Source organism: Pyxicephalus adspersus, chromosome 4, assembly GCF_032062135.1.
Source record: "Pyxicephalus adspersus chromosome 4, UCB_Pads_2.0, whole genome shotgun sequence".
Taxonomy (NCBI): domain Eukaryota; kingdom Metazoa; phylum Chordata; class Amphibia; order Anura; family Pyxicephalidae; genus Pyxicephalus; species Pyxicephalus adspersus.
This window is the reverse complement of record NC_092861.1, coordinates 29,535,599-29,607,687: the sequence shown is the minus strand read 5'-3', so window position 1 is coordinate 29,607,687 and position 72,089 is coordinate 29,535,599. Positions and strand designations below refer to the sequence as shown.

At 36.9% G+C, this 72,089-nt stretch overlaps 1 protein-coding gene across 1 annotated transcript; it reads right to left on the bottom strand.

Annotated features, from left to right (window-relative positions):
- Window positions 1-11,877: 11,877 nt before the first annotated feature.
- On the bottom strand, window positions 11,878-48,994 carry SLCO2A1 (solute carrier organic anion transporter family member 2A1). The gene is made up of 14 exons (XM_072407636.1): window positions 48,729-48,994; window positions 30,061-30,198; window positions 28,713-28,875; window positions 26,892-27,119; window positions 26,713-26,811; window positions 25,839-25,972; window positions 23,380-23,458; window positions 20,736-20,900; window positions 19,740-19,926; window positions 17,723-17,852; window positions 17,355-17,524; window positions 16,428-16,492; window positions 16,191-16,314; window positions 11,878-14,947 (listed from the first exon to the last, which is right to left on the bottom strand). Exons 1-14 carry the CDS (start codon window positions 48,807-48,809, stop codon window positions 14,827-14,829), a joined length of 1,884 nt encoding a protein of 627 aa, XP_072263737.1. The 5' UTR covers window positions 48,810-48,994; the 3' UTR covers window positions 11,878-14,826.
- Window positions 48,995-72,089: the final 23,095 nt, after the last annotated feature.

Sequence of the window (72,089 nt, the reverse complement as noted above, 5' to 3'; positions counted from 1 at the left end):
TGCCATTCTGTCAGTTCCATCCATATAATACTGGCTGGAGAAAATCCCGGGAATAAGGCAGACATGATAAATTCCATCACAGAGAACATATTGATGTGCGTTGTATTTACCTTCCTTCCATATGTATTTTGAAATAAATGGCTTAAATGGCCATTAATTAATGGTTTGTTTTCCCTTATATGGGTTAATAAGAAGGGGTTTGAAGTTGGCTTAAAAGCAGCAGATAGGGGGATCTGGGGGTCCCTGAGTTTCCCTGGTCTTGTGTTCTAATTAATCAGCAATATCAGTACAGGAGAGGAACTTGTACAACTGTGCAAGACTGAAGGCAAGGTTGGAGATCAGCTTTACGAGATTGTATTGGCCAATGCCTCAGAATAAACCACTTGGCTGGCTGCTTGATTGAGGCTAAATCACCAAATTCATGTAAGAGGAGGTATTTCACAACTGCAATGACCATTTCCTTGCTTATTAAATTATAAGTTTGGATTACATTTATGTGTTTTATAAATTTCTGATAGGAAAGGAAACCATATATAAATGAGCTTTTATATGTTGTTTGCTTTTGTGTTACTGCTGAAGCATTTAAAATGCATTTTTGGTTCCTTTTATTTTGTTTATTATATAAATAAACTAGCTGATTACCCGGCGTTGCCCGGGTATTTATTTTTTTGCACTCTTATATTATACAGGGAAAGGAATCAAATAAAGCTTTAGTGATTTTTTGTCTACGGTGTTGTTTTATTTTTTTTTTGTCTTTGATTGCATTCGGCCAATTGCCTTAAGTTTTCTCGAAGGCATTACTACAGGCCAGAGATTTGTCCAAAGACCAAAAAAAGTATGTAAAAATAAAAGCAAAAGGCACACTGTCACTATGCAATACATACACACATACATAAATACATACATGCAAATATAGCTCTGACATATAGCACAGCGCTGTACAAAGATCAGCGGTGCACTCACATGAGTCTGAGTCATATGTCTAGCAAGTTTGGTTTAAATGTCTTGATGTATTTCCGAGTGATGACATACACACATACATACATACATACATACAAATATAGCTCTGACATATAGCACAGCGCAGTACAAAGATGACAGGTGCACTCACATGAGTCTCAGTCATATGTATAGCAAGTTTGGTTGAAATGTCTCCATGCGTTTCGAGTGATGGTAGAACATACTCACATATGTACATACATCCAATTTTATATATATAGATTTATATAGCTCTGACATATACCATAGTGCTGTACAACACTGAGCTAGACCCATCAGTCTCTGTACAGACGAGCTGACACTCTAATGTCCCCCCACAGTCACACACTAATAATATACATTTATATACCTCTGACATATACCACAGCGCTGTCCAAAGATCTGCGGTGTCTTATGTCTAGCAAGTTTGGTTTAAATGTCTCAATGCGTTTCCGAGTGATGACATACACACATATATACATATGTACAAAGATTACTGGTGCACTCGCATGAGTCTCAGTCATTTGTATAGCAAGTTTGGTTAAAATGTCTCCATGCGTTTTCGAGTGATGGTGGAACAAACATACATACATACATCCAATTTAATATAAATAGAGGAACAAAAACAATCTTATAAAATGTCAGTTTTATGTTCTAGTGCTGGTACTTTCACAAACTCAGCATATAGTGCTGTAAATTGTCAGGTCCTAATAGTGAACATCAGTCTGCTGGACATACCTGTCGGATTTTTTCCCTATCCTTGATCCATTGACATTTCACTGGCTGTTCGGTTAGACTTCTTTTTTGTAGCGGTGACTGAATCAAGGCTGAAAGCTGTACAGAATGTACATAGCATATCATTCTGTCTGGTTGCTGAAGCAACAATTAGCCAATATCCTTGGAATGGAATACCAGATAACACGAATGTCAGGGAGACAAGGGGAAAAGACATCAGCAATGCTGTTGGAGAAGTATTTGTTGCTATCTATCAATTAGGGAAGGGTATTCATGCCATTTCCACATAATATGAAGTCCATCATTCTTCAGTGAGAAAGATTATTCATAGGTGGGAAAACATTCAAGAGAAATGCCAACCTCCCCAGGTGTGGATGTTCCAGCAAATGTATCCCAAGGTCAGACCATGCAATGCTCAGAGAACTTCCTAAAAAACCCAAAAGCTACATATTATACTCCACAGGCCTCAGTTAGCATGTTATATGTTAAAGTTCATGACAGTAAAAATAGAAAAGACTCAATAAGTATGGTTTGTTCAGAAGAGATGCCAGGAAAAAGCCTCTTCTCCGTAAAAAGGACTTCTGGACCCATTTCCTGTGGACCAATGGTACCAAAATGGAGATGTTTGGTCAGAACACATAGCACCACATTTGGCAAAAACCAAACACCGAATATCAGCATAAACACATCATACAATCTGTAAAGCATGGTGGTGGAAGGGTGAGGATTTAGGATTGTTGTGGAGCCACAGAACCTGGTCATCTTGCAGTTATTGACTCAGCCATGGCTTCCTCTGTATACCAAATAATTGGGTCATGCAACAGGACAACAGTATAGCTGAAAAAGAAAAGAATCGAGGTGTAGCAATGGCTCCCTCAAAATCTAGCCCTCAAGTGTTATAAATGGTATGGAGGGACTTTAAGATAACTGTGCATAAACAAATACCTGCACACCTCAATGAACTGAAGCAATGTTGTAAAGAACAGTGGGACAAAATTCCTCCACAATAATGTTAGAGATTGATAAGGTCATACAGAAAACCAGTGTATTTTAAGTTTTTGCTTCTAAAGGTGCTTCTGCAAACAGTTTAATCTTGGGGGTATACTTAGTTTTTCACATATGGCTTCTCCATTTTGCCAAACTTTTGTAAAGAAATAATGGCCGGGTATATTATGTTGTTGTTGATCTCAGGATAGATTTAGGTAATTTAGAACCTGCTAAGAACCAGGTTGTTTTTAATTTACTCAGATACATAAAACCTTAGAATTGATTTCTCATGATTGTAAATGTTGGAAAGTCAGACACGAAGATATGCTAAGTAAAAAGAAAATGGCACTTCCAAAGTAACTTGATTCTTCCAAACCGTCTCTGCAGCACTGTGAGAAGCCCATGAGACTGAAACTCTAAAAATAACATGCACAAACAACACACATTAGATAGAGCAGTCAAAACAGCAATACATAGTAAGGATAAAACAGAAATCTACTTACAAGTGGATGGTCAAAGCAACTACTATGGAATCCCTCCCTGAAAACTGGCATTAGAGACCCAGGCAGACTGACAATATGCCAGGACAATAGGTGATAACAGGAATTCCCCAAGAAAGCAGGCCAAAGCCTGGACCATTAGATAACATTCCAAACACCATCTTTAATGGAACAGGACAAATGTTAGCTATTCATTTTAATAATGGTATTAAGTAATAAAAGAGAAATTATGCCAAATTATGAATTACTTTAGGCATAGATAATTTATCAAAGCCCGGTTATTAACATACAAACATATGCATAGAAGTCGGTACTAGTAATCATTACACCAGAGGAGATCATTAGGCAAATGAAGAATACAGATTCCTTTTATTCAGGTTACAAGTTTCAGAGTATTCCTGTATGCAGACTGCCCCAGGTAATGTTCACATATGATGCTGAGACTAGATGACTGGGAGCAAATATCTGAAACAGGATTGCCATGGACAGTACAAAGCAGTGGGAGAGGGCTTGATGATGCCTTTAGTCCATCAGACAGGAGATGAGGAGTGTTTAGGATATTTAATGAAGGTGAAGGTGAAGTTAGCTATTTCTATTTAAATCAGAAGAGGACTCTACAAGCTTGTGAGAAAGAAAGGAAGGTAGGGCTTGAGCTTTAAAAAGCAGGTGACCAATAAGTATTTGTGAAATCAAAGCCTCTAAAGCCAAACTCTCATATAGACTATAATATTTAACACAATTGCCAAAATATTATACAAGTTTAACATTTTATGTAATTTTTATTATTTTTTAATCTGCAGTTTTTAAAAAAATAAATGTATACCTTATGATCCTGCTATGGAGATCCTTCCTGGTATAGGGTGACAATAACCAGGCATATTCCGCTGTGGTAACCATCAGGAATCCAATTCTGGCTGGAGTGCATGCAGGTAGATCTATCAGGATAAATGAAAACAATGCTAGATCCATAAAGCATACAGCATTAGTATTTTGTAATCTGAATCTGTGAAAATATAAAACTTTGTTTATTGGTCTGTCTACCGTCTATCTGATACAGAATAAACATAGATGAACATATCCCTAATGTACAGCACTGCGTAATATGTTGGTGCTATATAAATCCTATTTTTTATTGTAATTAATATTATTAATAATATTATTTTTCATATAATATTATAATCCAGGAGAATATCATAGTATATATATTAGGTGGACACATGTTCAAACACACAGCTTTCTTTTTTCCTGGTTATCCCATGGAAAGAAAACTATGATCATTTTAGCTTATCTTTTGCTTAATATGGCATCCGATCTAATGTAATTAGCTGTACAGCAAAGGCCCACAAATGTCAAAGATCTCACATTCTCTACAGATAAGGGCACTAATGAGTTTTTACCACTTACAATTCTGTAACAAAATGCAACCTTTTTCCCTTTGGTGCATTGATTCTTTAAAATTGACGCTTGTATAAAGTTGTTCTGAGGTTGTGTAAGAAAGTGATTTTACTGTTGTATGATTGTGTGTTTGTAATTTGTACATTACCTAAATACACAGAGTACAATATGTATATACCCAGAGAAATATAGAGGTGCAGGGGATGAAAACTGTGCCACTGCCAACCTTCGACATACAGAAACTAAATCAATATTTATATAACTTCATAGACCTAAAGTAATGATGTCATGACAAGTGGAAACAGCACCAGTAAAATCCAATTAGATTGCAGGATTGTCTATTCAATATTGCAAATGTAAAACACCGATGACAACTCATTTCAGAACTCATTGCAAGATGCATTTGTGATTTATAGCAACAGATGTTTCATTGTCAATATAGAAATAAAAGTAATGGCACAAAAATGCAAAACATTACACTAGAATGGCAATATTAGATGAAAAAGCAAAACAGAATGGTATAAAAAGAAAGTAGAACAATAAAAAATGAACAGTCAACTATAAAATACAAACAGGTAATAAAAAATGGAAAAATAAATATGTGAGTGATTCCTGAACTTTTTTATTTATCTATTTGGCGGATAAACTAAATGCCTCAAAGCATCTTGGGTCCCATATACAAGATTGCTTTGGCACCAGGTCTGCATACTTTCCTAACTCACTTGGTCTCAGTGGATATTCTGAATGTTTTCAGATATACAGAATTGTAGAATTACCAAATGTTAGGCAAACCTTGGGTAGAGTTCCTGCAATAAGCTCCCTGGGTTGCAGTCATTTTTTTCCATTTAATAGAATAACATTTGTGGGTGGCAACAGATTGGTATTATATGTTTTGTTTGTTCTTTATAATTGATCTGCTATTGTTCTTAGCAATTTTTTATGAAAAAATATTGTAATGTTATCTTACCACCATTGTGTTCTTAGGGGTGTTATGTACACTTCTGTTATGGTCCCAGGTACACTTTGATAACATTTTTGTTCTAAGTCATGTGTATATTTTCTGTGTAGAAGTCATCTTAGTAGTAATAGCTGTACCTGGCTCCTTCTTGGTGGGATGACCTCAAGAAACTCACACAGGCTCATGGAAATGGCGTTTGTAATTTTATTGCAAAAGTCCAACACAAACAGGATAGAAGGTAAAGGTTGCAGAACATCTAAATACAGTGGTACCTCGGTATAAGTCCGCTTTGGAATAAGTCCAACTTGGTATAAGTCCTGTTTGGACACGAAAACTTTTGCTTGGTATAAAACCTTTGTGCTAGAACTTGTATGTGTCAAAATGAGTCATAACACAGCGTGTTACCCTTATTTACCTCTCTCAAGAGAAAGCCACGGCTGCCCACGAGCGTCAGTACGCCAGTTGCTACTATTCAATGAACAACCTGCACTACAACTCTCTGTGAATTACATAACATCTCCTCCTCCTCCCTTCTCAGCACCATCCTAGTAGGCACTCAACTCTTCTCAGCAAGGTAAAGTGAGGTTTAATTTTTATTTATTTTATGGGAATTTACCCCAAAGTCCATACCCCGAAATGACAGCTACAGTGCAAGTCCATCATTAGGGTTTGTAGCTTCCAGTCGTTAGCATGCCATGGCTCCAGGAAGGTCCTCCCAGCTCTAAGTTATCAAATACTATTAATTATTAATAATAATAAATTGTATTTATATATAGCGGCAACATAGTACTCAGTGCTGTACATTAAATAGGGGTTGCAAATGACAGACAAATACAAACAATAACACAAGAGGAGGAGAGGATCCTGCCCCGAAGAGCTTATTTAAACAATTTAAACTTCTCCACACAAGGTAGAGGCCCAAATTTAGCCCATAGCATAAAAAATAACTGCATCAGAGAGGGGCTTGTCTACACAGGTACCACCCATGCAGCAAGAGCCATCCAATGATCACTCCCCTATGGAGAAATAAATTCTAGAACTATCCAATAACCCTAAACGTAACCCTATAGCACATAGAATGACCCTTTCCCACTAAACGGACACTACATCTCTATACTAATTGCTGCAAGCTGGTCTTCATATAATGTATTTTATTTGAGTATTGGTTACAGTTTATAAATAAATGCATGCTAAAAAAAAATTAAAAAATCTGCAATGGGGTACTAACTGATAAACTAAACATAAAAATATCTCCAAACAAAATACGCAAGAAAGAGTTAAATTTCAATGGTAACCTTTTTGCACAGGCCAACAATAATAATAACAATATTCTTCTTCTTCTATGAAAATCCAACCATTCAAGTCCATGCCTTGGAGTAGCAAGGAAAAGTACAGCTGAGGGGGAGTGCTGGAAATGCCAGACGCGGCCAATGCGGAGCTAAATCTTATGCGTGGCCCGCCGCTGAAACTCCCTCTTGATTGAAATAGCGCCGCTACTAAAATTCCCGGCATTATTTGCGTTTATTGGCTATTATTTAGGATTCCTTTGGGGGCCAAAAAAAGGACATTGGAGGCTGATTTGGCCCCCGGGGCCAGGGTTTGACACCCCTGATCTGAAGAGGTGGGGGATGTAGCACACAATAGGAGGGGAAATATGGATTGGTCGGTGAGTATTGAGGGTTTATAAAACAGAAGAAGAAGTTTGAAAAGAGGGTTTTTGAGGTTTTTAAATGAGCAGAAAATGGCAGCAAGCCGAACAGGATGAGTAAGACCATTCCAGAGAGTGGGGGCAGATCTTAAGTCTTGGAGTCGTGCGTATGATGAGGTTCTACAAGTTTTTATTTTAGGCTTGTGTGTGATTGGCTTTTCCTATTGAATAGGAAGGACTTCCTTGGCGTCATGTATTTTACATCCCTGCCTCACTTCGGATTTTTTGCTGGCCCATGGTTGCTACTTTATTTGATGTATGAACAAGTCAAATAGACTGCAGAACCTGAAATGCCCCTTTTATGAACAATTAAATGATATTCTAGCTTTAAATACATTTGGAGGCTACTGTGATTTGGATTTTTACTTTATGTATCTTTGTTCTGGCACCGCAGTATAATTGTATCACACAAACATACAATATGACCAGGCCTTGCATTTTGCTGAATTTTAATTGTGTAGATCTTTAGAAATTTGTCAGGGTCTTGCCAATATAAATACCTGTGGGGGCATCAGAAAATGAAGATTATAACATCCAAATTGCAGGAAAAGAGTTGTTTAATGTGAATTGTATGCATGTTCTGGTTAGTGTGCGGTTTCTGCATGTGGAAGAGTTGGCACCACATCATGGTCTGGGAGTTTATGAGCTAAGCAGGTGAAGGTGGAGGAGCGGGAAGATTTATGTGCACAAGAAAATCTCAGAGAATGTAGCCCCGACTATAACTTATTACTGAAGAGTCAGTCATGTCTACACATCAGAAGTCTTTTAAGACAGTGGGAGTGCTAGAATAGACTTAGTTGGGAAGAGGGACAAGCTGCACAAGAATGAATTGCCCCTATAGCCTGTATTCATGGGTTCTTGGATGTTGGATACATGACTGGCAGGTTTGGCCATATTTTGACAATAGGTTCATTCCATTAGCTTAAAGTTCTTGAAGAACCCCTATTTTTATGCTACTTTTGGGGTGGGAACTCTTTTATCTTTATTGATCTTTACCTATCTTCCTACCTTCCTATCCTTATTTTTTCCCCTTAATAATCCAACTTGTCACAGTTTTATTAACCGTATGAACCAGCAACCAAAATGATGTCGCATTATGCACTCAATGGGATGTGGTTAGCTAGATGGCCTCCTGAACTTATGGTTAGGAAAGGGCTTCCATGCTTTAAAAACAGGGTGTTTGCAGGCTGTGACGCTTGTTACCTTTAGGTGTTTGCTGTCATGGTTTACTTACGTTGGTAATGTCACATAAACAAAGCTGTAACCCAGACCTTCTAATCAAATTGCTGTGCCTGTCCAAGAAGAGACAAGATGTCGAATTATATGTCGGGTTACAGGCCATTGCTTCGCCACAACCAAGATAGTATTGATGATTATTCTGAAGATTAATATTTTATTTAGTTTAGTGAAGGTTTACAAGAGGGAGAGACAGGAGGTAAATGGCTTTTACTTTTCTTTGCTCTGCAGTTTTATAAGACAAGATAACACTTTATTGTCACTGGGCCTGATTTAATATTCCAAGGCTGGAGAAGATTCACTTTTATCAGTGAAGCTGGGTGATCCAGCAAAACCTGGAATAGATTTCTTAAGTCATTTGCTATTTGTTAGCAAATGTTCTCAATCCTGGACCAGATCCATTCCAGGTTTGCTGGATTAACCAAATTCACTGATCAATATGTCTATCCTTTCTAGTCTTGGAAAGCTTTTTTAAATCAGGTCTGTTATCCCTGTCCATTGTCCTGTTTTTTTCAAATGTATATTTATATATTCAAGTTTCAGGGTCTTTCTTTACCATAATATTTAAATTTTGTTCAAAAGCTTTGCTCATTATTGTGCTGTAATATTTTTTTTAATTAAGAACCTATTGATTTGAGAGTGGACTGTTTTCCATTCACACTTAATTTTGCTATTGTATTTCATCATTATCAAAAAGTTCATTTTGCATCTATTTTCACATTGAAAAGAAAAGCTTTATGCCATTTTTGGGCCTTTTTAACTTTAAAAATACATATGTATCGTTTATTTAAATCAGGAAGGATTTGTATGGATTCTTTCTTAATATTTTACCTAGACCGTTATCTAGGGCCGGCAGAATGGGTGACCAGGATTAAGCAAGGCAGCCCCCTTTTCCTGTTCTATAACAGCCCCCATGACTTCCCTCAACATTGTGGGTTCCAGAGTTAAGGGAAAGGAGCTCCTATGTACAGGGGTAATAGAGCTAAATCTAAAAAAAATACAAGCAGCATGAAAAAGGCCTTTATTTAAAATGTGTGTACACACATACATACCAAAAAAAGTAGATTTTTGTCCCCTGGAGTAATTACATCTATTATATGCACTGATGGAAAACAATCAATCACAAAGATCTGAAGACAACAACATTTACCCATCAAACTCCCTTCACTAAGTTGCATTCCCTGTGCAGCAGCTAAAGCATTGTCCAGATTTGATGTAAAATGAGCAGTTGTGTGATAGATTGATATCTGTATGTTCTTTCAGAAAAGTGATTGTATTCAGTGTCTTAAAGTGGAACTAAATGTGTAAAAGTGGGACCCTTTTTTCCAAAAATTTTTAATGTGGCTGGCCTCTATTGCAGAAGCAACAGGCGATGTCCCTCCTGCAATAAAATAAGTTTACCTGTCTGATCGCAATTTTTAAATATACTTACAAGTCCAGGTTCTATTGTAGATGCTGTTATCTTCTTCTTCTTTTCCTGGTTTGAATTCTTAGCCATCTTGATTGGCCATGCCAGGATGACATAACTCTTGCGCAGGCACTTGGGGGATTTATTCAGTCCCAGCAGCTGCATTTGTAGCTTAGCGTTTTTTGACAGAAGGAGACAGCAATCAGGCAGGTAAGTATGTTTAATTACAGAAGGGACATTCTGTCTTTTTCTGCAATAAAGTTAAAAATAAATTTAATTTTTAAAGTGGAACATCAATACAGCTTTAAGACAAATAATATTTTAAATCTAGTCCAGGCTAATGAATATTGCATAACATCACACGTCTTTATAGCAGTAGGGATAAAATGCTTTAAAAATATTAACATAAAATATACCCCAAAATTTATTTTGTTGTCACAGCAAAGTCCTGGTTATGGGTTTGATTGTTGCAGTAATACCTAAACGCCACCAGAGGGCAGCATCTTTTCAGGAATACAGAATAACAATTCTATGTCATCATTTATAATGCGGAGAGCAGAAATCAGCCAGGAATGCTGGCAATGATGTTTTATCTGACTTTTTCTTTTTAAGCACAGTACAATGAGAGCTTCTTTATTATCTCAAAGATTTTTGACATGTTGCCGAGTTATGAAAAAAAGCGTAGAAAGGAAAGCTTCTATTGGTTCATTTTGCTACTTCAGATTGGATTCCTTTTCAAATCAAGAAACTGGCACATGCATGTTAAAGCGGGCCCTTGCTGGTACCTGTAGAGTGTAGTAAAATACCGGTTAGGGTGATTTGGGAATTTCTCAGGACTGTCAACATTGAAAGGACTGAAATAATATATAAAATATAATATAAAATGAATATAAAATAATTAATCTAAGCATTAAAAAAAAAGACCGGAATGATCAGGAGGTGGGAAAGGCTAGATGATGTTATTTGCCCTCCAGCCAGGAAGTGAGGGGTCTTTTTCTTGCTAGCTGCATACTGTGGGAAGCGGGCTGGAGAGGATTCTGTACAGTTGTGAGAGACTTAAGGTAAGGCTGGAGTTCAGCTTTAATATTTCCTCCAGATTCTAACATTGGGCCAGGATAGTATGGAAGGATGTTGTGCAGACATTCTGGCCCCAATTTAATAAAGTTCTCCAAGGCTGGAGAGAATACACTTTCATCAGTGAAGTTGGGTGATCCAGAAAACCTGGAATGGACCTGGCCCAGGATTGAAAACATTTACTAACAAATAGCTATCAAATAGCTTGATTTTAGGAAATCCATTCCAGGTTTGCTTAATTGCTCAGCTTCACTGAGAAGTGGGTAAGTATAGGCAAAAGCCCACTCATACCAACAAATTTAGTTTCATTTTACTATTTAAGAAAAAAAATGGAACTATAGTTCTGAAAAAAAAAATGGCAATAAGGCAGGTTCATTACTGCAGAATGGACAAGCAATGTCACCCCAACCTGGCCGGTTAAGATGTCCAAGGATTGCAACCAGGGAGAGGAGAAGAAAGAAGATGGTGGCACCCATGATGAAACGGGGACAGGTGAGTGTATTTAAAAAATTGTGATCAGGCAGGTAGTGATATTTTATAGGGACATCGCCTGTCTCTTCTGCAATAATGGACCTGGTCACAAGTGTAAAGTTCCATTTTAAGAGGACAATGTTGGATGTAGCTGCATTGTGTACAATGGCTATGCAATGCTTTAGTTCCTGATACTGGAGCCAAAAGTTTTCTACCAAATAGATCTTCCAAAATGGTAAAAAAAAGCTCCTTTTAATGAATCTATATATCACTGATTTTTGTGTTCTGTCTGACCTGGTCTATTAAGACAAAATGATATGGTAAAGCCAGCCCTTTCTTCATGAAGAAAACCTTTGCGTTGTAACTGATATGATCTCTGAAAACCTTGACATTTTCAGAAGCGAATGAAAAAAACGAAGACAAGAAGTATTTCATTATAAATGTTTATATATAATTTACATAACAAACATATAAACAGGTTACCAGTGTTATTTATTAGGAACAGAATTCCCATGAAGGGGTAAGCTATGGAAACGAGAGAAGACCTTCATAATGTGTCATATGATAAGAATATACATCTGGTTGGGAAGTAGTCTGATAGTCTGTATAATGCTAACACATACCTGGCTACCCATAAGTCCTTTCCCATTATCCTTATATACATACAGGAAGACAATAGAGGTAAGGACGGCAAACTTAGCCCTATCTTTTACTGCAGTGCTACAAACACATGTATGTATTGTCTGCCTGCTGTAATATCCAAAAAAGTGTACACCTTACCTAAAAAAGTATAGTCGTGTCTGTAGGACAGTATTAAGTGCTAACGGCCTCTGTACAGCACTTATTATAGATTACAATGACATTCCTATATGACGTCATTGTGTATGCCACACCAGATGTTGGTCTTGAGAATGAGGTACATTCAGAATAGTCCTGCCTATACAATGCAAGGGTCACTATGAGGTCTTCCAATATACAAAGAAAACACATACTCAGCTAGTGGTAATTTGATTTCCTGCTAAGATCATTACTGTAGTGACCATAGCAGTAACAGCTTATTATACACAATTATACAGTGAAGACTATGGGGCAACTGCCCCCTGGAAGCACCAACCATATCTGTTATCTTGGTAACAGTCAGAAAACATGTATCCATTAAAACAGTGCAAAGGACAATGGTGATATTCTATAGGTGCTATCTGGAAGCTACCAGTTTACTGCGGTCAGATCACTCATCTGATAGGTTGGCGTAGGTTTATGTACTTTGCCCACTGCTTTATGCCCTACCACATAGTTCTGACATTTTGGTCAGTAGCAGACTAATGTAGTAACATGCTACATACCATTGGATGGATCGTATTCAAAGTTCTATTTTACTCAAAACTTATATTGTTGCTGGAGAAATAAAGAATATAAATAATGTAAAATATCTTAGATTGTCGCAGGTGGAATTGGAATTCTAGTCTATAAAAAACTGAATAAGAAGTATATATGTAAATAGCAGAAATTGATGCAAAGTGCTTCCTAAAGAGGTAGATAGAGGAAAAGAGGGAATCGGTACAGAATTAGCACATGTGCAGATGGACATGATATTTATAATAATAATGACATTAATAATGACAGACTAAACATTTAGAATTCCAGGTATTTATAGGAGGAGATTGCGGAAGTTGTTTGTATCCTATATGACATACTTAGTAATAGCTTGTTAAATAATAGATTTGTAAAGGTTATTTACATAAGCTCTGTATTGGTAATGCATTGCCATGGGTTTCATTAAATAGGTAGTATTCGTGAAAATGCCGGTTACAAGGAGTCTACAAGAAAATACTGGTGACTGCTTCTTTGTCTTCTTTTTGTTTTTTACTTTGGCCGCTGAGACCTGAAAGCACCCACAGACATTCCAATTGTCATCAGAAAACCACGATTGTCAGAACCAATTAGTTAGAATTTTGGGACAACAAATAGAGTTTTGTACTTCTTGGAAGTGATCCACATGCTACCTATTTCTTTTCCTAACAATATCGTAAGGGGATATTCAACCATCACCAATAATCAACTTCTAACTAGCAATATCAGCACCTCCATCATGACCCATTTCATAAGATACAAAATACACCGACCCCATATTATTTTCCTGCCTTCTTTGAGAGAAGTGAAATGCTTTCTATTTGGACAATTTGTAAGATGTCGTTAAAGTGAAGAGAAGAACCTGGTAGGTTGCTAACACCTGGTAGGTTGCTGTGTTCAGACTGACGGTGATGTTGGGGTCTGATTATGGCTTGCTTGTGCCACTAAACTGCTGCCTCAGGGGAGACATTATATATAGCGTCTAAATGTGGCAGCACAATATAAAATTAATGTCAGGGAGTGGTTCAGTACCACTCAATGCCGCCTGCAGTCAAACCTGCAAATGTTGGCAGGGATCTAAACCTGCTCTAACCATCTCTCAAGTGTCTTTTTGAAATTTAAAGATACTTAAATCCATAGTCTGGGCACAGGGGCACATTAAGAATGGTTTGGTAGAATACTTTGTACCTATGGAATAGGTCATGTCGGAGTGTCTCTACTAGAAAACCTTCAAGCAAGTAGACAGCACTGGTAGTGGCAAAATGTAAAGCAAGTTATATAATACAGTGCTGTTGTAGATCTGCTTAAGGTAGAGAGTAAAAGAAATCTTTATTAAATATATTCCTATAATTTATGTCACCAACTAAATCCCCGGAAGTAAGACAATATCAAAGGCTGCCATTGATCCAATGTCTGTGGGTACCTTTCCTTTTCCTCTTGCAATCAGCTAGTCATGATTACCAAGGAAGTAATGCTACACTGCAATGCCTAAACAGCAGCTTGCTTCATGTTTTTGTTCTGTTCTGGATTCTTGGAATACCTTTTGACACTTCTGCAGCCTCTTGGTGGATGATACTCTCCGTACAAACAAGTCAGCACCTTATTATCTCATTTTGGGATATTGTGTAACATGACTGGTGAGAAATTGGCATGGTCTGTGGAAAAGTTGTTGTCATTCACATGATGGCCACCCGATAAATAAATATAGCCCTTTTCCCTTCTCAGTAATATTAGGTGTAACTTTAGCTTCTTTTAGTGCTTTGATATAAAAATGTTGGTTTGCAGCTTAGAAAACAGTATTTATAGCGGTCACATTTTGTTCTCCAGGCAATTATTTCTTTTTTCTGTCTCTGAAGTTGGACACTTTTCTATTGTTTTCGGTCCTGTCCTGCCGATTATAGAATCAGCCCTGATATTTGCATTGTTAGGAGGGGTCCTGGCAGTGCTAGAAGTGTCTGGCCCCTGAGGAATACAATCTCAGGGAGGGGCCAGAAGGATAAAGTCCAGAAGTCTATAAACTTGTGAGCTATGCCACGCCACATTCTTTTTCTTGCAAGTTGTATTCTCGACTCTTTTTCACCTTCCAAGCAGTGAAGCCCAGTAAAAAAATTCCCAGGACTTTGTATCCCATCTGGAGACCAAGGTACCTATGGAGAAACAGTAAGAGTGAAAATAAGGTGGCGATAAGTGACAGCTACCTTCTGTTTTTGCCAACAAAAATGCAAACTTAATAAAACCTTGGTATCCCGAGGTGGCCTATCTTGCTTCTTCCTATTTTTAAATAGGAAACATGACTTTTTCTTGCATTTGCATTTTCAGAGAGATAATGCCCCATGGAAATCTGAAGCATTACACACACCTATAATGTGCTCTGCCTTTCCTTCGGGTACTCTTTCTCCATCTGAGCAGATTTGGGCATCCTCATGACCCCCAGTCCAAAGAAGTGCTGAGATTAATTTATGACTCACTTTTGTTAAGCCACTAATTTCACTGAACTTGGAAGCAGGGATCCATGTGTCAGTCAAAGGGGTAGAAACTTCCCCCAGAGTGACGTCATGATGCAAGAACCCACCCACTCCCCCATCGCAGGTTCAGAGCTGCTTGCTAAATTCCAAGGGGGCTGTAGCGCATGCCTTTGGGCCCAACAAAAGTTGTATCTACCCCAGGATGCTTAGCAAGCAAGTCTGAGCTTGCGATGTGAGCGTGGGCAGGTTGTGGACAGGGGACAGGGGACAGAACTGCGACCGCTGTGGCTAAATCTTCCAATAAGGACACCAATGTTGGCAACAACTTGAGAAATCCCCTCACCTTTTTTCTGACCTGTTGCATCTCCAAAGCATGAGGTCCCCATCGGAAAACACAAAAAAATTATCTAGGAAAGGTTTTAACCCTTCCATGCTTTAAACTGGTTTTGTGGAGATAAAGATTTTGCTATACATTCAGTTTAAAAAATGTAATAGTATTTGGGCCCCCTGGCCAGCCATTCCCGGCCTTATTCATAGCAGGGCTATCTGAAAGAATGAAACTCACTTTGTTTACTCTAGGTTATTAACCACTTTCTAAGTGGGAAATACAAAGGATGGAATTTGGAGTTTGGTAATACATGCTGATGCAATCTCTAATTCAACAAGCTGTGATAAAACTGTTGAGGTTGGGGACAACAAAGATAACGTGAGTCAGTTTTGCACCTCTTAAACCTTTCTATAAAATATTTGGTAAACTATATCTGAAGTTTTAGGGTGGATATGTTGTTCAGAAGGTTTGTTTTAGAGGGAAAGTTGGGGTACCAAAGTGTTTTTCTGTAGCTTTGGAAGGTGATGTACTGTTTTGTAAAATAAAAGTAAAAAATACATAAAATACAAAATAGTACTGCTTTATACTTTACAATACCTGTTTCTCAGCAGATCGTTATCATAATATCGACATGCTCCTTTCTTCAGGTGACATGATGTAGACCACCGAATGCATGCAGAATCTATGACAAGTCCAAACAATGCCGGGGCTGGCAACCAAGCTAGGAAAAAGAGTGTAAAGAGTCAGCAACTAAAATACTAGACTGAACTATGGATCGTGTTCTTGTTATTATACTCTATTTAGTTAGTGGTCATTTACAGTTTTTACACTCACCTAGAAGCCTCATAAGAAGAAACTGTACTCCAATAGCAAATGATTTTTCATCTTGGGGAACCACCCTAAAAAACAGTGAAATAGTAAGTTAAGCAAAATTTAGGCTCCCAAAACTTTAAAACTATGATCCCTAAGGGAATTTGTTCAGCAACCATTTCAAGCATATTTGGGTTTAGCACCAAAAAGGTACAGACTACTCATCAATTGGACCTATGTATTAAGGTTGCCAATTGGGCCAAAAGCCAGATATTAACAAAAAATATGAACAAATAAAGAATCCACTATCATTTTTTTTGTTCTATGTTTCTACATGTTGTGTAGGTGTTGTTTTCTAATTTACTTTGGTTTTTATGAAACATTTACAAAAGGAAAACTTGCAAGTTGCAAACAATTCCCTTTTTTTAAACTTTGGGCTAGATTTATCAAAGCTCTCCAAGACTGGTGAAAATAGATTTTCATGAAAGCACCCGGGTAATCCAGCAACTCTAGAATGGATCTAGTCCAGGATTGATAACATTTACCAATTACTAGTAAATGATTTTGGAGAAATCCATTTTAGGTTTGCTGAATTACCCAGGTTCTCCTATGATTGTCTATCGTCTCCAGTCTTTGGGAGCTTCAATGAATTAGGCCATTTGTGTCATCGGATAATATTCTCATTACAAAGCAAAAAAGTATTTGTTATCACAGATATGCAGTAACTCCAACCACAGCAAATATCATCAACAGCCTCCATCTACATGGGAATGAAGCAGATGATCCCAGTGTACACATGGGCCAATATTACTGTGATAAGTTATCACTTGGTAAGCATAAGCAATCATAATCACCAACTGTAGCCATGGGCTTATTAGTTTTGGTCTGGTGCTGGTCTTAGGAAACCTGATCAATCTAACCTCATAGAAGATGCATACTCATGGAACTTACCTTAATACCATCATGTACAGAGGATTGTGAGAGAAGCAGGCGATGAGTCCAGCAAATGAGATGAGGAACATGACAGGCAGCAAGAGGTGGGCACAGCTGACAAGACAAGATCCTGATTTGGCTGTTCCCCCAACTGAACCTGTCCCAATACATGAGCAGTTCATATATGTCTAAAATAAAAAAAACAAAATATAGTTGTAAAAAAATGCGCATAGCAGTCTGGCAATTATCAGTAAGAGTCACGATATGAGTGCACTTCAAGTGTAATCATATATTACTAAGTTTGATAAGAGGATGGAGAGCACTGAAACACAAATATTTGAGGAAGATATCCTAGGAATCACAACTATGTGAAGCACGGTACTTACTTTGGAGGAGACGTTATAAGTATTGCATCCGGCATGGCATGGTGTCAGGTATTCCACTCCATTGGACCCACACACAGGATGGAAAGCATGTTCTGAGCAACCACATTGTTGGATACAAGTCATATTGGCACTGCAAAGCAACATAACTTTTTAGTTTCTAAGTTTTATTTATAAACTGGTGCACAAAATTGTACTTAGTAGCAAAAGTTAGTCCAGCAGAAAATCATCTGTGGCTAATGGCAAGTAAGTATTATATTTAAAGTAGCCTAGAAGCCAAAAAGCAAAAGTTTCACAAGACATTCTTGGGGATCCTCCAGTGCCTATGTCCTATGATGTATGATGGCAACCATAAAGGAAAACTCAATGTATATTACCTAGTTTTAGGCTGGAACAGGTCATTAGATATCAGCTAGAATGTGAGTTTAATTGATATCTGCCTGGAGTTCAGGTTTAATGTTGTTAAAATGATAAGTGTATTTTTCTAACACTTTCTTTCATGCTTCTACCCCCATCCCATACAATGAACAAACCACCCTCCCTACAGTTTTGCTTTTACTGAGTTTTGAAGAATCATGCCCAACCTTTGTTTACATTCCCTATTGAAAGTCCTTGTCTACCTCTGACAGCTGCTCAGTACAACCCTTATTATCTTCTATGGGATTTTTCCCAACAAAACAAAGCCCCATAGACATTGATGGAGCTGTACTGTGCTGAATAGGCAACAGGAAAGGGCTTGCACCGAGGGAACGTAAACCTTGTAGGACTGAGTGCCTTGGATGGAAGTGTGGAGAGGGAAGGTGGGTTAGGTAAGTCATTGAAGGATAAAGAAAAAGTGTTAGGAATGTACATGGTAAGATAACAGAACTGCTAAAATGTATAAACTATGTAGTGCTTGTAGCGAAGTTTATTGGTCACTCACACTAGGAAATGTGGTAGATTTTGGGCCCAATGCCAGTGTAAGTCAGAAACCCAGAGTATCCAAAGGAATACAAGAACTGGTTAAAAAGTAGTAGTTATTTGAAGGTACTATCAAGATCAATTGTTGAACAAATTATACAGTCCATAGAATATTGGTAGTTGATTGGAAGGGATCAGTTTATGTTTCAATCTTTCAACTGATCAAAAATAACACAGAAAAAAATTGCATGAGAGAATATCCTGAAATTGGCCCTTGAACTGTTTTCTTTTCTCTTAAACATTCATGCCACTCCGGCACGGCATGTTATTTGTTTCAATCACTTCTGACAATTTCATGATGATGCCAATCAGATAAAAAGCCCCAGTAAATCATTTTCACCAGTATTTTGCAGATGTTTTCGATTTGTGGAGTCTTACTTATTATTGCTGTCTTTTTTTTAAATGTTAAATGTAAAAAAAATGTATTTCATGGAATGAAATGTAATTTATTATACAGTGTCTCCTCTTCTTTATTGCTGCAATACTGCCAGTTATTTTGAGGTGTGTTTGGTATTTAGGCACGAACAATATTACAAACATTGCATAAATATAGTTTACAGTGTTTGAACATAGGAGAGTAATCATTGCTTGGGAGATATTTGAATATGTTATTTTTACTGATATCTAACTACAAGACTCATCTGCAAAAGGCTGATAAAATTAAAATGTCATTGTTGATAGCAAGATAATTCTTTTATTTCCTTAATTTGTGTTAAAAAAAATAAATCTGAAATTGGTTTGATTGTCATGAACAGTTATCAGAAGAAGAATGCATTGAAAGTTTTGGGGAGGCAGCAACTGGTAGATTTGTTAAATCATTGAGTTCAGGGGTTCTATTTTTAAAACAGGGAATCAGACATTCCCTCAAACATTCATTTGTGAGAATCTTCCAGGCCCATGTGTTTTATTGGCAGTAAATGATTCCCACCGGAAAATGTCTGAGGGAAGGTCAGATTCCCTGTTTTATAAAGAGAGGTCTATTGTCTGTTTTTATTTTGTTTAATCTTTTAACTCTTATTTCAATGTAATAAATAAAATGCAAACAATGTACTTCTTATACCTTCCAGTGCTGTCCCCGAGCTCTTGTGTGGAACAGCCCATGAAGAACAGAGGAACGCAGAGCAGGACAGACATAATAAGGACGGTTAAAGCAAAGCGAGGAATAACTTTAACTGAAATAGTAAACTTCTTCATGATGATTCCTCCAATCAGCATCCCTAGAGCAGCAGACGGCAGATTCACAGCACCTGCATACACAAGATATATATTATTATTGGGTGTCTGTTCACTATACTATTAATGCAGTGAGAAAATCAGAACTGACTGGTCCAAAGTAGCTAAACTTAAGTTGCAAGTTGTATAACTGTCAAGGATTGAAAGGAAAAAGTTATAATGGTTTGAGCCAGGAAATGGGACCTGCTGAAGAAGCTAACTGTGCAATATAAAGGCCAAGGCTGGGCTTCAAGTTTAGGTTGGCGTTTGGCAACAATTAAAGAAACACTGATATTTTTGCATATTTACTAACAAACTGATTTTTTTTCTTTGGCAACTCTAGTGATACACATGCACATTGCACAGTCACTTAATATTGGCAATGTCCCAACACATTTTTTCATAAAGTTAACGGGCAATTTAATTGGGCATGCAGCTACAAAACAGTATGGTTCATTAGAAGGAGATGGGGACAAAGACACAAGCTCATCATTTGAGAGACACATAAAACCAGTGGTTATTTCACAATAACCAACTATCCAAATTTAATAACATTTGATTTTGGTGGAGTTGAACCATTGAAAATTATAATGGTGATGTGTAAATTTACTATGAATCAGTGTATATGTTTATGAGACCTGAGTTATATTTCAAGGGGTTCCCCCATGTTAAAAAAAGTTGAGACAAACATAAAATGTAACACAAATGGCATTCTGAATTTGTACATTTGTTGTCCAATATAAAAGCCTGTGTTACATGTATCAGACATACAGTATGCTTCCTATATACTGCAGTCCATGCATACATCTACGGGCATAGAAAAGTTTAAAGAGGAGGCACTGACCGATGAGGAAATTGGCATATGAGGTGCTGGATCCATACTGCTTCTCTAAGAACTTGTTGAGGAAGGTAGACAGAGCAGCAATGACTGAGGAGAAGCTGCACTGTGACAACACCAGGAGTAGGAAGAGCGGGTTCATGAGCAGACGAGCAAAGTATCGTGGGAACTCTGAAAACATACAAAAGAAATGTTTTCAATAATTTATATGCAGCAGAAAACAAACTGGTATCTGTTAAAAAAACTGTGGTAGTTGTTGTTATGCCAAATTGTAATTATAAAGGTTTTATTGGCATGAAGGGGTAAAGCAGTGTTTACGCTAAAAGGAGGTTAGGGGTGCATAGGGTCCTGGACAGGCCCAGTCCTTCATCTCCTTCTCGGACTACACTGTCTGCCTTTTACAAAGCACATTATAGTCGGAATATGTACATCCATAAACATTTATATTTTCAGTTTGTAAGTGTTTTTTTTTTGTAAGTGTTTGTTTTTGTGATGAACACTTGGATCTCTTGTGTTATAAAAAAAGTTCAATATATAGTATATGTATAATATATATTGTATACAATATACAATATAGTGTATAGTATATTCTGCACCTGTATAACAAAGATGGTAAGTTTACTATATTTTGTTTCAAACACAGAATGAAATCAGTTACTTGCATTTATCAGCAAAGCATTAGATAAAAATTCACCTGGAAATGATTTTATTGAGTTGTATATAAAAAAAAATAAAAGGAACGTGTCCTTGCCTTGTAACCATATGACGCAGGATGGTTGTCAGCACATTTTTAATGCCAAATTGGCAATACAAAACATGCAGAATTCCTCTGCCAAAACCTTTCTTGTTGATTTTCCTAAGTGGTTGTGCTGGAGACTAGTAGAGAATCAAGTGTGCTATGGAAACAGTTTGGTCACCACAGCGTTCATCAAGGGGTTTGTGTATACTGTAAGTACACATCGACAGTTTGTGGTCAAACACAACATTTCTGCCAACACTACTACTCGTTTTCACACCCTGTAATGTTCTCTGTGCCAACACTTCACCTTCATTAGAGAGGTACTTATGAAATCTGCAAAGTAACACCATAAACTGAACAAATACCTGCCTTGAAACACTTTCTACAATCCAACTAATGCTAATATTTCTTTCTGAAAAGTCATTACATGATTTATACTGGTAAGAAGGAACAAAAAAAGTCCCCTGTACCACCTTTACCTTACTGCAGGTCTCTTTACAGAAATTTTACAACATTTACATAATTTAATTTGAAAAGCCCATAACTGATCAGGTGAAAGAATCAAAACAAGTAAATCTTCACAAATTGTATAGTTTAGTGCTTTCCCTTTTTCATTATGGTAACTGCAGGCATACATGCAGTTACTACATGTACTCCTACTAAAACCAAAACATTATTTAAATATTATAGGTATTTTTACATATTACATAATTACTGTTAGTATCCAATAAATGTAGAGTGAAGCAATGTTTAGGCATACACAAATGTAATACCCCATTTATTCAAGTATAAGCCGAGATTTTTTTGACCTGAAAATGCTATTAGAAAAAGAAAATTGAATTATACTTGAGTCACACCAACAGATGGTGCTGCATTCTCATGTAAAATGTAAAACAAATTCTTGCCATCTGAGACATGATAAAATTTAATACACACTTGAAGTATACCACATAAGTGCATAGTGCATAAGTGCTCTATCTTTTGGTGGTTAGCGACAATGCACATCATCTATTGATTAGTAATTTAAATACAAAGTGACCCATCGTATTAACTATTATACACAATATATTTGAACCTTAAAAAGGGGCAAAAGGTAAACTGGCTGAGCCTATGTGATTAAAATGTGTCCCTTTAAAATGTTTTGAAAATAACACAGCATGGATGTATTTCTTCACATTGATTTTATTATGTGTGTTGATTATTGCTTTGAATATTAGCAGTGATGGCGGCATTTTACACCCTAGGTTTATACTCAAATCAATGTAGGTTTCCTGTGTTTCAGGTAAAAGTAGGTTTGGCTTCTTTTTAGTTCAGTTTATGTTTGGGTGTATACATGGTATATAAATCACAACATATTTAGGAAAAATAGGATGATCTATACACAAAGGACTCATATTAGGATCCTACTTAGTCCCAATATAAAGCAATAAAAACCACCCAAACAGACTTCACTTCACGAGTGAAGAACCATGTAATCATGTAAAAAGTGTATTTATCCTTACATTATCAGATTTAAAAAAATATTAAGAGGAAAAGTTATTTTAAGGGATTTGGGATAAAAATAAATAAAAAAAATGTATCTAATGTACTTGCTGTACTTTTCAATTATAGACCAGCTTTGTCTGATATTCTTTTTTAAAAATCGGAATCTCAGCATGAAATTCCATAACAGAAGTAGCCCCAGCCACTGATGTGTGGGCTGTGATTATCATTACATCGTCATTATCCGTTATTAGTCGTCATTAGTTATCTGTTATCATTTGGGAGAGAACAAGGTACTTTAAGAATGAAATGTGCAGCGTAAGCAGTTGGAAATGTCAGGATTATTTTGCTGCTCTTGAGGAATCAGTTTTGCTCAGCCCTTCCTGTGATATGACTAGTTTAGGTACCCCTGTGGTGCTGTCTCCTTACTTTTAATAAAGGCGGACAGAGAGCCTTCCTCACTAGTAGCATCCGGCATCTTTCTCAGAACGTTCTCCTCTGTTGATTTCTAAAACACAAAACAGGAACAAGTTACAGAGGAAAACACATAATATTAACCATTTATTGAGATCCAGTGTAAAAAAAAATGTAGGTAAAAAGTCAGAAAGATAAAGTATATTAAATGCTTGTTTTCAAAATTTTTATTTTCCATTATTTTTAATAACTTTATTTGAAATTGCTAGCAAAGTGGATGAAGTGGCAGTTCCCAGACAGCTTTGAAGTAGTGCCCTAATGCCTCATAAGCGCAACCACATGCCCGGAACTGCAAGCAGTATCTGGTGCTATGAAGGAGTCACAGGGGTATTAGGGGTACTTTACAAATCCCCATCAACAGCCCATCACAGGTTGCTGCAGTTGTAGCTGGTAGACAGCTAGCAGGCTATCAGATGCCCAGGAGCAGCATGGGAAACACAATTTAACCATCCAGGAACAGTCTAACAATGCACTTAAAAGGCCAAATCCCCTAGCTCATGCCCCTCCTCTCTTGATTATCATACCCCTCTTCTCTTCTGGAGATTTCTAAGTACTGTTCTGAGCACCTACACACCTGGCCCAGCTCTTTCATGTCTCCCCATACAGAAGAGCAAAGAAAACAGGGAGTATTAGAGAGCAGGCTTTTTTAACCGTTTTAACCTTGAGGAAAACTTTAACAAATTTTCGGGAGAATCCCTGCTAAGAGAAATTGTTGGGTGATCAATCCAAAAGAAGCCTTAAGTTGAAAACAATGCCCCATACAGTGGTGGCTACAATACTCTCTTTATGTATAGCTAAAACATCATTAGAGTCATGGAAATGGCTGTACCAAGTGGTGTTGACCCCAGAAATATTCATGATCTTTAAATAAAAAATGGAGTATTCTGAAATTCTTCCAGTGCTCATTGACATGGCCCATTGACATAAGATGATTTGGTATCATAAAATCAGGAGAATATCTTATGGCTGTTGTGTCACTGCAACATCTTGAGAAGGGAATGAGATTGATCAATTGGCTAGATTTTTCCAAACAATCAATATTGTTTCACCAAGAGTGATGACAGTGGTGTCTGCTCATAGCATAGTGGTGTCTGTGCATAAACATATTCACTCTTACGGAAGGCTTTTTTATTTTCAGATGATAGATCATTTCACTTCCATTCCCCATGATAGAGAAGCTCCTACTTGATAAAATAATTCAGCATTCAATGAGGAAACTCACATCCTGTGCTTAATTTTACAGAAGTCTAAAACCCCATTATAGAGCAGCCTAAAATCCCATTATACTGAGGTCTATTGTCAATCAACAGCTTGGAGCTGAATAGGAGTTCAATTAGGTGCATGAAAACCAGCATTTACAAGTTTCTGTTGTTGATGCTAAAACCAATAATTATACAATTTAGTGGTAAGAAGACGTGCAATTTGACCACAGTGTGGCTCATTTAATGCACCCACACAAATCAGACACATTTGTAAACAGATTTGTACCTATTTCAGCATGTGTCGTGCAAGTTGCACTGGGATTGCAAATTGTAATTTAAATCTTTGTAATTGATTTCCTACCTGATTTTTGATAAACATCTTTTTAATGTTTTTAACGTCATTGCAAGTAAAAGAAACTGCATTAAATACAGCATTCCTGATTCATGGAATTGCCTGGGATAGACTGGTATTGCTGCGTAAAGGCCTATGGTACTAGACCAAAGCAACCAGATTCTACTCTATCCTATCTAACCTGAACAAAAATACAAATTTAATCACTTGGTTATAACACAAACACTCTCAGAGATTTATTTTCTGGGAAAACTTGGCCACATTTAATAAGCTGTCTGAGGAAAGTATTGTTTGGATAGCCTGCACTACACCAAAACAATTCAAAGGATTCCCCTTTTTGTTGTTTGATTAGTTACTATCTAGAGTATCTACTAGAGAAAGTCTAGGTTGCCTCAAACATTTTATTATAAGTTAAGGTTTGAAGAAGACCTACACCAAAGATATATATATATATATATCTTTTTAATGGGCAAGGGTTAGATCTTTATCTTTTTTTGATGCCTGTTTCCCTTTTGGGGAGATTCATTCTTAAGTTCCTTGATGGTAATCATTATCAGCTAAGAAAAAGCAGTCCTTGGAGAGAAGAATAAAAAAAAATATAAAAAAGGTTCAAGTTTCAAAACCCTCCCCTTTCTATTTATGTTTAAAAAAAGATGCTTGAACTTCCACTTGAAATGTCCTTTTAGCAGACTTACGGCTCCGATATCTACTAGATTTGGGTAAACTGACCCTTTAGGTTCAGCATACGTGGAGAATGGTAAACAACATGATTTTTCAGTTGGCATGTACTACGCTTTCTGAATTGAAACCTAAAACTTGCACGTGGTTAGAGGTTTTAAGATTGTGTGCCGGATATTTACCTGGCTTGTTGTCATGTGTCTTGGGAAGAAGAAATACGGGAGGGAAGTAATCACCAGACAACCACAAGCAATGAGAAGGCCTAGCCACCAGGCCCCTATCCACCGAGGATCACCTGGATTAATCTCCACATCCTCTGAAAACACAAAAAAACAACAGGTTATGTAGACAACAGATATAGACAAAATATATGACCTTGGCTTTCCTGAAATTTTTTCTTTCATTTGTTTCAAAACATGTTTATACTGCTTCCACATCTGGATGTCATCTAACAATATTGCAGTGAACCTGTGTTCTATTCAAATTTAGTAGAACACAGTAAAACTGTGTTCTACTGAATTGCCAGATAAAAATAGAAGTGACAAACATATAACATTATCACTGTGCAGCACAGAGCAGATCTGTGGGGGGAACTCCGTGGTAGATACCGGTCTCGCTGTACCGGAGAGAGAGCAGAAGAAACTGTTTGTTATTTTAGTTCCTACACAGGGGCAAAGTTTCACTCTGGATCACTGCACAGATCTAAAGAAATACGCAAAGCACTCCACAATTCAAGAACATTTGCTTATCTCAGAGTTCAGCTTTTAAAATAGGAGATTTATCTACTTTAAAATTGGATGTTTAAAGACAACACCTCCAGCCAAAACATTTTAGTTGCCTGGATGTCATACTTTATTTGTGCATAACCCTTGATATGCAAAGACTGCTTGGCTTTTGTGTCTTATTTAGGAGAAACATTGGTGTAAAAATCTGCATTTCCACTTAGAGAAATGGGTCATTTTAGGTCCTTGTAGTTTATAGCAATGTAGGAAAAAGAAAGTAAAACGTGACGGAAGTATTTCATGCAAGTGAATATTTGTTCTAATTTGTACTTACCGATCTTAACTCTGCCAATGTCAACAAACATTCTCAAGACCATGGAGCCCAGAAGATAACCAAAAGCTGGACCAAACACTGATATCGCAAACAAAATGGCTGAAAACAAACAGGTTAAATAATTAGCTCATTTAAGTTAGGTAAAGTTAAACATGTCCAGGCTTTGTTAAGATCCTTACCTATATACAAAGGAGAATTGTTTGGTTCAGCAAAATCATCTATGTACGAGATGCCAAAAGGCTGGATGGGGACGGTGCCAATGCCAGCCAGGAGTTGTCCTACAACCATGATGGCCCACATACTGGTGGCTTCCATAGTTTTTGTCTGTGGCGTTTTTTGTCCTTGTGTTCTTGAACAATAAGATGTCTGGTTTTTTCCAGTGCATAACTCCTGCATAGAGGTATTTCCTGTCCAGAAAAAAAAACACAATAGAAAATAGGCAACATTTAAGCTGACATGTTCTTCTGTACACAAATATTGTTTAGGAACTTTCTTTAGGTCCTAAATATCACTGTCCAGTTAGGAACAAGAGAACCTTATTTTCTTGTTGAGAATTTATATATATATATATATATATTCATCTATGCAATGGGGAAAACAGCTTCCTTGCTATATTTATCTCACAAAACAACATAAGATGCTAAAATCCATCCCCAATAATCCCAGGGATAAAGGGTGCTGCTGGGTGTTTCAAAAAATTAGCAGGGTGCGGCAATGATCAGCTACTGAATATTTGGAAGAGATGAAAGAAACTTTAAACAAAGTGAAATGTGCTCAGTAGCTCAGTAGGAGTTTTGGTCTCCATAATTTTATGGTATGTTTCTGTGTGGGACTTTTAAGATTGGGTACAAAAATATTCAGATCAGACTTTGATTTCATCTATAATTTATGTGATGGTTCATGCAGCAGATTAGTGGTTCAGCTTACTGAGTAGGTTACCCAATAAGTTATAATAGACTTGGGGTTAGAAGTTTAAAAATTGAAAGATTAAGCAGTACTCACTAAGTACACACCTATATTACATAGGGGTCTATTATGAAACAGTGAATGTGACATTCACCAAGAATTCCCTGGAATCATCCAGGTGGATGTTTTAATGGCGGGTTTTGATTCTCTACCAGAGAGTATTTGGTAAAAGTTATATTCACTGCTGTATAAATAGACCCCATATGCATATAACTGTTAAATGGGTTGTAAATGTCCGGTGTAGTCTTGAGATTTACACAGCCCCACCAGCACACAATATTCCGTTGGCGACTTGATTTTTCTCTACCATACTGCAATTTTGCAGATGCAGCTTGTTCAGTTTCCCGTTTCCAGCCTGCAACTGGACAATGAGGAAACAGGAGCAGGATAATAAAGTTATCATTCATCACATTGCTCTCTCTATCAGCAGGTTCCTCCTTGTCAACATGTGTGATGAGCAAAAGTGAGAAATGTATTTCCATAAAGAAATGTATTGTAATCATGAGAAATATAAAATATTCACTTACAATAGTTATCAAATACATTGGTACAAACATGGTAGTTACAGTATTGGGGGGGGGTGGTTCAGGGGTCCTGTGGAAACAAGCCCCAAATACAATTTTGTTTTCCTGTAAAAAAAAATTCTGTTTAGAGAAAAGAATTCTAAAGCTCATGTCACCATTTTGGTTTAATCCAATGGCCTTTCAACCCCGAATTTTCCCCAGATTTGCCCATGCAGAGTGGGTCAGGTGGACCCATAGGAATATGCCCCAAGCAAAAAAATAAAATAAAAAAAAACATTTCATTTTTTTCAACTAAAATCAAAAGAGATAATAAGTACTGTCGATATATTTTTATATAATATATATATATTTTTTATTTTGCACTGACAGTTACATTTTCGGACCAGCTTTTCATGGGTTCCCACATCCACTTACTTTTAAGAACTGCAAGATACAGCATGTCTCATAAGTTTTTGTGGGCAGTATAACATAGACTTTACAAGCTCAGCAGTCTACTAAACACAAACATACCATTTTCCAGTGATGTGTACTGATATTTCTCTGAAAGGAAGTGCGGCACTGTCAGAAGGAATGTCCCCAAGGCGAGCAACAGGCCACCAATACCAATAACACGTGGCCGGTGTATGCGGCTTCCAAAATAGCTGACAAAGATTATAAGCACGGCATTGCTGATCTAAAACATGCAAGAATAAAAAGGTCAGGTCAGTAAAAGAGCAGGATGATGACAGAATTATTATTATTTTTGATTGAAGATAGAAGTATGTGCTGATCCAGGCAGGAAAGACTGACATATGTTAAACATAAAGAAAAAAAACATGGTTTACGTAAGTTTCTATGAAAGGCAAAAGGCCCATATAAATGATTTCCACTGGTTTTTTTTCAATGCCATGTGACCTTCACAGTAATACTAAAGAGTGTATGTTTCAATGCCAGAGCTACTTTGGGACAGTCAAGTGTTTTAAAGTGGACCTGTCTACTACATGTTTCTAATAAGGGTATTGGATGTTCTGACAATTAGCAGTTAAATTACAGGGGCGAGTCTTAGTGCCAGAGTGAAGTGGGAACTGGGCTTTATCTAAACTTTGGAAGAAGCTAAATATTATGTTTCACCTGAGGCCAAAAATCCAAAAGAACACATAGGGATACAAAGATTGATTGGAAGACTACTATCCGTACTTGGCAACTAAATCATCAGCATCATTGATTTTGGGCTAGGTTGTGTTGGAAATATAACAAAAATAACTTTAATGGAGTAAAAAAGGGCAATATTGTCCAAAAATGCCATTTAGAAGCAAGCTTTTGTTTTCTTGGTGCACATTGAAGAATAAAAGCTCATATCTAATTGGTAGTTTTGGGTTTTTGTTTTCACTTTTTTTTTTCACTATATATATATACAGGTTGACATTCAAAAATCCAGCCATTGATAATCCGGTTCCTTCAGATTTCCGGCATGGATTTCGGACTGCATTTTCAAATTTTACACTGTTTTCTGGAGGCACCGTTTATGTTTTGATGGTGCTGTACTCCAGGTGTGTCAAACTCTAGCCCAGGGGCCAAATCCGGCACGCAACATCCTTTTTTTTGACCCCCAAAGGAATCCTAAATATGAATTGCAGCCGGCGCCTGCTGCATTGAGATAGCGCCAGTACTACAATTCCCAGCATCACTTGACTCTATAGACCGGCGGCTCCTGCCTATGTGTGGCCCCGCATTGGACTGTTTTATATACGCAGGGAATTGTAGTAGCTGTGCTATTTAAGTGAAGAGGGAGTTCCAGCCACTCATAACATTAAGCCCCGCATTGAACTGTTTTCTTGACGTAGGGAATTGTAGTAGCGGATCAGAATGTTCTACATACCTCATGGATGCTGGAGAGGAGACCAGAAGAAGAGCTTGAAAGACCAAATCTCTTCTCGATTGTAGTTAGGCTGCTCTTGAAGTATGCACTGTACAAGAGTTGAGAGAGTTGAAGGAGCGCATGGCAAAGTACAAACACCTGGGAAGTAAAAAAGATATTATCAGTTAGTTCTCCATGGAGTCCTTGTTAGGCCTGGAACTATGTAGTCATGCATTGGAGAAAAAGGATAGTCAACCATAGCTCAAGAACCCCTTGCAACCTCTAAAGGGACCCTAAGGTTCCACTGAACTCTGGTTGGGAATGACTGGCTTAGCATATAGAACCAATTCTCTCCTCTATAGTGCAATCTGGTTTTTATTTAGCTGTAACCTTCATATTCATGGAATATGCAAAGGTTTTATCAGTCATGTGTTCTTAGGGTTGAATGATTTCTAAATATAATTCTGCAGAGCATCAATGACCTTCCTACCTAGATTTGTGACATTGAGTATTATAATGACATATTGTATTCCCTGCTTGCACCCTACACCCTTGTATTCTCAGTTTGTAATTGCTGTCTGCTCTATTACTCACCGTACACAAACACACCGATTTATGAAGAACTGATAAGGAAGTATGCCTTTTCTATATAAACAGATGTTGTATAATACAGCAAATATTAATATATGCTGGCTTGTCTCCAGAGAAGATTTACTGATGTGAATTTACCACAATTTATCATTCAGTAATTTATTCTTGTCCCAATGATGTCTTGAGGGTAGATTACAAATTTCAGGTTATTACTGGATGGCTGTAAACTGATTTTTTTAGCTCACAAACAACATTGTTAAAGGAACCCAATCAGCAAATTGCAGGGAACAGCAAAAACAATTACCATTTTAATGATTACTTGCAATGATGTTTCTTTCTACAATGTTTGAATTCACTTCTAATGTGCCGTTTAACTTTATGTGTCTTCTAACCTCAAATTAAGCTACTATAGAAAGAGTCAATGTCCTAAATAAGCCATCCCCTTTTGCAAGTGATAGCCCTTCTTTGAGATTGCTCCTCCACTCATCCACCCTACCTGTCTAAATACCTTTCAATGTAGTTGATGGGTGAGCACTTAAGAGGTTATGCTATAGAGCAGCCATTCTCAACCTGGGTTTCATGGAACTCTAAGTTTCCTCCAGAAGTTGCCTAGAGTTCTTTAAGCTGTGTCTCCTATGAATGGTGTCTGTGTAGTTGCACGGCCAACACCACTTGTCAGAACCAGCTTCATTAAACCAAGAACATTTTTAGTTGTCGGTAAAAGAGGTACTCTGAGACCACTAATGTTTAGGGGGAATTCTTACTACAAGCAGCCAATGCAAAAAGCATTTTTCCATTGGTTATAGCAGGGGTCCTCTAACAACTAAAAATTACTTGAACAGTCTCTCAGGGGTAGAAAGGCTGAGAAAAGTTTCAGTAGAGTATCACTTGCATGTCAGCTTTAGGTTTGCAGAAGCTGTTGAAAATGAAGATGGCTGCATCCATAATCAATCTAATGCTACGTACACACTCCAATATCGGACGAGAATCTGGCTTGTGTACAGCGCCCGTCGTCCATCGTCCGAACGACCGTCCAGGCTGATCCACAGATGATGGACGATGAACGATCCTAATGCAAGGGAAGGGCGATAGCGCACAACAGGGTGCCGCTCCATCATTCTCCCCCTCCCCTCTCCATAGAGCAGAGCGGTTCATGCATCGTGCAGTCATTAGTCGTTGGAAAGGATCGTGAAAGATCCTTTCCAACGACAATAATTGCACATGTGTATGCAGCTTTAGAGTTTTTGAGTTTCTTCACAAAGGTGGCATTTACAGGTAAATAACATGCATAATATCACATATAATCTTTTAACAAGATTGTTATTGAATTACATTGTCTGGTGACTCGATCTTTCCAAAGGAGACATAGCAAAGGCCCTATAATACTAAGCACAGGCATAGGACGGAGACTGAAAGCAAAAAGCCGTAAAGGGAATAACATTCATTCAATTTATTAGAAAAATATAGGTGTTGCTTTTGCTAACTTTCTTTTGAAAGTGGTGCCTGGCTATTATGGCTGCCCTACATACTTTAATACTTACTTTGTGTTTGGTAACAAGTACTAAATATCAGTAAACTGAGACTAAGTGAAATTAAAAAGTAACTGACTTACTGAATAACAGAAACCAGAGAATCAATCAACATGAAAGCCTAGTAACTAGCATCTGCAGAACAAAGAGTTAACATTGCAAGATCAATGTTTCTTTCAGGGAAAAGAATCCTTTAAGGTTACAAGTCATTTCACAGGAGTTGGATGTTTTGCCTGTTTTGTAGGGGATCTCAGGGAACAGTAGAGAAATCACAGATCAAGCAAAACAAACCTGACGTTTACTAGGAAAACCACAGGAAGTACATTTTGTGAAATCTTTTTATATCGTCACAATAATATAGCTCTCAAATATCCCTTTTCTGCATTTATACCTCTGAATTATACTTTTATTTTTTTTTTGCTCGTGTTCAAATGTAGTAAAAAATAAAAAGTAAAATTGTATGTAGCCACGTCAAATAGTTTGCCTTAACATGGTATATCTTGGTGCAAGGAATAAAGCTGCAGACCAGTAAAGAATACATTATTCATTTTTTGTCAATGTGTGTGCTTAACAGTACTTTTGTATGTATACGTTGGGGGGTTCGTCTTACCTTCTATTTCACTTGTTCCTTCCACACGTTTTACCGAATTGTATATTTCAATTACTTTTTTAGGAAGTTTTTTTTCTTGCTTTTGTGTTTTCGTTTTACATGTTCCTTTGATTTATCTTATTTTGTAAAACCCTTTTATTAAAAAGATTGAAAACAAAAGTTTGGAAGAGCCTGACCGCTACTCTTTTAGGGAGTCCAGGGGTTTTGACATCCAGCAGTCCGCTTCCCCCATACAATACTCAGATTGATGCCAACAATAATCAAATGTTGCTCACGGAGCAGAGAGCAGAATCCATGGTAGTCATGTTGTATTGCAAATTGTGGATTCTACAAACTTTAAATGCTTCCTGCAACTTCAATTATTTCATCCTTATTGCAGGGCTAATGGGCTACTAACATCATCAAGTCCTCTCCTTCGCAACTTCATTGTCCTCACTTTGCCCTTTTATTTATTTTCTGCCATACATACCATTCAAAACATGCCATCATCATGTGTGAGCATCAGCTATCCAAGGATCATCAGTTTGTCAGTTATCCAGGCACCTGATATGTTCCCTCTATTATTATTTATTAATTATTACAATTTCACAGAAACATTTTAAAAAAACGTAATACAGTGCTTTGTAATAGGAGGGGTAAAGGTAACTATGAGAGCCCTATGAGACTTAGACGGGTTTAGCTTTAAGAATAACCCAAAGAGATAAAGAATGCGGTGTCATAATAGTTATTGATTTCCTGACAGAATGTGCTGAAAAGGCCTCACCTACTATGTCATATCGTATATCATGTGTCCTGTGTAATTATACTGTGTAAACACTACGACTATAAAAACACATTCATTGTTGTTTTACCTTCTGAGAATCATTCAGATTCTTGGGAGACCTTTGATTTCTACGGTTCCATTTATTATGCTTGATTGTTCCCAAAAAACAATGTTAATATGTCATGTAGGGAGCAATAGGGGATGTAGGGGATTCGGGGGTTGTGCCATGGTCACAGAATCTGTAACACAAAAGCCTATTATACAACAGTACAACCAATATTTTGTATTAAATCTACGTGTGCGGTATATATCCCAGGTCACAATCAATTCTAGATGAAAAAAGGGTTTGATTAATCAGCAGGGCTTTATGTAATATAGGACACTTATGGGCCAGAGCCCAGGGCCACATCAAACCTTATTATGTACAACTTGTCCAAACAATTATTTTTCTGCCTCCTACTAGACACTGGACTTAAATCAGCAAAACTTTAGGATGGTAAGAAAAGTCAGAAGACTCTATTGTTCAGTAGACATGAAATCAACCCTTCTTGCACCTAATGGCGTCTACAGGTGAACTCCAGCCATACCTAGCTTGAAAGCAACTAAATTACACGTTTTCATCTTACATACCCTCAGGCGGATCTATGAAGCTTTTTCTAGCATTCCTATGCCATGTGAAGGTTTATTCATTTCTTCTCCTCAGCCAGTAAAAATGCTCAGCTCTCTGACACTGATACTAATTTATTGGGTGTACGCTGTGCTGTCAATCAGCATCATGTAATGAAGAGGAGAGGCACAGCCATTTTTCAAGGGTGTAAGATAATGTGTTGCAAATTACATGTTCTTCCATGTCAGGGTAATAATACCTTAAATGTAGTGGGTTTTACAGCTTCTCAATTATTAAAAATATCCCAGCTCTTAAATTAGCCCTAAAATGGATATTCCAATTACCATGTAAAATCAACCGGTGAATTGCCAAGCCAGGAAACGTTGCTACTGTGCTACAACCTGAATGTTGAGTTTGTTTAAAGAACTCCAAGCAACAAGTAAAATCAGTAAGCTGCTAGGACTAAGTTTATCATATTTACTCTATAACTCAACATGGTTCAAATGTAACTCCCACTCATTCTCCTGCCTCTCGCTCACCTAATTACATTTACACACACCAGTCTGCAGGTTGGTTTCTGTTCCTGGGTGATGGAGACAGGTAACCCAAGGCAAGACTGATACATGGTCACCAGAGTTGGGGTGTAAGGGGCCAACGTTTTAGTGCCAACAACTATAGGGGTGGGGGAGATGAGGTGTGTATGGTGGAGGAATCAGACAGCCATTTTAATAAGAATTCTTTGCAATTTACTGCTATAAGGCAGCTCTATGAGTTACTGTGACTATACTTCTTGAGTCTAACTCTAAGTCCCCTCCTTCTAATAGCTATATCACTAATTATGTTCAAAGGTCTATTACATTGAATATGATTGGTGGCCATGAAAGGCTTTTAGTGTTGACTTTTGTTTTTGTTTTGTATCAAGTTTCCTGTATATGAGAATCAGTTAGAAACCTAGAAAATGATGTGTTTGGGAATTCTATTGTTATGTCAAGCAGGGGTTCTCAGATCAGTGGATTTCTGACAAAAGGTCCAAAGATCTGGTTCATTCCAGTAATGCCTGGATAAAGACGAAAGTACTGAGTATGTTGGCAATGCTCTCTATGTATGACAAGGCTTAATTTTATATTTTGACTAAAATGCACCTTAAAAATAAATGTATGTTTTGCTCATTCAAAAACAAGGCATATACGGTAATTTCTTGTCTCCTATAGAAGCATATGCTTATCTTCTCCTTGCTCCATACAACTCTCTTCTATGTCAGAAGAAGCTGAAGGAAATGCTTGGTATTTCTAGGCATGGAGAATCACGTGTCTTAGTCCACACAGCTAAATCTTAGCTTACACAGGGTCCCCTCTTTTGCTCCAAACAGATGAATAGAACAATGGGGGAGTTATAGAAAGGTAGACAGATTCTGCAGAAATCTGTAATATAGTGAACCTATTAACCATTACCATGAAATAGGAATTATACATTATGGGGCTAATGCATCCACCTTACCTGATTTCCTTAGGACTGTCCTAAGTTATAAAAAAAACCCCAAGTACAGCTAACCCATCCATTAAATCAGGGCAAATGTCCCCACGTTACATGGTAAAATTCACGGTCCACCATCTGATGCTGGTATCTTACTGACACAAGTATCCCCCACTTATCCCTACTTTCTGCTTCTGGTCACGTGAGACACAAAATAGCCAAGAAGGACTTAAAGAGAGTGATTTGGCGTGGGTCATGAGAGGGCAAGCACAGAAGGCAACAACAGCTGCAAGAAGAGAATTGGCACAGGTAAGTATTGGGCTGCCTAGAGACCTGGTTTGGTGATGGTTTGTTACTCAGGGGTCTGTTACAGAGATCTACATTGTACATCTGAATCTGTCAATAAGGGAATCTATCATTGATACTGTCCCTCAGGACTGTGGCAAATGTGTTCAGTGAATACTATGTATAGAGAAAGACTCTATACACACCCAATATTAAGTGCTATTTAGACACTCCCGGTATTCACCATGGAATGTTGAGCATGCACCACATTGTCCCTTTTCAAATCTGTCTCTTTACAAAAGTGTAAAGTCTAAAGGTATGCTAGTATCTTTTGTAATATATGGGACCCCACAATCACGTACGTGCTACAAGGACAGCCAAACAAGTAGTAAATATCGGGGAGGGCATTTCTAAATATTATGGTTATGAACAATCCCATAGTAGGCCCCTCGGCAATGTTACGTTTACATGAGCTGTGATTCACACAAACTTACAAGCTTTCCATAGTGATGATTCTGCTACAGCTGGCAAATAATTCAAGCAGCAAGTGTAGAAAATGACCTCCCTAATTACAGCCCAGCCAAGAACTAGAATCATTAAACAAACAGATACAGTGAAAATAATACCCCTTGAACAAAATGTTCAGTTTGGACACTAATATTTGTCTCCCCTTGCTTGATTTGAATTAACTTTTAACTTGAAGCAGTTTAACTTGTTCTGGCTGACTTATTTTGTACTATGATAAAATCTTTAGCTTGCATCTTTTTCAAAGTATATTTATAAAGAATGTACATTGTGATTTAAATGAAAAATATATAAATATATGCAATTGTGTGAAGTCTGTTTTAAATTAAAAGTGAGCTCAGGGACAAGGATAGTCTGAAGATTTCTAATAACTTTTCTAAACCTTTCATGATTTAAGGTTAACCTCAAACCTCAGACATCATGAACGCAGCCATTGCTTGTATCTCATCGTCCCAATTGGTCTGCTGACTGTCTGTACTTTAAGCTGCTTACTCAAAACAAGTGAGGACAGGAACCCACAAACCAAAAAAGCTTTAATAACAAACAGGAATAACACCCTTCTAGCTATGCAGTTTGGAATGTGATTCACTAGAAAGAGTGAAAACAATGGCAACGAATGAAAAATGAACACCATTAAGGTCTAACAGTTTGAGCTCCATTTCTTGGAAGTATCTTGATGGGTTTGGGAGGGTACACAGCCTCTTTCCGCTTTAGTAAAAAACTCTACTATGTCATCACTAGGACTTGAACTGGACTTTTTCATTGAGGTTTAAATAAAGCCATTTGATCCAGGTCCACTAAGTCAAGTGCCATATTCCATAACAAGTCCATATTGCCCTAACAGAAAAGCTTGTAGGAGTTTTAACATGTTTATGATTTAGTACCCCATGGCCCAAATATTGTTTTAAGTGTTTTACAAAAAGTCCACTTTGTTAAAATTGCCTTTATGCTTTTATATATTATACATTTTATTCTTTAGTTATTCATTTAAGGCTTCCACTGACTTTGGGTTCTGAGTTTTTTTTCCAAGCTTTGGATATCTTAGTCTACCACTTAAGTTGATTCCAGTCAACGGAATCATTTTTGTGATTTATTTTCAGATTATTTTTTATATATAGGTTTCTGGTTTTATATTTTTTTCTAATTTTGTTTCATATTCTTTTTTTTGGTAATAGATTTCTGTCTTGATAGGTGCTCAATAATCACCATACTTATAGATTTGTTTTCTGTCTTGATAGGTGCTCAATAATCACCATGCTTCAGCAATAGTTGTGTGATTAAAAAAGACAAAATAAATAAATCTGACCTTCCTTACTTTTTGTTATGTTCTTTTTTCAGTTTAGGCAATGCTTGACGTCATGCTGTCATGTTACTTTATTGCAGCTTGTACTGAAGAATTGAGTAATCTCAGCGAGTGCTAACGACTAATGACCTGTACCTGTGCTATTAGTTGGCTTAGTAATTTACCTGGAATTTTAAGGCAAAAAAATCTCACTGCAATGTTTGGCAGGTGAACAATCCACTTTCCAATGCTGTGTAATTATCAGATGAAGTGTTTATGATTTTTCATTAGTTCTTTTAAAAAAATTTCTAGGACAGCTTGTATTCCAGCTTCTTTATCTATGTAGAAAGAATGCAACATCACACATTGATTCATAATGCACATGTGTTTGTGGTTTAAGCCGATTTTGCCAACCATATGACCTTTTTTAAGTACAAAGTAGTAAAATCTACTGGAACAAAGACCAAAGCCCAGCGGGCTACATTAATAATGTTGGCTGGTGTATGGGGTTATGTAAACTTATGCCAGAGTCTGGTCAATACGACTATATTGATCACTGTGAAAACAGCTTAAAAGTAGCTGAATACTTATACTAGGAAAATAATAACTTAATGTAACATTTTCTACAGATGAATATTTTTTTTTCTCACACCCTGGTGACAGAAGGAGAGTGATTCCTATGGATATAATTGAAAACTGAAGATGTTTGTGTGTTTCACTTAATAAATTGGTAGTTTGGAAAGTGTTCTTCTAGCATGACCCTTTGGTTGCCCCAAACCCTAGCAAACTAAAAAGTGATATAAAAGGCTAGAAAGACCCTATGATATATTTACAACAGAGACTGGTGGCTACTAAATTTTACATTTTAGTTTTTACATATAAGTTTCACTTGCAGTGGAGCACAAAGCTTAACAAAAGTTTATGCCAAATGAAGGTAGGAAAATAAACCTTACCCACATTTGTCACATACGTATGTTTTCCATGATGTAGTTAATAAGAGAAGTGGGAAAGGCAGGAAGGACTGGGTCACCTTATATGTCCTATGTTCGGTAATTCAGCAGACCCCAAAAATCCCTGAGGTCAATGTAAAACATAATTACACAAATCAAAAATTATTCCAACATTTCTTTGGACCGAATCAAATCCTTTTCCTACTGACTATCAGGCTACATCTCATAGTCTTTCATGTACAACAAATAATTAGTGAATACATTTACATACCTAGACATTAAAGTCCAAATGTTTTTTATCATCTTGTATTGATCTCAACCTTATGCCACGTAATCATAGATTCCAAGAATCCATTCATACGTGGTGCTGCTAATACACTTTCCAATGCTGTGTAATTATGTGCTTATGGTTGGTATGGTATGGTCAGGACTGCACTGAATAGGTTGAGCAAGTCTTTTCAAATAATTTTCATCTATATAAACAATAACATATTGGTCATAAAGCTAAATTTAGAGAAATTTTGCCTAATTCTTCTGGAATTTTGTAGTACGTTGCTCCACCTAGAATTTCCATGGATTTTTCAGGCCAAAAAATAAATCTGTACCAATAATCTTATCACTGTATAAGCGAACCTATATGGAACAAGAATCTCCTAAATAATTCAAAAAAGTATTTCCATAGTTAAACCTTTCAGGTACTGAAGTCCAGTAAAACATAGCCACCTAACATATACGCAAAATGTAGAACATATCTGTATGTAATTACCCAAAAAAATACCACCACAGAGCATGTGAAAGTTTTTATTCTAGAAGGTTCAAGGACAGTTTTCTTTAATTCCCTTTTATAATGTCTCAGGTACTCAGTTTTATATATATAAAGCACATCACTAGCTGCCTTAATTTAAATATTTTGTTTAAGTGAAATATTGAACAGAGTCATTCAATAGGAGACAAACAATGGAATGATTCACTGCACTGACTTCATTCCTTATGTATGTAGATTTCAACTATTGGGCTCAGTAAACAACAGATTTTATACCATCATGGAACAGCCTATACAGCATGAGAAAAGAAGCTGAAATCTCTACCTGCTACTTAAAAAATAAAGCACAAAACAATACTCGTTTTTTTTTTTTTTTTACGTTAAAAAAGAATAATTATTTCATTACAATTTTGAAATCTGGAGGCCTAGGGTCCAAAAAGCAAAACTGGGTAATACCTTATTTTCCATCTTTTTCTAAGAACACCCTTGTTGCTGGGTATCTTGGTGGGTAGAGTATATCCATCCTTGTAAAAAAAAAAAAGGGACCAGGAATCCAAGGATATCAACTAGCAATTTAGCAACATCCACAGAGAAGAATGCCTTCGTTCTGATCAATGTAAAATGTCAGCGTGAAATCCCTTACAATTTCTTACACTTTCCATTTATCTAATGGTACAACAAGATGAAAAATAAATATTTAAAAAATAAATAAATATATTGGGCATATTTTAAATATGTTCATTTTGCCAATGTTTTCATGAGTTCCAATGTCTCTTAGACATGTACTAATTCATAGAAAGGTAGAGGTACACATTTTTTCTGCTGGTTGGCCATCTTTTTTTTCGGCTCTTACTAATATTATATCCATTGATATAAGGCTGGAAAGTTGGAAGATTGTCTGTTTAGCATTAGAAATTAAACAAGTAGGATATTGTTACAGGTTTAGAAAGCTTTGTCATTGTTACGGCAGCAAAAAACACGCATCCACAACGGTATCCCGTGTTTGCTTTTATTTTTTTATATAGTTTAACTAAGTAGAACAAAAGTTAAAAAAACATATATTGTAGGCAGAAGTAGATCTAATAGTAAACCGGAAAGCTTATGCTACAGGGGGTGAGCACACAATGCTAGGGAGGATTGAGGAAGCAGAGGTTAGGTGACCTGACTCATGACAAGAGCTATTGATAACGCTTCTATTTATAGTCCTAATAGGAATGGCTATCAGAAGAAACACCCTCAATTTTATCACTAGGAATTCAGCACAGTCAGTAAGACTAGTAACTTTATGCCATTAAGACTACTTGCACAATGGAACTTTTGTATAGTAGTCATTTTTTTACTGCCGAAACCAATTGTTTATCAATTGTCAGTTGATTGCTGATTGAGAAAAGCTGAAAATGAAACAAGGATTCTGCATAGTTGTCATTAATAACATTACTATTGTTGCACCATTTGTTTTTACATATAATATTTTGTTATTCTGAGCAGTTACTTTGCAATATATTGGACAAACAATAACTACAATTGGCTGTTTAATAAACCATTCCCGTTAGTTTGTATATTGTACACAACTAGAAATGGAAGTTGTATCAATACAGTTCCAGATATGTGCAAGGAAATGACATTCAAGAATACATTATGTCTTTACCATTTATGCCAACACACCACACTAACATACAATGGTTTAGTAACCTAACAAAAAGAGGCAGACATTGTTGGGTACAAACCTCCATAAAGTTTCTAGCATACTGTGTTATTGCACCTCAAATTTGTCTTGTTTTTTTATGCAAATTTACAACCTAAATAACTTAAATCACTTGTGTTATACAACTATAACACCCAAAAAAAAGAATGTAAAACATCTAAAAAAAAGTCTAAAAGATTAGTAGCTACTAACACTTAACATCACAGCAAATGCCAAACCTTTTTATCCTTGATTGAACCCATCAAACAAAACCTTAACCTCACTTATTCCCCAACATGAAACCCAATTGAAGCCGCAAAAACATATTTGCCCACAGAATGGGGGAGAATTGATGACAAATCACTCATTGACAATGAACACCATCTGAACTGGTTTTGAACAAGCACGGTGGCTGCGGCTGCTCGGGGGATGGCAGATTGTCGGCCACCTTGGAGCCATGCAGAAACCAATCGGGGTGAAATTATCTGTATCTACTTCTTTACAAGCTCTTCTACTCCTTAACGTTGCAGTCCGAAGCCTGAAAAGTCCAAAAATGAAAACAAAGAGAAGATGTTGTCCATAACAGCCAAACAGATTTCTGGTGTAAATATTCTATGAAATAACGCCACAAATCTAATGACCCGATTGACTTTTTAATCTAATTACCTGATTTGACATTTGCTGCACATTTAATATTCCACCTATACCCATGCACCGCCATAATAATTACATAGTAACACCAGTGTTTAGGGCTTGTGGCTCTTGTGTTTCCTCCCCTCCTCCAGTCTACTTGTTGCGCAGTGAATAGACATCACAGTGCATGCCACATATTTCTGGCATGCAGGGGATTTCAGGTAATTATTATAAAGGTATATTTCAAGTAAATATACTGAATATATTAAAATGTGCATTCTGCATCTGTGAATAAATAATTGTACTGAGAGGTGTATTTTATTTATTTGACTATATACAAATATAAATGTAGTTTAATTATATAATGTGTGAGTGAACTCTCTGCAGGTAAATGAATAGCAAAGCATAGTATTTAACAATACTACGTAATGAAGATTAGGAGTTCTGACTTTTGCATGCCTGTACATGTCAGTGAAGGAATCAGTATGACACCAACCAGTAACTAACATTTTCAGATGCTCAGGGACCCACACCACACTTATGTGCTCATGGCTAGGAGTTACATTGCCCTGGCCTGGAAAACCAAGATGGCCAAAGATCCCAATCCCAAAAAAGAATAAGTGAAGGTGTCAGCCCCATCCCAAGAGCAAGGGGAGGTGAGTTCTGTTCCACTTTACACCTTTCAGTGAATGATGAATAATGCACACTGATGATCCTTCCTGTGTTAGAATGACAGCTCAGTACAGCGCAATGGAGGCAGACGTTTGTCGCTGGCATTCTCAGATGCTAGTACAATGCATAGCTAATGGTCATATGTAGGCAATGGTCCTGATTTATTAAAACTCCCTAAGACTGGAGAAGATACACTTTTATCAGTGAAGCTGGGTGATCCAACAAACCTGGAATGGATCTGGTCCAGGATTCATAACATTTGCTAGCAAATAGCTAATGACTTTGAAGAAATCCAGGTTTGCTGGATCACCCAGCTCCACTGATGAAGCGTAGCCTCTCCAGCCTTGGAGAGCTTTAAAAAATTAGGGCCAATGTTTTGGAGCCATAAAGTACTGACTTAAAACTTTAGCCTGTTGAAAGAGGATCTGAAATGTTGTTTGCAAGTGTCATTAAAATTGCTTTGAACTAATAAATCAACAGCATCACCAATCACATCCATTCCAGTTCTCTGCGCCATGCTGGACTGCTGAAAACCAGGGCTGAAGGCCACACACAGAGTAATGGTCCTTACAGTCACCCTACTATGGCGATTCTGATTTTTGGGATGGAGCAAAAGCACAAATAAATAAACAAATGAAAAAACTTTTAAAAAATGTTTTATGTTCATTTAATATATTTTACAACAAGTTACAAATGGTCTTTCAATAATTTTGTTGTCCAATTATTATAATTACTTATGATAAGAATGTTATATAAATCAATACTGATGCTGATATAATGACATATAAAGTTATAAAATATAATACGTTCCCAGATTCACCCTAATCTGTAATATTGCCAACAGGATTCTTCATTACTTTACTCATTTTAAAATGAAAATTGTTGCCTCATGCCAAATCTGTCATCACTAATGACTCATAACAAGTTAGAGTTTGTATATTGATGTTAAGTGGAGTAAGTTGGTTTGGCGCAGCGCTCTGTGTTTACTGGATACCAATATTATATAATGCAGTCCTGTTTTAGAGGTGTAATAACAGTCAATATGAAATAACTTGTTCAGTTTACACATAAATGGCCTTTTGCAAACAGATATAGATATTCATGAAGCTTACATTAATATACTTTGAACTCTATGGGCTCCATTTATAACACAGGGAATCAGACATTCCCTCGTGGGAACCCTCCAGGCGCATGTGTTTCAATGGCAGTAATTGATTCCCACCAGGAAATGTTTGAGGGAATGTCAGATTCACTGTTTTATAGAGCTCTAAAAATTATAACTGTACAGCCTGAGGCTGCAGAGAGTTCACCTGATATCTGATAGTTGTCGTTCTAACCCATCATGCCTGCTTAATCAATTAACAATAACAATTATGAAAATGAAATTGGGTAGATGATTTTTCAGGCCAAGTATACACTGCCCGATTTTCATTTCTAACCATTTTTCTACCCAATAAAACAAATCAGATTTCAGGCGATCCTGAAGGGACCAGCAGATGACTAATTGTAATTGGCCAATATTTTGGGTTTTCAATCAGATGGATATTAAACAATAGTACACAAGTCTTATCCTATGTATGAATAATGGATCTAATCTAATCGTAACTCCAGCTGGAATTCTGATCACTTTAAATCTGAGAAGGATGATTGAAAGGGAAAAACACTTTGAAAATGACCAAAGGGGTTGATTGAGAGAGACAATGGCCCAGATTTATTAAAGTTCTCCAAGGCTGGAGAGAATACACTTTTATCAGTGAAGCTGGGTGATCCAGCAAACCTGGAATGGATCTGGAGCAGGATTGAAAACAATTGCTAACAAATAGCTATCAAATAGCTTGATTTTAGGAAATCCATTCCAGGTTTGCTCAATTGCTCAGCTTCACTGATGAAAGTGTATTCTCTCCAGCCTTGGAGAACTTTAATAAATCAGGGTCAATAAGTGTAGCTGTTGGAGGGTTCTCCTCATTTCCTGTTTGGTACCGTAACACATGTTTTGGCTGGTCATACACTTGAAATATAAAACAATTGTCATGCAAAAGTGCCATTGTTTTCATTAAATATGAAATCACAGAATTGTCTATCTGTAAATACACAAGCGTTAGGGATACACAGTGCAACTACTACATCATGGTGTATTTAATATTGTTCATTGACTATAAGGCTGGCTGTACACCACCGGATAAAATCAAGCAAACACATCTTTTCGTGCATTGTTAATGACGATATGTACAGGTATTAATATTAGTGTTCAACTGTATTTATATAGTGCCAACATATTACAGAGCGCTGTACATTAAATAGGGGGAAATGAGTAAATGGTGGACAGATACAAACAACAAAACAGAAGAAGGAGATGATCCCACCCAAAAGAGCTTACAATGTAGGAGCTATAGTAAAAAAACACTTCTAAATTATAGCACTGACTGTTATTAAACCAAGGCATTAGCTAACATATTAGAAAATCTATTTGCAGGCCAAGTTATTATCAGCCAAACTATGAAGATGAATGTGAGGTCCTGACAGCAAGGATAGAAAGTTATTTTTCTAACATTCTTTGTAAGACCTTAGCCCACCTTTGGCCAACCCAACCCAACAAAAGTATTATCCGGTATTATCAGCCATATCAAGGTAAACTGACTTCTTCTGAAATCTGCAATGATGTCAACTACAAATGTGTGTTTGCACTCATACTGCTTTATCAGTATAGGTAGGTCATAGGCCTTGTCCACATGGATATTTTTGTGCATTCTAGTTAAATGAAAACCTTGAAGGGTATACAATATTGTACTGTAATTTTTTTATGCATATTTATATAAGAAAGATACATCAATAAAGGCCAACAATACATACATTACAACTTTGTTTGTATATCAGGTGCTGTAATACTATTTTAATTCAGTTTTTGTTTTCCTATATATCCCGTACCCGTTACCTGTTGATTCAACAAGCAGAGCTGATATTGTTACACCTTATGTCAAAGGCCAAGTTGTCCAGTACAAGTGTTAGAACAAGCCGTTATAAATTGGTTCTTACAATTATAGTAAATGGGTTAAAACTTTTAGATGCTTTAACTGGTTAATTGATTATCTTCTATTAGGTTTTTTTTTTATCTCCTATAGTCTATTTAAACTACATGTCTATCTAAAGACATGTCAAATGAATGTTATCCGAGACAAAGAGGCCTTCTTATTTTGGCCAAAAATTCAGCCTGTGTACAGCAGCCCCCGATGGCGTTCCTTAGTCTGCCATGGCAAATTTTTAAACAACAGGAATAACTGTTGTGCTTTCATAAGAAGGAGAGCACAGTGGGCTGCTGTTCACTTATCCTTCTTCCTTCCATCTCCAAAGAGCTGAACAGTGCTGTGTGTACAGGAATTGTTCATTCATCTGATACTGGAAATGATTGGTATAGATTGTTTCAGTGATAGTGATCTGACATCTATGTGATGGATTTACAGGGTTTAAGACTATTCTGTCCACAGGGTGACAACATAGATGTGTGCTGTGCAATTTTACTGCACAAAGAGCGTTGTCATTCTATTAAAAAGAATTGAAAAAATCACATATTTACTGTCAGAATAAACATATAATAAAACTATATTTTTGTGGGGGGCTCAAAACATCGAAAAATGTTTGCGTCAATGCAAGAAATAAACTAGAATGTCCATGTTTAATTTTATTTCTCTATATTTTAGTATAAGCTAAATGACCAGCTCCGATTTAGTAATATGGCCCCCCATCCCCATGACATATATTATGCTGAAATCAAAGCTATCAAACAACAAGCTGCAAAACAACATTCAATACATTTTTATAAACAGGTATGCATACTTTTACATAAAGATTTGAGAATTTTCTTTGACATACATATATTATATTATATTGATGAACCTTGGGTGTGATGGCATATTTGCTGCTGTTGTTTCCTCCAGTAAAGCTGTATTGCAGTCATTATAAATCCTATACAAGGGATTATGATCGGCTACTTTGAATATAATGTACATACCATCCAGTCACATTAGATATAGAAATGCACACCTTTGTACACGGGTGAGCCGTATTGCAATAAAAGTATGGCAGTGAGCCAGTCTATAAATGAAACAACACTCATAAAACTCTTGTGAACAATAGCCTTGAATATGTGCATTGAGGCAAACTATGTCTACAAAAGTATGGGGAGTGAAGAATGAGCTTGTTATGGTGACTAAGTGCTTAGCACTCTCACCTTGCAGCTCTGGGTTTTAAATCCCATCTGCATGGAGTTTGTGTTTGTTTATTACTCCTTATATATAAATGGTTTATTCCTAGAAGCATACAGTTATACTAAAAAATAACATATTCAGCTGCCAAACACAGAAGCCAAAAGTGTGCCAGGGCTGGCAGTGCAATTGAAGAGCCGTATTATTGCAGCACCTCATCACCTGAAGAACACTATGAACTTATGGTGTAATTTACTTCCTACGTCCCAGAAATTTCCTCTCTTTTTTCTTTTTTTACCTAACTAAATAACCTCTGTATGAAAAAGAAGGCACCAATAACTTCATATGTGTGCCCTTGCCCTAAGTGCTCCATAAGCCATGTCCACCAAACTCCACTCCAACATTCATTTCACATTTAAGCTCCAAGTCATCATTTACATATTATGCACTATGGGCTCACGGATTCACATTGTAATACAAATGTTAGCTACAGATTCACATTCTTTATACCCCTCCTTTTTTTTTTTTTGCAGAAGCCTTGCTTACCATGGAGGAACCCTCGAAATGATTTTCGGGTATTAGGGAACCCCTGCTATAATTACTATATGCACAGCTCACAGAACATTAGTGTGGTGGTCAATGGGAAGAATTCTTTTTACATTGCTGACCAGTGGGAAAAATGTCGCCCTTACAGACAGCCAAAAAGTTCATGATTTCAGTTAAAGTGACCTGAGAGTCATAAAGTGCTCAAGGAACCCCCAGCAAATTCTGGAGGAACACCAATCTGCAGTCAGAATAGGTAAGAACATCTGATGCAACACATTTTGGTGATGGTGGAGACCATAGAAGACAATCTGTAATCTGAGTGGTTTATAGATAGCAAATATATGATATAGGAATGAATAATAAATACATGTTCACACACACGGGGATTGATTAGGTGAGAGCCGCCCGTGGTGGGCAGCACTTATAAAAAAGTGAATGCCACCCACACATCATCTCTGACAGTATCATTCTGATTCACTTCCTCAGTTTCAGTATTTGACAACGGTAGTTAGATACCTTCAACCCCACCAGTTTCATCCACAAGAATAAAATGAAGACTTTAGACTATACAAAGGCTTGGCTTTGTTATAAAAGTACGAAGATATGGTGGGGGAATTCCATAACATACAAAGACCTTGGCACCATCATATTCATCACCATATATGATAGGAACAATCTTAGCATTTCTTTTTTAGACAACCCAGGCAAATAAACAGATGAGTTGGAAATGTTGGGTCTATTCTCCACTGATATATCAATGCCATGGTTTTCAGCCCACTAGACCACAGTACGGAATGGATTCAGAACCTGTATGTTGGGTGAAAGTGAAAATGTTTGCAGGTGATAAAGGTGTTTCAAACGCGGTGGGTTGTCCCTAATGATGAGGTTATCTTGAGCATCATATTAGATCAGTGTTTCTCAACCAGGGTTCCGTGGATCCCTAGGGTTTCTCTTGAGGTTGCCAGGGGTTATTTGAGCAATTAGTGACTCTCAGGTCTGTTTGCCAGATACGAATAATCTTTTTTGGCTATCTGTAAGGTTGGCAGACTTTCCACTGGCCAGCAATTTAAGAGGCATTCCCCCTACTGACCACCACACTAATATACTGTGAGCTATGAATTTATATTAAATATAGCTCGGGGTCCCTAAAGAGCTGAAAGTTATTTCAAGGGTTTCCCCTTACAAAAGGTTGAGAAACACTGTAATAAACTTCTTGTGGTTTACAAGCGTGCAACAACAAGGCACCTTTCTGAAATTCTCTTTGAATTTGAATGATTCCTCGTTGGCAGAAAAATAGCCTAAAACTGCTCTCAAAGTATTAACTGTATATGAACTAGAAAAGAAAATTAGAAGTCAGGTAAAGGAAACTTAGTGCAAAAGCTCCATTGGAGAACCATAGGCGCCCCATCTACAATCAAAAACGGTAAGCAAATCTGCCCATCTATGGACAACCAGAATGTCCCATATATGTTACATATACCAGGGAATTTTTGAAGGTCCCAAGTATATGACGGATACATACTACACTCACCGTACTATATTATCTTAAAAATAGAAAGGTGAACATAGCATCTTACCTTAATGTTGTTGAAAAGTCCCTTGCAACAGCCTGCCAGGGTTCTGCTTTGTGACTTGTTATCTCCGAGCTTCACCCCCATTTTCAGTTTTGTACTTAAAAAATGTTTGAAACAGTCCTCTAAAGAGACAGAGCTGAACAGAGCAGTCTCTCTGTATGTGTCAATGGATGGCAGTCTCTGGATAGGCTCAGGGTCTCGCTCTTCTGCATTCTCCAGTCCAAGCAGTCTTGTTCTCGGTCTCTCTCAGCTCAGGTGTCTGTAGAGATTTAAGTTAAAGGGGAGGATTTATAACTTTTCCACTATGACAGATTCTTTCTCCCTCCCTCCGCCCACTTTTTAAACAATTGGGACAAGAGAAAAATGCATGAGCACACAGTGAAATGAAAACACTAAATGACTTGGGAAATATATGAGTAAAGTGAAAGGGCAAAATACAAAGTCCTGTAAATGTCACATAAATCTACGCAGTGCTGCAGTGAATCAGACACCTTTGGCTTATAGGAAAAGGAAATAATGTTATTTAAAGTAAAAGGGGGGGGGGGGGGGGGGGGAAGAAAAAAGTATACTTATGTGGTATTAGATACATTTATAATGCTACATCTAGTATATATTGTAATCTTTTAGATTGTAAGCTCTGTTGTGCAGGATCTTCTTCTCTTCTGGTATAGTTTGTATCTGTTTATCATCTGCAACCCCTATTTACTGTACAAGGCTTTGAAATATGTTGGTGCTTTATAAAGTAAATAAGTAAATAAAGAATAATAATGATAATGATAACCTTACATATTAGAGTGTCTGATACAACTTAATCCTGAAAAATAATGATAACAGCGTTGTGTTGCGCTAGATGCTAAATAAGTGATCCATAACATGGAAATCCACTAGGACAAAGTTATCCTGGGATAGGTCTTTTTCTGAGAATTGTACCGGCATTTGGTGGATGATATTATGCTTATCTTTTATAGAATAGCTATAAAAAATTTTCTATCATTTAATTTATTGTGTGTTTAATGCTTATCTTTTATAGAATAGCTATAAAAAATTTTCTATCATTTAATTTAGACCCTTCTGTGTCATTGTTTGTATCTGTCTGTCACTTAGAACCCCTATTTATTGTACAGCGCTGCGTAATATGTTGGAGCTTTATAAATACAGTTATTAATAATAAATAATAAACAGTATTTTGATAGCACCAATATATTACACAGCACTGTACATTACTTTATACATTATATATTCTATTGTGTGTTACTTCCCCCACCTCCTAGATTGTAAGCTCTTCTGGTCAGGGTCCTCTCCTCCTCCTGTGTCACTGTCTGTATCTGTCTGTCATTTGCAACCCCTATTTATTGTACAGCGCTGCTGTATGTTTGCAAGATATAATTTATGTTTATTATTATTAATAATACCCTTTTACAAACATCATCAGTTATCTTAGATTCTGTATTCTCTTCTGAGCCGGGTCCTCTCCTCCTCCTGTGTCACTGTCTGTATTTGTCATTTGCAACCCCTATTTAATGTTCAGCGCTGCGTAATATGTTGGCGCTATATAAATCCTGACTAATAATAATAAATAGGAATACAGTTTATAATTAATTATAACAGATGCTTTCAAAAAAACATGCTGGGTTTTCTAGAAGGAAGCCTAGCACTATCTACCTTTTTCACATGCTGTGCTGATTATTGGTTAAGGTGTTCCTGCTTCTGCTAGCAGAGGAAAAGGTATTCTGCACTTGTAATCATTCAGGGCAATTTCCAGCCGAAGTGATACAAATAAGAGACATTACAGAGAATAGACCTTGCATAGTAACCATCTGCTGACTGCTAGTGGGGAATAAAAAGTTTGATATGCAGTATTTTGTATTTTCCTGATTAAAAGAAATAAGTATTCTTGAAGTATTTTTTTAAATAAAGAAACGTTAAAACTAAGATACATATATAAAAAAAAATATAAAAGAAACAATATGAATATATATATCTACCCTTCTCTCTCTCAATATCTATATCAAGAGAGAGGCAGAGGGACATTTTCTTTAAGGGCCTTTCTTTAAGGTTTGACTCTCGGCCAGGACATCATCTGCATGGAGTTTGCAGGTTCTCCCCGTTTCTGCGTGGGTTTCCTCCGGGTACCCCTGTTTCCTCCCACATCCCAAAAACATGCAGTTAAGTTATTTAGCTTTCCCCTAAAATTGCCCTTAGACTGTAATAAAGACATATGACTATGGTGAGGACATTAGATTATGAGCCCCTTTGAGGGACAGCTAGTGACATGACTTTGTACAGCGCTGCATAATATGTTGGCACTATATAAGTACTGTGTAATAATAAAAATAATCTCTTACCAGAGCACTGAGCCCTAGATACAGATTATTCCAACACCTAATTCTCCCATGTGTAAAAGAAAACAAAAAATCAATTTATATTGTTTCTAAATCCAAAACCAAAAATGTAACATATTGCGGCTCTGCATACAAGCTGGATAAATCTCCAATTTTTAGGCTTTGTTGCTTTTTAATCACCAGGTTATCCTTCCAGTAACATATTTCTTGTGGATGACAATGCTCTCTTGCTACAATCTATACAGTTACACAGCTACATAGAAAGAAGTCACTATAAGAAGAGAGCATAAAAAATCATAATATTGGTAGATATTTATTCAGTACATACGGTAGAAAGTTCCCAGGATTTGAATTTTGTTAGGATTGATGGATATTAAACCACAATATATATATATATATATATATATATATATATATATATATAGTTATTCTTAAAATGCTTTACAAAGCTACAGATCTAGGGAAGCCATGGGATCACATGTGAGAAAGATTAAATATGGTATGTGCAAATTAATATTACTGTAGTAGAGTGTTTTTAGCTATATCTATGCCAAGTGTTTTTTTGAAATCTAACATTGTATGTGCTTTATATACATTACATTGTTAAAATCACACTCATCATGAAACAACTAAAACCACTATACACAAACCAAATTAAATAGCAAAAAAGAGAAAAAGAAAATCAGAACAGAAACAGGATAAATAGAAGATAAACAGAACATAAAAGGATACACATATATATATATATATATATATATTATATTATTATGTTAAATATAAAAGCTGAAATGTTTACAGTTTACAAAAGCAATATTAAAACAACGTAACAATTATTGGACTGCTGCAACATTGATAAATAAAACTAGCTCCGCTCTCAAAGTAGGTAAATTGTCTTTTTCACAGAAGTGTGTTGCTGTAACACAATACATACATAGATAGCTGATTGCAGTGATTTTGAATGGCCCCCAGCACACTAAAGCAAGCTCTGATTCAGATGATTGCAGTGCATCAGTGCATAGTATTGCATTTCTGTTTATTTATTCCCAGTTCTGTGTATTACAAACCAATGCAAAAGACGATATAATGCAAGGAACACATGACCTAATGTCCATTACAGAAACACAAAGGAATTAATAACCATGAATAAGCCTTTAATAAACAAGATTTTATAATGCACAAAAAATGCAATAATGATTTTTAAATATGGAGGGTAGCTGGCCTGTTACAGTCTTCATGCCATCATGCAATGCCTTTGTGAAGTCTTATAACCTACCCATAACTTTGCTTCACATAGGTGTAAAGGACAGGTCAGACTCAGTGGCAAGCCTTATATTGGTGCAATATTACTTCTTACCACTAGAGGGTAGAATTTCCAAAAGAAGTTGCCGGCCAATTTATCTAAATTCCTCCAATGTTTCAATTTTATATGGAATTTTCTATGCAAAGTTCTATCCACATTCCATTTTATTTTCCACATGTCAAATAATAAATATCCATTATTAAAACACATAAATCACATCGAGATATTTTTTTCTGCATATCCACAATTACTGAAACATTATTATTGAATCACATTTGGAACAATATTATGGAAACAATAACTTCTTAATGAAAGGACATTGTCCTAGCTCTGCTCCTGGGTTGGTCACATCCGCAGTTGGTGGTACCAGATTGCTAATTTTTATGTAAATGCAGCAAAGTTAACATAAGTGGCTGAAACTTGAAAAATGCAAATTGTAAAGGTTCACCAAACTTTAGCAACTTATGTAAATCAACATTTTAACAATAAATGTTTCGAAGGTCCCCTACTTGTTGCCAACCTGCACCCACTGTGTTTTCCTGCCATGCCAGAAGATAAACAGGAATAGGCAACCTATCTATACTCATTACAACCCTATTTAATGTACAGTGCTGCGTAATATGTTAGCGCTATATAAATCCTGTTTATTATTATTAATAATAATTACAACCCTTTCTGTTTTTCTTACTTATCATCAGCAAACTTTCACAGAACCATTGTGGCAATAATAAGAGCTGTTGAGTTTTTTTTTTCTTTATCAACATCATCGGCGCATCCAAAATATTTTACAGTGCTCAATTGTGTTCACCAATCCTCGTCCTCTTATTCTCAGTATCATTCTCTTTAAGTAAGACATTGCAGTGTTTAACTTCAGCATTTATTATCATTTTAGGCTCTTCTTATCCTAATTGGCAGTATAGTCACCATTTTTTTCCATTACATGTGGGTGCTTGATCATGTCTTGACCACACATGGGTTTCTTGGGTGTGTTAGGATCAGAGTAGAGACGGGTAGAATTTAGAAGTGGTATAGACATATATACAGCAAGTCAGCAGTATGGTACCATTCCAAATTTTTTTGTTTTCAATATTTTTTATTAGGAATAAAAGTTTTACAATTTTTTCAAAAGGAAAAGAAAAAGAAATATAAATCTGTAACTTAAGGAACAAAGCTTAAAATGTACGCAAACTCACACATGACGGGTAATCAGACCAAACCTTACAATGGCGGCAAATCGTGTCATGAAATAAAAACAAAGAAATTAGCAGTTCATTGCCGCCAAGATCACCGTAAACCCAGCAGACATAAAATAGAAAAATAACCCAACTGATAAAGAAAAAGAGAAAGTAAAAAAGAAAGGGAAGGGGAAGGAATGTGGGCATAAAACATAGCAGGAGGATAAGAGTCTGGATCAAAACATATTCAACAGTGGGAGGTGGGAACAATGAGAATCCTTTATGTAAATCTCTGGTAAAATCGGCGGGTATATAGTTATCTATTCAATTTAGCTGCCAATAGCTCATTAAGGAAATACCTGGTAACTTTGTGTTTTACCTGTTTCACAGTAGGGTTTCCTGAGGACCATGCCTTAGCTAGTGTTTGTTTAGCTAGCTTTTGTTAAGAAGCCTAAAGTGATGTGTGGTGCAGTTATTGGGTTTTAAGAGTATTAACGCTTCATACCGGTCTTTCGGCAATGGTTCGGCCCACCAATTGGTATACCCCTATCCAAAAGTGTCTAATCTTTGGACAAGTCTACCATATGTTGTAGTGTGTACCCACTGCACCGCAGTGCCTGAAACCATTCCATATTTTTATACTACAGCTTTTTTATTTATTTTTATTTATTTTTTTTTTATACTACTACCAGCTTTAAATTTTTTGATGTGTCTATTACGTGTTCTCCTCCAATTGTGAATCTCCCTCCGTGCAATTAGAGCTCTGCAGGGATTTACTACCTCCACACATGACTTACATTTTATAAATGGCCTGTAAAATCTGGCACATAGCTGAGATGGGTGTACCAGAGATGGGATAATGGTATGTGCCCTCTGTTGTAAATTAACGCTATGGTAAGACATGGGGGATAGCTTTCTGTGCTCATACTGTTATATTATTATTATTATTATATGGTACAAGTCAGCAACCAGCCCTTGTTCTCTATGCTTTGCTTTATTTATCAATATTAGCACTGATTTTCTTGCCTTTTTTTTAATCTTTGGAATGAATTGAACTTTGAACAAATTTGTTAAATCTTGTTGATAAAATTGTTGAAAATGTTGTTGAAAATTACTATAAAAAGAGTCTAATATAAAGAAGTGTTTTGCTTTATAAATGTGGGCAAATCTATTTTAACATCGGTATGACCGGGGTATATTGCTGTCTTATATATACACAGAATTCCTTTGTTTAGAATGTTATTTTAACTGAAAGTAAACTGTTTTTATTATAGGGATAGTTTGTTGTGAAATTAAAAGATTTGCCTTCTGTCCAAGGCAGACACCTGGACTTCCAAATCGGTTATCAAGCAAAGGAAAGCAGTATACATAACATGAGCAGTACAACTGACCCATTTGAAGCAGGAAAAAATGACTTTCCAATGCTACCGCATCCCACAATACATGAAGGAAGAAGAGAGGAAGAAGCAGTACAAAGAACAAATGAAGTAATTATTTCATGTATTGATAAGAAGCTTGGGAGGAAAGAACATAGTAACAGAAATTTTAACTAATTGTTGTGCTATTTCTCCTTTCACTCTCCATTCCCAGGCTTGTCCAGAACAAATTCTGTTAGGAAGAAGTTTATTGAATGTTGCTGGTCATGTAATTTAGGACCTCTATAGGCAGAAAAAACACTCGGGGGGACTTTTTCGGATGTAATGAAATTTTGCAGCAGAAACTGTTAAACACAATGGATGATAAAGTGCAGACAAATCTAGCATGGGATTTGAAAAGACAAATTATTTTAAATTTGACATTGAGGAAAATACTCAATAAGTGGCAGAGATTTAACTGATTTAAACATTTTAAATGTTTTGTCTGGAAATTTGTTCAGGAAAGGCCAGTCCTAGATTTCAGTTCTAAATTCAGTCCATGAGCTGACTGTCTGTTTATACTCTCTTGTGGATCTTTGTTATTCTTCTTTTAGCATCAGAGACATAGTAAAATGCTATTTTGTAGTTTTGTAATATAAAAAAAGGGGAAAAAATCGGGGACATTCTTATTTTATGGGGGATCTTGCCTTGTTGATTGAATTATTTTGGCAATGTGGAGGTGCAGACAACGCTAGCAATATATGAGCAACTATTCATATACTAATTCTACTAATTTTCAATTGGGGAATTAAAGGTCATTATTGGTAGAGATTTGATGCTGTCCTTCTCTATTTGAAGAGCCTAACCTTCCCTACACTCTGCCCCTTCAGATTACCATTCTTTGAAGGAACCACCCCATTCCATTAAGGCATACCTACTATAGATGACCATGGATATCTCATTGTTCCTGATGAAGCGGACATTGTTCCATGAAACGCATAGAACACATGTATGAGACTACACATCACATGGCTTTGTAATGTAATTCTATATTGTTTTATTTTAATACATTTTTATGCAATAAAATAGAAAATGTGAATTGTACACAACAATGATAACAGAAAAGAACAGGTAATATTTGAACATAATGAATGCATCAGGTTTAAAGAGTTTTTCTTGAATTAACATCAAATAAACAAATCTCTAAAAGTCAAGGAAGTCTCTGTGGTATTGCTTGACATGTCAACAAATAATAAGTAATAATAGGAAGAGGTAGTTTGGGCGGGGGGGGGGGGGGGGAGTGTCCACATTAGGGTGGAGACTAAGCCAAGGAACAGTGAGTGATTCATGGGTCCTAGATAAGTTCAAAGGCATGTGGGGTATCTTTAATAGTACACGTAAGTTTATCATTCACCAATATCCAATCTAATTTTACTGATAATGGGGCCATTGGTATTGAGGGTGACTTCCAAGCCTGGCCAGGGTGATTTTACCAGCTAGAAGCAGATAATTACAAAATTTTCATATATTTTGGCAATTGTATCTCAATTTTGCTGAATAGGGCACATTCCAGACTAGAGGGGGGAGAAGTATGTATCACCTTGGTGAGAAGGTCGAACACCTTTCTCCAATACTCTTGTGCCACCGGGCAAGATCACCAGACATGCTCCATGTCTCCTTTCCCTCCACATCCCCTGAAACAAAGGGCAGAAGAACCAGAGAAACACTTGGCTATCTTGGTAGGGACTAGGTACCAGCGTAGTATTACCTTGTAGTTCATTTCAACCAGATTCACATTAAGTCATGCTTTGGATATAATAAGAATAATTTGAAATAAGAGAGGGGCACAGAAGAGAAGAGGGCATCTAGGAGGAGTTGTAGCTGTGAAGACAAGAGACATTGCTGCAAGTAAAAAAAAATATTTTAGGTCTGGCTACATAAGATTGATTTCTAGTTGACGTTTCTGAAATATAACTGTTGCTAATGCTGATAAGGCTGATGTGGGAGGTGTATATGTGACTGCCAATTATGCAATTTTAGGGAAGTAAATCAGTTTGTAGGAATGGTGGGTGTAGAGATAGAAGGAGGTGAATACAGGTGGAAAATATTAGATTGCAGCAGCAACAACAAGATATTAATAATATTACACAGTATTTATATAGCACCGACATATTACACAGCGCTGTACAAAGCCCATAGACATGTGACTAGCTCTCCCTAGGTGCAAGATGAGATGATTGCAGAGGTACTAATGAAATTGTAGGGTGGTGGTTTGGAGAAAAGTAATTGTTGGTGTCCTGGGCTTAAGGTACCAGATTATCTGTTCCAGAGGCTCGTGACTTGAAATCCATCCCTGGTTACAATGTCAAAAAAAAAGTAGCCGCAACCTGTCCATTACTTCTTACTCTTTTGTCCTAAACCTTTAAATATCAAACTCAATGCACAAGGGGAGTTATCTTTCAGTAAAGAGTTTTTGGGTACAATACCAGGGGTCATGACAATTATTTTTACATAGGCAAAGTTTATAGTTTTACTGTGTGAACTTCATTAGGATAACGGGAAATCCAGTAACTGTAACAATAAAATAGAAGAACACCATGTGATGACCAATGTTTTTGACCTGTTTCTCCACCTCCATATCCTAGGAATGATTTAAAACTTATGTAGGGTATTACTATGTGTATGTTTTAGCCATAACTGAGTCATGAGTTACTGTAGTTCCCTATATTATAGTAGTTCCCTATATTATAACCTCTTTGTAAAATGACACCATATACTGGATGTAATTCTCATACATAGGGTTCTGCAGAAATCAACAAATGCCATCATGGAAAATATGAACAGAATTTGCCATCAGCACATTTCTTCTATTTATTGTCTTCATTTTTATTGCAGCATACAACATTACAGGGCTGTGATTCAAGCCCATCGCTGGACACAGACAGGATAAAAGTTTTTTTGTTAGCTGGATAAAAAAAAAATAACCCAATGTTTTACTATTGCGACTTCCAGTCCTCAATTTGATTTTAAGATGTAGCACAAAATTTAGTGCATGTCAACATAACTTGTATTCCTCGGCACAGATCAGGGCCAAGTACTCCCTGCCTTGGGCTTTCTTCTTTCTCCAAGTAGAGAGATTAACATAAAACACTTCACAACTGCCCAACTTATACTAAAGATCTCTTAAAACAAAATTCATGAAAAAGTCAAGACTATTTATAAAACAGGGAATCTGACATTTCCTCAAACATTCCCTGAAGGGAATCAATTACTATCATTGAAACACATGGGCTTGGAAGATTCCCACAAATGAATGTTTGATTCACAGTTTTATATACAGTATAGAGCCCTATATTTACTGTTAAAGGAAATGCATTGTTAGTTTGCATAGATTATGATTTATTTATTATATCTGATTTGCTATTTCTTTTTAAGTAGTTAAAATACACTTAATAGTGCAGATCTGTGTTTGCTAATACATCATTAAATGTACTTATTTAAATGCAAGCAATAAGTATCTGAGTTGGACTTGGTATTGGCTCCTTGCACTCTCTGTACAGCAGAGCCTAAATAAGCAAAGGAAGGAGCAGAACAAGACGCCAATGCTACGGTGATTAAAGAGCATGCTGATATGAGGAGAGAGAAGAGTGACGGAGAAATGAGAAGCTACTTATCCTTTCCTACATTATCCCTTTCCATATTTTTGGCAGGTAAAAAAGCTCCTATATATTTATTTATGTATTTATATGTTTGCCTAGAGTTCATTTGAATTTGAAATAAAAGTAGCAGGAGACAGTCTTTAGTGCTACAGATAACCTGTTTACTGCTATACTGAAAATACAGAATGGAATACTCAGATCTCAGATTTTATACTAACAGCAGAATCCAGAATGGCTCCTAGGAGGGACACTGTTTCCTGTCTATCATTTATCTTAGATTGTAAGCTCTTCGGGGCAGGGTCCTCTCCTCCTCCTGTGTCACTGTCTGTATTTGTCTGTCATTTGCAACCCCTATTTAATGTACAGCGCTGTGTAATATGTTGGTGCTATATAATAATTTAAAAAAAAAGGATTTTCAGTCTACAGGACAGGGACAGTGTACAATTGTGTCTTCAGAAATACTGTACTCTGAAATAGTAGAAAAAGAAATTTAACTTATTTGACATGCATTTTACACAATTCTTCGCTGATAAATTAAAATATTTAAATCACTTTTATTACTTCATACATTTCAAAACAAATAGATTTATGTGCAGTGACAGTCAGCTTCTGATCAGTTTCTTTAGGTTTGCTGAAAAGTTACATTACTAAATAATGAAGTGTATATTGTGCTTCATGAATGAATCAATTCATTCTTCGCTGATGAATCAATATTAAATCTAATTGTTATTATATACCAGTGAACAATGTCATTGTGATTCTGTCCTGCTTTACTATAGTAGGTGGTATATTCTCTGTATAGTCAAAATTTTAGTTTTGGATAGAGAATTGTAATTTTTAATTTATTTGGTTTGTTCTGCAGACACAGGAAACCTCTCTAAATGTTTGTTCAGACTGGCATGGCACAATTGTGGGGTTATCCTCCCCCTGGCACCTGTTTTCAACTGCTTGGCTCTAAGTAATGGTCAAAGGCATGTTTTGCAGGCTTTTAGGTGCAGTTGTGGAGGGATGCAGTTTTTTTTTTTGCATAGAAAGCTTGTGGAGAATGTTGGAGCAACGGATTGCCCTGCTGCATGAAACATCTAAAACAATGGTCGCCAACCTTTTCAGTCCCGCAGATCACTAAAATTACTGTCTCCTGACCGCGCATGCACAGGGAGCCAGAAACCTCCCCCATAGTGATGTCACGATTACATAATCCTGCCCACTCTCCCGTCACAGATCTGAGCCTGCAATGAGAGATTGGGAGGGTTATGTCCAGGGACACAGCGCGCCTACTTCCCTGAGCCTAGGAACTGTACGCGGGACGTGGTTGGCGGCTCTGGCCGGTGCATCCTCCCAGAGCGGTCCTTCTCTTGACCCCGCTCGGGGGTGCACCAACCAGAGCCGTCGACCCACAAAATTTTCTCATGGACCACCAGTGGACCACCGCTGATCTAAATAAAAAACAATCAAGTTATAAAAGGGATATTAACCTTTGTATCAAAGATAACCAGGACTTTGTTGTCCCTTAAAGGGGCTCACAATCTATTGTCCCTATCATAGTCATATGTCATTAACACAATTTAAGGCCATTTTTTTGGGGGGGGGCAATTAACCTAACTTCATGTTTTTGGAATTCAATACATTTCTTCCAAATTTTAGTGCTGGTAACAGAAACCCCCTGGACAAGTAAAAAAAGGTAATCTTCCCAATGGGTACACAGACAGCAAAAAAATCTAGATTGGGTTCTTTGATGATAAAACTTAAATACAGACTTGTTGGTGATGATGGTGAATTCATGATTCATAATGCTTACAATGGAAGACAATTAGAGAGCAAATTTTATTTTTTTATGAATAGAGCTCATGTTGAAGATTTGTGTACATAGGATGAAAACAAACATTTAACTTTAATGTTCAGTCTCTATATTCTATGCCAGTGATCACCAACCTTTTGGAGCTCATGGACCACTAGATTTACAGACTGAGCATGCGCGGGGAGCCATGTGTCACTCAAAGGGGAAGAAAGTTCCCCCATAGTGATGTAATGATGCCAGAACCCGCACACTCTCCCAGGTCTGAGCCTTGCAAGACACAACCCACCCATTGCCCTGAGCCTGCGGCCCTGGCCAGTGTGCCCCCCGTCCTTTTCCTTACCCCACTGGGGGGCGCATCAGCCAGAGCCGCAGACCTCCTGTTGGCACTGGCTGTTCTGTGCTGTGGCTAGATTCTAGACATTTTTCATGTGTTCTTGACTCTAATACTCTGCTCATGTCTGAGAAGGGAACCTTGTCTGGTGGTGAACCATTGCAATGGGGTCCAGAAATCAGCTGACTGAAGGAAAGTATTGCTTACACAGGATTGAGGTTAAAGCATATTTTGCATGACAAAAAGTGCACTAAAGCTCACCTTTGACTTGAATATACCTTAAATATATGCTATTCAAGCTGTACACCATTTTCCTTTTGATCCAGTCTGGTTCATACCTGTTCTTGTGATCCTGAGGCTGAAAAGGAAAATGTAGTGCCTGCAGGGAATGAAAAAATATAGTTAGTTTTAAAAACATTTACATGAGTAAAAATGGAAACAGTAGCTGGAATGCTGAATGGTACAATGCCAAATAATAAGTTTCCATTAACACTTTTGCTTTATTGAAAAAACACAAATAATGTCATAAATGGTTATAGTAAATGAACTCAAGCATGGTGTACGCTTTCACAGCTCATTGATTGCATTAGTTTACACAAGCTCATATACTGACTGATGATGTGTTCAGATCTCAGCGGCAAGACTTGCAAGATTTTTTTCCAGATCATTTATGATGGTTAAGGACATAAAAATGCAGCTAGTGCAACTTATTTCCCCATAGCACTACTTAATCTTGTAACTTTTGTCAAACTATTTCATAATCCCATCTCATCAAAAGACTGAATTGGTATGAAGATGTCAGTTGCAGTCCAAGGTGTTTATATTATTAGGAACTTGTATTCATATAGCACCAACATATCATGTAGTCCTTGTCATATTACTAACTGTCCCTCAAAGGAGCTCACAATCTAATGTCCCTATCATAGTCATATGTCATTAACGCAGCCTAAGGCCCAATTTTTAGAGGAAGCCAAATCACCTAACTGCAAGAACCCACAAGGAATGCTCAAGGGAAACATACGAAATCCATGAGCACAGTGTGCTGACCAAGAATCAAACCCGGGACCCTTGTGCTGCAAAGAAAAAGAGTGCTAGCCACTGAGCCAACTGGCTATGTGTTAGTACCATAGTAAATGGCTTGTACAAGAATAGGCAATGTCCTGTTCAAAAATAACCCTAACAAAGATGGAGAGGCTTTCCATCTATCTTACTGGCCATTGGAAAACAGAACTAGTAACCGGTGGCACAGTGCAACACATTAATCTGAGATCTGTTGGCTAGTTCAGTTCTTTGGTCATAGGCATTCTGAAGTTTTACAAAAGTAATGTTACACATTCAATTTGAAATATAAATGAAATATATGTGGTGTAACACACATTTTATATGTCAGGTAAGATGGGAAAATGCCAGAATACAAATAATATTGTGGGATATTTATGGTAAGCTTGGACTAAACATGAATTTGTCCTCGGCTGGTGGAAAATAGGCAGTAGGGAGAATTTGTGATTTAGGCTAATTATAAGGCCCAAATACTCCCCAAAAGTGTCATTAAGATTAAGGACTATAGAAAGTGAGGGGGCCTGGATCTGTGAGCTAAAACTGAACGTCAGTTGCATAGAGTCCCAACATGAGTGTCATCACATAATTCCTTAACACCAGGATGTGCCAGGTTCTTCATAGCCAATGCAAAATGAAAAGGGCAACTGCAACCTACCTACTTCCTCAGACCAGTTGAAAAGAATCCGAGGTCTATCCATTTGTAGCTACTCTATTAACTGGTTTAATATATGGAAATTGTAATCTTGTAAACCTTTTTGGTACATGGGAGTTATAACCAGATTGTAAACTGGAGATCAAAGCCAAAAACCTGAAGAACTTGGTAACGGTGGCCTATTCCACAAAATCGAGGACCTTGGCTGTGATCATTATCCATGAGCCTGCTCAGTTGGGATCAGCCTGGAAGTCCATAAACAAATGGTGCATATTACTTTATTCATATTTAGTTCTTCACTCGGATAAAACCCTTGTAAGGGGGATATGGCCTTATAGAACTCTTTATCTGGTTTTGGTATGCGTGTTACCAATGTCATTGACAAATAGAAGCCGTTTGTATGCACTATTGAAGAATTCAAGGAGCCTGTGAGACAGTGACAAATAATTCTTAGGGGAGGGCATCAGTACCTGGGGCGTAACACTTGTACACACAACAATAGACTTTAGTCTATCTCAAGCAGTCAGTGAAGCTTACAGCTAAGAATGCTAGTCTGGAGACATTTGAGATAGGGGAGTCCACAGATTTGGAGTTATACAAAGTATTTATTAAAACCTGTGAATACCTTTTGCGGCCTAGTCAGTAAGTAGAGCCCTGGTTTGGTGAAGCAGATGACAGCTGGGGTCCATTTGCAAAGTTGGCCTTGAAGATCTTGGTAAAGTTGACTATATTTGAGTAATGAGCATGCTGGGGAGTAGGGTCCCACTTAGAGACTTGTGTGGCCTCATTAAGGACCTGGGTGGCTGAAAACTCAGCAACCATTGAGTTTCTTCTAATCTCTGTTCAAATGTAATTTTGGTATGTAACTTGTTTCCCAGGTTATCATCAGAACAGTTGACATTTTAAAGAAAATATTCAGGGACTTTCCAGGCAGTAATAAAAGCCAGAAGGGATTGAATTTCCAATGAGAGGGTGAACATCTCTGATTGCATTGGAAGACTAGAGAACATGGGGGTGGTCTTAGAGGATTTTGGGGAGATAACTTACATCTTCGAGCATGGGAATAAAAAAAGTGTGCAATAATATCATGTCTAGCCGGGTGAAGCAGAAAAATACAAGTATATTTTTGTCTCAGCATATTTGTATCCCCCCATATCAGTCATAATGATTGCTGACAGCACATTAGCATGGGAAGAGTTTTTTTAGGACCTTGGCTATGGTTGCAAATAGTCAATTCCAAAATATTTTAATCTAGAATTGAAAAACCATACAGTATATGATAAAAGGAAACTTTTTTGGACAGCAATCTAAGCTTGATTTTGTAACATGCTTTTCTTAGTAATAAGCTTTTCTTTAGTAATAAGAGGACAATAAAACAACTGTACAGAATGTAGTATTGGTGTTCTTTACTTTATATATAATGTTAATTCTTTTCTCTCTTTGAATGTTGTTTTATATCGGGTTGGAATTCGGTTTTACAAAACTGACATTTACACATCATAACAGCCAAGACAAATTCCAAACTTTTAACAACCCCGGCTCGATTCACCCGTATCTTATCTGTCACTGATATAACTCTCAATTTATCTTTTTAGTGAAGTCAGTTCTTCTTCATAAACATATTAAACAATCCTTACTTGACTTTGAGTAACATAACTTGAAATAGATGTCTGGGTTTTATGTTACCAGTAGTTGACATTTTAAACTTTCAAGCTGGATTCCTTACTTAGAAATAATCACACACACTTAATAATTTCTTTCTTCGCCAATTAAACTATATCTGTCATTGATGAACTCCTTTTGGAAATACCAGTTGCCTGACTCTGTTTGGATCTAAATATTTTGTCTTACAAACCAGAAACACATGCAGCAAATGAGAGTTGGATACATCACGTAATTTCTTTTCTCTTTGCTCACCATGGTAGCCCACATACATTTTTAATGACAGGTGTACAAACAGACCAGAACAAGCCAGCACACCTCTAAAAATGAATTTCCATTCCAGTTTATTAGCCTGCATCAACTGAGGTCTTTCTTTAGGGACAACTTATCTTTTGTGGACAACTTCAACCTGTTTAGGTTTTCTTTTTTCTTAAAATAAAAGATCATTTAGCTAAGATTGCTTTATGTCACATATTCTCCATATGCTGCATGTCCTAAATGAAATGCATTTGTATTGCAGGCAAGAAGAACAAACACATCTTTATTTTATTCAAATACTTGTGTTTAAGCGCTCCAACAAGTGTTTCAAGGCAACACAAGCCTTTACACCAAAAAATATAAATTGGGGCCACAGACAGTTTGTCAAATGACCCCCAAACACTGAATTCAAGCCACAGTGCTCTGTGAAGTGCTGGTGCAAGCATCATGATATGGGGACTTTCCAATTTTTCTTACTATTGTGTTGGACTAATTTATCGCATACCAGGGATTATGGATCAGTTTGAAGACATCAAATATGTGAAGAGGTCATGCTGAATTATTCTGAAGAGGAAATATCTTTGAAATAGGTGTTTCAACAAGAACCCCAAACACACCAGTAACATCTTGGTTGCAGCCCAACAAGATTGATGTTATGGAGTGTCCGGCCCAATTCCAAGACATTAATCCAATAGAACACTTGTGGGGTGACATGAAAAATGCTATTTCTGAGACAAAACCGAGGATTGCAGAAGAATTGTGGAATGTAGTCCTGTCATCCTGGGCTGAAATACCTGTTTACTGGTGCCAGAAGTTGGTTGACTCCATGCAGCACAGATGTGCAGCAGTTCTTACAAACAGGGGTTATACATCTAAATATTAGTTCAATGATTCAAAGGAAAGCAAAATCTTGAAACATTTTTCAGTTTATAAAGTGAATGTTTGAGCTTGTGAAGAAGAATGCAGACATTGCTGATTTTTTAAACTGCCTAATATTCCCTTTTTGTCACTTTGTTTAAAGGAATAACACAAAATTTTTAAGAAAAACACACAATTTAAACATACTGCTATTATGCTGATCACAACTGTATGTATATATATATATATATATTTATAAATATATATATATTTATATATATATATATATATATATATATATATATATCATCATTATATTGCACTATAATGCACAAATTGCTTGAGATGTTTTAAGGCTTTACAAAATAAAGTAATAAGCTCTATATTCCTATATTTCTTTGATCTTTTTCACATTACTAGTTTCAGGGTTCAATAGTTTTTCCTAAAGCTGTCTAGCAACATTCTTAATAACAGCAAATCCTCCTAAGTTTGATATAAGCTTTAGTCTTCTGGCTGGAAAAAGAATATCTTTTAAAATGACATTATGAAGCCAAGTTATGCCAGTGCCGATTTGGCATGATGCCACTAGACAGTAAGAAAGGTTTATGACTAACATACAGTACATGTCAATTTCACTGAGATGGGGATTTAACAACTAGGTCAGCATGGATGAATCTGTAAACTGTTTAACTAAATGACTATCTAACAAACAAACATTGATTCATCTGTAAATTTGACTGCTCTGTGGAAAATCATGACGCATTTCACAACGGTTTCAGATTTAGCAGGATGATTAAATGTAGTAGTGACTGATACAGATAAATGTAGCCCTTCTAATTATAGTCAGATTGGAGCAGATTGTTTAATTAGGGTGTAGCCTAATACATGCAAATGGTATTTTTCATGTATATTTTTTAGGGGTGTATTTTAAATCAGCGAATCTGACATTCCATGAAATATTCCCTAGTGAGGAATAATTACTGTCGTTGAAATACATGGACTTGGAAGATTCTCCAACAGGGAATATTTTTTATTATTGTCCAATATTTATATAGTGCTTTACAAAGTCAAGTCCATAGTCAAGAAATTAGCTGTCCCTCAAATGGGCTCACAATCTACCATATATATATGTATATATGTCCCTACCATAGTCATATGTCATTAACACAGTCTAAGGTCCAATTTTGGGGGGAAGCCAATTAACCTAATGCTTTGGAATGTGGAGGGAAAACAGAGTACCTAGATGAAAACCAGGCAAACATGGGGGGGAACCTGCACACTCCATGCAGATAATGTCCTCGCCAAAATTCGAACCTGGGACCTTATAATACAGGGATCTTCCAACCTGCTCCTCCCCATCTGTGCTGTCCTGGATCTCTTCTTGCAGCTCTTTGTTTTCTGTTTTATTAGTTCTTTACTCGCAGCTTTATCTGTGGGCATTTCTTAGGGTAGTCTATGTGCACATGAAACCTATTGAAGAATTTCTATGTGCTGATACAGTGTATGAGTAGCAGTGCTATGAACTGGGAACCCCCGTCCATCCTGAAGTTTACTATTCTGCTGTCATGGTATTTATTTCACACAGACTTTTATTAAAATTAACCTTGGTGTAGTCGCAAAGCAGGTCAACCAGTTGTGGTAGTACAGGGTTGTACCTCCTGTCATAACGAAAAACAGACACAAAAAAGTAGCTGCAGTTTGGGATTTATTGCTATTGTTGGCAGTGGAGGAACAAAGGTTTATAAAAAGAGAGGCAAGCTGAGAATGAAAAAGAAGATGGTAGGCATGAAGCAAGTTTTGGCCAGAATTTAGCATTATTTCGGGAGAGATGATTGTACTGATTTCAGTAAATGGGATTGTGACTGCTGAGTGTGAGCTAAAGATAAGTTGTGAATTTGCTTTTATGAAATGAGACAGGTCTAGGGCACAGATCTGTAAGTAAAGCTGCGGTAAAGAAACCCAACCCTGTCTCCCATGCACCAATCCCCCCCAGCCTTTGATTGGCCACTGGCCACAGGGATTCCTCCTGGCTCCCAAGGACAGATCCTTTCCAGTCCCTAGCATCACATGGGCTAAACAACGGGATTACTGGGTCCAGGTATTTACAACTAAGGGACACTACATGGGGAATGGGGGGAGGTGAGGTGGGCGGAGGCTTGAAAATACTTTAAAGATGCTTATTAAAATTTAGTTCTAAAAATATAAATAATTCTATTGTGGTTGCAAATTTAAACCTTGGCATATGTGCACTCCTTTGGTGATGTCACTTCAGGGATGTCAATTCAGGACCCCGGTATCTTACAAGTTACCACCCCTTATTTACAATATTAACCTAAAATATTTCTCCATCAACCTACTTTGATTACAAATAATAATCTCTCAACTGTTGTGTAAAACGATTTGGAATATTTGCTACAGTTTGCTGCAGCTCACAATCTAAAAAACAAGCACAAAATTAAAGTATACAAGTTTACTAGTGAAAATTTATCCTGGTGTGGATTCTACTTTAAACACAAAATACATTTAGTGTTGTATGCCAAGCTAAAACCTAAATTAGTACAGACTCTACAGGAAGGAACGGAGACAAAAGTATTAATTGGTCTTCTATCACTTACAAACATAAATCCTGTGCATGTTTCTTAAAGGAATGATGACTCCTTGGCACTTGGACAGGCAAAGATTCCCGTTAACACAGGGAATGCAGACACTTTGGGTGTGTAATAATAAATGCTCGGACACTGACCTGACACCAATCTGTGACATAGGGAGGAAGGAAGCTGTTTATGTTAGTGGTGAATGAAAGGATACCGCACTGATTTATTCTCTAATTATTATGTTTAACATCTATATATCATCATCAACCATATCATTTGCACACATATTTTCCTTCAGACATTTATAAAACCAGAGAGAAATGTATTTACTGTATTAATGTCCTTCATTATCAGAAAACTTATTATCAAATAAGATTATTCCTAAAAAATCCACAACAATTAGTTTATCCAGTAAAGCAATAAGACTTCAAACAACATAGAGGCAGGGAGTTAAAACTTGAGCCAGCTCTGATCGCAGATACAAGTAGGCACGTCACACCATCCACTGGCATGGCTTTAGTTTTGGCTGGACTTTAATATGACCATTGATGGAGTTTCTGTGGTGTTGGTTTAATTATATACAACAAATCTACAGATGACAATGGACAGTAGGAGATCTCTTGTCACGTGTTTAAACAGTGACACTAAACTTCCAGACTTTGGCCATGAAGGAGGACCAAGTCCCTGACAAACTTTTATTAAACTTGCCCTTGATCCCTTCTTCAGGGATACTAAAAATTATACAAATATGTTGTTTAAAGAGCTCATTAGCTCAAACCTAAATAACAGAAACAGCTGAATGATTTATAAAGATTTTTTATTTCCCAGTCCCTTATTTTAAATTACAGTAAGACATATAGTTAGTTAGGTTGAAAGAAGAAAGAATCCATCAAGTTCATCCACTAGGGAAATAATCATATCCCAGATATAAAACCCTATAAGACATAGTTGGTCCAGAGGAAGGCAGAAAAAAAACCCTGGTACAATTTGCTTTAACAGGGGAAAAATTCCTTCCTGATTCCATGAGGCAATCGGATGTTCCCTGGATCAACAGTCTCTGTTATCTTTATTTTAAAGCCTTAATACCCAGTTATATTCTTTGCTTCCAGAAAACATCCAGTTTTTAAAGTAATCTATAGTAGTTGCTGAAACTACTTCCTGAGGGAGCCGATTCCACATTTTCACAGACCTTACAGTGAAGAATCCCTTCCTTATCGGGAGCTTAAACTTCTTTTCCTCCAGACGCAAAGAGGGCCCTCTACTTCTTTGTAATGATCTCAAAGTGAATAAGGGGGAAGAGAGTTCTCAGGGTGGACCATTTATATATTTATACAGGGTGATCATATCCCCCCTTATACGTCTCTTCTCAAGGTATAATAGATGTGGTCTGACCAATGCTTTGTACAGGGGCAGGATTATGTCTCCATCTCTGCAGTCTATTCCTCTTTTAATACAAGAAAATACTTTACTAGCTTTAGATATTCCAGCTTGGCATTGCATGCTATTATTAAGTCTATGATCTACCAAAACCCCCAGGTCCTTTTCCACTCCAAGAAGAAAAACACTGTTGTCCTGTATCCGTGTTAAAGGTATATCATATAATAAAGCATTCTCCAGTTTTATACACAACTTTCCTCAGCTACATCTGCCATCATCTGTTCCTCCTTGGTGTCTCTCTTAGTGATTGAGCACTACAGTTTGTGCATGTACCATGTTTCTCCCTCATCATGATATCATCATGTGGCTAGTGTCTTTCGGTCCCAAGAAGGCCTTGCCGCACTAATAGTAAGTGTCTACGTCACTCAGGCAATTATTATTATTATTATTATTATTATTAATAATAATCAGTATTTATATAGTGTCAAAATATTATGCAGCGCTGTACATTAATTAGGGGTTGCAAATGACAGATACAAACAATGAAACAGGAAGAGAGGACCCAGCTCAGAAGAGCTTATATTGGCAATGGACTGTCCCATACTGCAATGAGAAAAGTAGGCAAGTAAAATGGCAAAAATAGTAAAAGGCAAAAATAGGCAAGTAAAATGGGCTTCACTTATTTTATCCGTCCTGCTCATAATTTGGTAGGGAAAGTCAATAAAGTTTTCCTTTACAGTTCATGGGCTTGTTCTTGTAGGAGAATACAATGATTCATTGCATGTTAGTATTATTCATATTGTGGTGTTAGCTGTCATTTTCCAATAAACATGCTGTAGGCTGCAAGCCAGTCTGCTGAAAAAAAATGTTTCATAATGATATTAGTCTCAGTAAATGAGATGTTCTTAAGTGTATATAGAAAGTCTGAGTGCTCATTTCCTCTTTATGTGACCCCAGGGACCTCTGTGACTACATCTCATCTATGTGGGATTCCCTTCTTGGAAACAGAAATCCTGTTGGGTGGGGAAGAAACAAGGAACATTGTGAATTCGTACTGTTACCATTACAAGAATGTAAAGGTGTCTGAGGAAATAGACACAGATAAGTCATGACTTTATTGGTAAAAGGAACTACATTGTATAATTAGACAAGACCTTTATTATGTGGTGATATTATCTCCATACACACCCAATAATGATGTACAGTCATAATGCAGTCATGATAAAAAGAAAGTACACCCTCTTTCAGTTCTAAGGTTTTACTTTATCAGGACATCTGGTCCTTAATGGGTTCTAAAATTAAATAAATCTAATCTCAGTTATAAGACCACACACAACAGACTCTACTGTGACATTATTTATTAAACATAAATTAAACCAAAATTGAGATGTCAAGTGTAAAAAAACTAAGTACACCCCTTGATTTAACAAAATGTAGAACTACCTTACCAATTGTTTTCTGTTTGATAAGTTGTACTGCTCTTGGTATTTTGTTGTTCTCTTGTGTTGTTGTTACTAGGCCTCAGGGAGACGCTGGTTCGTTCATCAGGGAAGGAACCAGTAGTCTCAAACCCTGTCACTATTCCTAGGGCAATTCAGGGCTACTAGGGCCTAGGTTCCAGCGTATAAATATTCTCACCTTCAGGGGATATTCATACTGACAGGAGTCAGGGCTAGGTTAGGGTGTCCGTAGGGGGTAACCTTTTCTTTCTCCCTAGCCTTGGAAGGCCTAGTCCCTTGTTATTATCCTTATGAGTTCATTCTGGTGAACCTTCCCCCCTCCCCATAATTCATGACATTTTGTCAACCATAAACTCTTCTTATGCCAAAGTATTCAAGAGTCAAATGTGAAGCTGTCTGTGCATCAGCTAAAACTTGGATGAAATTGGGTCATGCAAAAGGTCAATGATCCCATGCACACCAGGAAATCTACAGCAGAATGGCTGAAAAAGACAAAAATCAAGGTGGTGCCCTGGCAAAGTCCAGACCTCAAGCCAATCAAAATGCTATGGCAGGATCCAAACATAGCTGAGCATAAACAAATGCTTCCTGAACTCTAAAAACTGAAGCAACATTGTAAACATTTTAAATTGTCATGGTCAAGCAGAAATTGTTTCAAGTTATTGCTGTGACAGGTGGTTTACAAGCCATTAAATCATGGGGTGTACTAATTTTTTTACACATCACTTTTCCATTTTGGCTTAATTTTTTGTTATATAAATAATGACACGATGAATGTTGTGTGTTGTTTTACAGAGGTTATATTTTCTCGATACTTAAGAATGAAAAGAGGGTGTACTTTCTTTTTCTCACAAATGTGGGCACAAAATCACACCGAAATAGGTTTACCATTTTACTTTTAAGTTTGATAAAATCTGGTAATTAATATTTAGGGTTGTGCAAGTGTATATACAAATAGTATTTATAGCATTTTGGACAGGGCATTTACAGATATAATCCTAAGGCTGCTTTATGTCAGACAGGAAATATGTGTACTGTACATACTGCAGAGCCTGCTTACTGTTTAAATGATCAATGCTGTATAAAGGAGGATGGAAAATGGCCAAGTAGGATTTGCAGGCAACAGGTAAAATTAAATCTAAAAAGAGAACTGCTACAACCTTGCAGGGATTTTAGTCAATTAACACTTCACTATCTCCAATCCATTTAAAGGTTCTGGTGTCTGTAAAATCTCAGGGATGCTTTATTACCTGTGGGCGGTGATGGAACCAGGGAACACATGGCTTGCATATTACAGGGTGACGTTTTGGCCATTCTAAAATTTACATTATTTTTTGCCATAAGTAGGATTTCTATTCACTTCCTGTCCTGCAGATTCAACCAGAAATCCCTCCAATGTGAGGGAAATCTCCTCTTTGACAACTATCCTAGGAACAAAAAAGAATGTCAGAAATGACAATGCTGTCCAATACTTACATTCCAAT

Coding starts and splice junctions, on each gene's coding strand:
- SLCO2A1 (XM_072407636.1), bottom strand. CDS start 48,809: ATGGGGGTGAAGCTCGGAGATAACAAGTCACAAAGCAGAACCCTGGCA. Junction 20,901..23,379: donor TCTGTCCGCCTTTATTAAAA/GTAAGGAGACAG, acceptor GTATGTTTTCAG/AGTTCCCACGATACTTTGCT. Junction 16,493..17,354: donor CTGTACATGATGGTATTAAG/GTAAGTTCCATG, acceptor ACTGTTTTTTAG/GGTGGTTCCCCAAGATGAAA.